This window comes from Osmerus mordax, chromosome 3 (assembly GCF_038355195.1).
Source record: "Osmerus mordax isolate fOsmMor3 chromosome 3, fOsmMor3.pri, whole genome shotgun sequence".
Classification (NCBI taxonomy): domain Eukaryota; kingdom Metazoa; phylum Chordata; class Actinopteri; order Osmeriformes; family Osmeridae; genus Osmerus; species Osmerus mordax.
Window position 1 is genome coordinate 14,218,515 of NC_090052.1, and position 72,089 is coordinate 14,290,603.

At 43.1% G+C, this 72,089-nt stretch overlaps 1 protein-coding gene across 1 annotated transcript; it reads right to left on the minus strand.

Annotated features, from left to right (window-relative positions):
• Positions 1-3,560: 3,560 nt before the first annotated feature.
• On the minus strand, positions 3,561-38,175 carry fam20ca (FAM20C golgi associated secretory pathway kinase a). Its single transcript, XM_067233761.1, has 10 exons — positions 37,616-38,175; positions 35,834-36,015; positions 32,940-33,018; positions 13,901-13,993; positions 11,754-11,869; positions 10,641-10,821; positions 5,624-5,733; positions 5,305-5,386; positions 5,011-5,070; positions 3,561-4,888 (listed from the first exon to the last, which is right to left on the minus strand). The coding sequence occupies exons 1-10, from the start codon at positions 38,173-38,175 to the stop codon at positions 4,630-4,632; spliced, it is 1,722 nt and encodes a 573-aa protein (XP_067089862.1). The 3' UTR covers positions 3,561-4,629.
• Between the last annotated feature and the right edge of the window lie 33,914 nt (positions 38,176-72,089).

Sequence of the window (72,089 nt, forward strand, 5' to 3'; positions counted from 1 at the left end):
TCGGATGTATTGCAGTTTTGTAAGACGTGTCATGTGTGTCAGGTAATGGGTAAAGCAAACCAAGTCATTCCCCGCGCTCCTCTGTGTCCGGTTCCAGTGACAGGGGAACCGTTTGAGCGGGTTATCGTTGATTGTGTAGGCCCATTACCTAAGACCAGATCAGGAAACCAGTTTCTTTCGGCGATTATGTGCTGCGCTACTCGTTACTCTCTCTCTCTCTCTCTCCCTCTCCCTCTCTCTCTCTCTCTCTCTCTCTCTCACACACACACACACACATGCGGAAATTGAATAAATACTTGGTTGAATTGTCAGTGCCATGTGTCAAATATTTTCTTCTGCAAGTCAGAGCAATTATTAATAACAATAACAAAAACACTAATAACAATATTATTAGTGTGGGGGGAATGTCACTCTTGCCTGTCTTCAAAACTTGAGAGCCCTGCGAATCAGCCCGGTCTCCAATCAACTAATACGCATCAGCCCAGCGAAAGCACGGAAGAATGCGACCAAACTCCTCTTTTTCAATTACGAGTTCTGTATAAAGTCTATTTAACACAAGTGTTATTTTGCCAGTTATTAACTTGTTGCCACAGTCTTTCCACCTTTTCTGGAAAATGTTTAGAAATCCATCTGACTCAGTCAACATACGCTTTTTTTGTAAAATGTGCGGGGCATATTTTCCAACAGGACTCCTGTTGGAAGGACTCCTTTTTCATAAGTCTTTCACTGGCAGACCAGGTTAGGGACATCTTACAGAAGGAAAATGGTGCTCTTCCAAATGAAGATAAGCTGATGTGTGCACGGGAGAAATGTACCAAACGCTCCCTATGGAAAAAGATGATATATCACTGTGGAACTGTGTAAATACAAGTTTATTTAAGCCTAGAATGCAGATAGTTGTAATTGTTTTGTTGTTGTAATGAGCACACATATGTTTCAATGTTCAGTAGAACAGAATTCTGATATATATATTTAAACATGATTTCATATGATATTTTATATGAAAAACTGGGAATGAAAGTATCACACGGAAACATCTTAAATGTATGCACATATGTACCCCATTTGACATGGATTTTCCATGCAAAGACCAGTTTTACTATCAACTCGGGTCAGATTATGGTTGGAATTCAGCAATGATCTCACCTGGTCTGCTCACACGGACAAGGTGGTCAAAGCGGCCCAGAAACGTCTTTTCTTCCTGAAGAGACTGAAGAAGTTTGGCATAGACTCAGTCATCCTCACTGACTTCTACAGGTTCACTATAGAGAGCATACTGACTGGTTGCATCACAGTGTGGTATGGGAGCTGCACAGACAGGGACCGCAAGGTCCTATGCAGTGTGGTCAGGCCTGCTAAGTTCATCATTGGCAGGAGGCTCCCAGCCCTACAGGACACCTACCACACACGATGCCTCAGGAAAACTGGCAGGATTCTAAGAGACTGTTTCCACCCATCCTTGAGTCTTTTTACCCCGTCGCCTTCTGGCAGGCGATACCAAAGCATTCGGTCACGCACATGCAGACTGGACAACAGTTTCTTTCCAATGGCCATCAGGCTTCTGAATGGACATTGATATGGAGAGTTGGAAACTGATACACTTTCTCACTAGCCATTTTACACACTGTCACTTTCAGCTACTGGTTGCACTATCAGCAATATTGCACTAATTGTACCCCACTTGTCTTTAGGTTAGTATAGGTTTATAAGGTTAGTATAGGTTATTATGTGTATTACAGGTTTAGTATACTGTATTGTATATTATTTTGTATATTTAGGTTCATTATATTTTAGCTTATCATAGATGTAATATGTTCTGAGTACTTATATGTTATGTTATGGCAAGTTGCTCTGCGTTGTCTTGTTCTAAGAATTTCAGTGCCCAGTCTGACCTTGTGTTGTTCTGTGCATCTGACAATGAAAGACTTGAACTTGAACTTAAGCAGGAAGGTGGAAGTTTTGTTTGTTTGTTTGAATGTTTAATTAGGTTCCTTGTTGGATTCAGTACAATTTCCTTGAAATTAATACTGGTTATGTTGCAAACTACTGGTAGGTTTTCTGTGGACTCATTTTAATAATTTGATCTTTGTGGGATTTTTCTACATAGGCCTATTGTACACTGTAAACAACAGTGTATTGCAGCAGGCAAATTCATTGAAGTAACATTTCAGCAATTGTGCATCTCCTCCACCAAATAACAGAACAGGATAGACAAGCTAGTTTGTCTGTTTGTGGAACCATGTACGATAGAAATGTACTTGGACTACGAATAGCTCTATATTCATTTAAAATTCTTGGTTTTAATGCTTAAGTAGCCTTCCGAATGTGTCCTTTACACATCACAATGGGGATCTTTGCTCAAACTGTTCTGCTACCTGTGTACATGCAGGTCCTCTGTGACCTCTCTCTGGCTTGGGTGATCCCTTTTCCGTGAAGGCGAACACCTTAAACATAAGACCAGTGTCTCAGACAGGATATCTATGGTGGGGTCTCCTCACCTATAATCCAGGGGTCTTCTCAATCACATCTGTTCAAATCATGGAATTGCCCATGCAAAGCCGTCTCCATTTTTTACTCCAGAATAAGTATTGACGCAGACACATTATTTCTCATTTCTTTTTTTATTGCACAGATTTATCTTCACAGTAACAATGCAGTTGAAGAAAACAGAAGCGTATGGCTACGGGCAGCAGAGCAGCCTCTAATGTCCTCAATGTACTTATATATATTTACAGTCTGAATATGAAAATCCGAAGTACGTGGTCTGGTGCTATCGCTGGCAGGAGAAGGGTGGCTTAACCCTGTCCACACTCTAGACTATTGTCTGCCTGGCGGTCCAAGTCACACAGGCTGATTGGTAGTGTAGTAGTTTACTGATCCTGTTTGTATGTAGCAACCCAAAACATTCAAGTATTTCCATCTTTGCAGAGGCACTGGTAAACCATACTCTAGGACTTTGCTGTGAAAGTAAATGTCTGCTTCCCGTCTCATTGCTTTCTAAATTCTAACAACTTTTCTGTTTCCTCTCCAAAATGATGTGGATGCGACACTAAATAATAGCCAACCAGAAAAGAAGCTTGAAATACCTAAGCAATGTCAGAAACCTAATATTTCTTTAAAACCATAATTTGGAGTTGTGCCATCAATTAGCTCTGAGTGTCCCGGGGGTTGCTGGATGTACAGTAGTTTTGAGAATGAAAACATTCAGAGTTTGGTGATGTTGATGGTGCACCGGCACAAAAAGGCCAGCTGCAGCAACTCGGGATTATGACTTTAATCGTTGACAGTTTTTTACACGTGAATTAATGATAACGTCAAAGTATTTTACAGTAATTCACAGGCATAATTTGTCGATTTACCTTTTATTGTACCTGCTGGAAGTGTAACAGAAAACAACCTTTCATCCTATGTAGATGTTAGCATGTGTTCAAGCTGTACCAGTGGTTGTTGTTATTGATAAACATATTTTACATGGTGCAGTCAAACCTCTATAGTTGCATGTCCACAGCCTATTTTCATTTACAAAATAGTTTCACCTAAAAGGGCAAAATGGTGAAGAATACAAATATGTTATGCACAAAAGGGCAGGTGTTTAAAGCACTGTATGAAGAATCAAATAAAATCCCTCTTGATATTCCCCTTCAGAGATGCTGACAAAGATGAATATTTCTGTATATACTGTAGCACAAATCATTTGTTTTCCTAATACTCCATGTCATATGGACTGCAGAACAGCTGAAATAAGCATGTGCTTAGTTGCAAGTACACACATCATATATACTTATGTTCCTTGTTTTGATGAATTGTCTCAAAGTCTATACAAAGAACGCTGGAAGTGCGGGTTAATTTGAGAATAATGGAATGTGTGCCACAGAATCTGATTTTCTTAGCAACTACCATGGACACTGACAGGAAAACTTGTTCTTGTGGAAAAAGACAACAGAGTTCTACTGTTTCCTTGTTCCTTGTTTATCATCCGGAGTGGAAACATACTAAGAATCCTAAAAATAAACTTTTAGTTTGATTATCTACAGAAATGAAAAGCTAGATACTTAACATAACGGGCAGATCTTAAGACGAAAAAATGCTTGTAGCGTGAAAACATATTTGAAACTTATCAAAATGTGTCTCTTTAAATATCTTATAAATAATATCCGTTCCTTGCACTTTGTATTTTAAAATAAAGCTTTAGACCATCATTTTCTCTGCCTTCTGCTGGAAATATCACTCTTGATTTAGAACAACAGAATCAATAAACCGCAGCTCAGCACAAAAACAACAGACTTTGCACTCAAATGACAAATAAATTCATGGCCTCTATGTACTGTATCTTCTATACACTTTCTCATATACAAATAATAAAATATGTTTCTTCAACAAAACCAGGCCTCTCTAGTCTGTTCACTATTCTGTGAACAAAAAGTACTTCCATTATAAACACACACACATAGGGCAGGGTCCATAGAGGCATTGAAGGCAAGTCTTGGAATTCACTGAATTCAAAATGGATGTGCACGGTGACAGGCTCTGTCCCGCCACACACTTCACCCTCCCATCAGAGCTCCAGGATGGGACCCAGAGCAGGACAAGGAAGGAGGCTGATCATCACTTCCCCCATCCCAGACCTCACTACCTGTGTCCCGGGTTCCTGTGTGTGGCACTGTCCCTGGTGCGGTCATCCTCCACCACGTTAGCGTATCCCTCCTTCTCCAGGCAGCTGTCCAGCACCTGCAGGACCAGACGGATGCGCCGGTCCATGGCATGGAGGTGGGGCTGGATGAGGATGGGGGAGAGGCGGTCACGGAGCAGAGACTCCTCCATCAGGGAGCTCAGCAAGTACTCCTGCTTGGCCAGCAGCTGCAGACGCAGGTGGGTCGACCTCTTTACCCTGGAGACAGGCACAGCCATGAGGTGGAGGAGGAACAAAATGTTAACTAAGACAATTCATCTTCAAACAATCTCAGAGCCAGCATGTGTCAAAGAGAGAGGACATACTGACAGCATACTAACCTGCAACATTGGCTCAGGGGCACCAGAATGGACAACTCATCATGTGAGTGCTTTCCAAACCTGGAGAGAGTGAAGCAGCATTGAATAAAACCACATTTTTGTTTGTATTGCCCTTTTTACAAGCAGTGTCACATGGCGTCACATGTACCCATAGACCTACACCTAAACATACACCATCATTGGCAGCAGATCGATGCCCCCAATTTGTTTTTGTCTGAGTGTGTGTGTGCTGTATGTCATCATTATGCTTGTGGGGTATGTGTGCATGCATATATATATAGGTCCTGGTCTTACCCTCTACCATTGTCCAGATGAATGATGAAGGTCTCGTTACCAAACTTCTCAAAGGTCTCGTAATGATGGCGGTCCATGTTACCTGGGGGTGGGATAGATGGGGGGAGTTTGTTTATGGTAGGTAAAGTGTTTGGCCTTCTGGAAGACTTCTGTTTCCTATATATAGTTCAGCTCCTTGAAGAATCAATTCTCTTAACTTCAGTGAACAAACTTTATAGTCAGATATGAGGAGACATTGTTTTCAACTATCAATATGTTTCTCAAAGGGTTTAATGGTTTGTTCTTTGTTTTACAAAGTAAATGTGAGGTTCTTTCTTACCCATGAGGAAGTCAAAGATGGTCATGTCCATGATGTCTAGAAGACGAGAGCCACGGTCATATGGTGGTGTCTGCTTCACCTCATCGCAGTAGTCTGGGTCAACCTCCCATCTAGACACACGCACACACACACAACAAATGTATTTTCTCAGTGATGGATGGACACATTTGATACATTCGAGCACCAACATAATTGTCGCCCCACTCCAAGTGTTGGTTTCTACTTCTCTGAATTGTTACTCATCACTAATCTTAGATCGGTGGGACTTTTGACTGAAAGTGATACTTACAAAGGGCTGTTTGACTTGTTTTCTCGTTGTTGTGATAATGTGAATTAACTGGATTTGATGAGAATTGTGGGTGTGGGGGAAACGTATATTTGTCTGACTGATATGCAGTATTCTAACTTGATAAATTATTTTCAATTAATTTTCTCTTCAAATAAAAAGATTTTTGCAAGTAAGTCATATTTGTTTATGTTGTGTCAGTCATCAATAATGCCAACAATTTCCCAGAAAAGTGAAGAGAGTGATATGTGTGTCCTGTATATTGTCTACCTCACTGGACAGCTTAATCTGTATTATATTGTTTTTTTTTAACACTTTAGTTTCAGCCGGTCAGTTGATGTAAGTTTTTCCTCTCCAAAAAGTTCCATCTCATACATTGTAGAGCAATGGGGGCAGTCATCAGGGGATTCTTGAAACTAATAAGACTCGACCTTAGAATACAACAAACCCATCCTACTGTTGAGTTACTAGTAAGAAATACATCAACAAGTTAAAAATGAATCTAAAGCAAGGAAAAAAACTAGTGTGACAGAGAATAAAACCTACAGAGAGAATGAAAACTACCACTGCTACGCTGACGACACGCAGCTGTACCTGTCGTTCCCCCCGACCGATCCGGGGATCTCAGCTAGGATTGAGGCCTGCCTCACAGACATCTCCGCCTGGATGACCGAGCACCACCTCCAGCTGAACCTCGCCAAAACAGAACTTCTCATCATCCCAGCTAAACCCTCCATCTCCCACGATCTCTCAATCACTCTGGGATCTGCGACGGTGACCCCTTCATCCTCTGCCAGGAACCTTGGGGTTACCATGGACGACGAGCTCTCCCTCACGGCCCACATTGCTGCGGTCTCCCGGTCGTGTAGATTCACCCTCTACAACATCCGGAAGATCAGGAGATACCTGTTTGAGCATTCCACCCAGCTGCTAGTCCAAGCACTTGTCCTCTCCAAGTTGGACTATTGCAACTCGCTGCTCGCTGGTCTCCCAGCATGTGCAACCCGCCCTCTTCAGAGGATTCAGAACGCAGCGGCCCGCCTGGTCTACAATCTACCCAGACGCTCCCATGTTACCCCGCTCCTCATCTCTCTACACTGGCTACCTATCATGGTCCGTATCAGATTCAAGACCCTGGTATTGACCATCTGAGCAGTGAACGGGACTGCACCTGTCTACATCAAGTCTCTCCTGCAGCCTTACACCCCCACCCGTCACCTACGGTCTTCTTCAGACAACCGCCTGGTGGTCCCACCGCTCAAGACCGCCCGGTCCCAACACAAGCTCTTCTCCTGTCTGGCCCCCCAGTGGTGGAATCAACTCCCCACCTCCATCAGAGATACTGACTGTCTCTCCACCTTCAAGAAAAGGCTCAAGACGCACTTGTTCCGGGAGTACAACGGTACTTAGGAATGGTTCGCTTGACCCGATGTTAGTTTCCTCAATAACTCTTGCTTAGAGACTTGTTGCTCTTGTGGTTAGTGGTAACTGATTTAAATGTTTGTTCTCGCTGTGATATATTGTTTTTATTACTGTTGCTTGCTTTTTTCCACAGGTACACTTGCACTTATAGCGGTTCATGTTGTTTAATTGTAACTTGTTTAACTACATGCTCTTATGGTTCTTCCCTTTGGCACTTACTTTGGTTGTTCACAATGTGTGCTTCATTTTTTGGCTACTCTACATGGCTACTCTACAGCTTTCACCAAGTTTCAAGGACATCAAAAAAAGGTGGAGGAGTCGCAGCTATTTTCTCCTCTAAACTGTTGTTCAAAATCACTGAGCTAGGTGAATTCACATCATATGAATATCTTGCTATAGAGCTCAAAACCAAATCAATACTTTTTGTTATTATATATCGGCCACCCAAGCACTCGCCAATATTCATACAAGAATTCTCTGAACTATTATCACTATGTGTCACTAGATATGACAAAGTAGTTTTAAACAGAGACTTAAATATCCAAGTAAATAAAAAAGCAGACCCAAGAACTATTGAGCTCTTAAATCTCATTGACAGTTTCAATCTAACTCAACACATAACAGACCCAACACACCGGCACGGAAACACACTAGATCTAGTGATAACAACTGGACTAAATATCAATAATATTTCAATAACTGATCTACCCCTCTCAGACCATCATTATATACTTTTTAATGTGGAAATCATCCTAACAAAAAACAAAAAAGAATTCTTAGTCCATAGAAGATATTTAGACGATACAGCTATGATGACATTTTCTGAACAATTTGCTCTATATGAGCCGACTAACCATGATTGCTCTCTGAATGAAATGTTAGAGAACCTCAATGATGCACTATTATCTGTGTTAGACTCTGTTGCACCACTGAAAACCAAAAAGAAGTGCACAAGCAGAACCTCCCCATGGCTGAGAAATAAAAATGTTAGTGAAACGAAAAGAAAATGCTGTGCAGATCACTGAAGATCACTATCCACTACAATATCTACAAAGATACACTAACCACCTATAACAAAACCATCCGTCTAGCAAGGAGAGAATATTTCTCCAACATTATTACAGAAAATGCCAGAAATTCCAGAGTTCTTTTCTCCACCATTGACCAGCTGCTAAACACTGTCCCTGCCCCACCTCCATCCTCAGCAGTTAAATGTGAAGAGCTTGCTTTGTTCTTCAAGAACAAAATAACTTTGATCAGAGCGAGTATTATTAATAGTGGGGTCGAAACTGACATCAGTAGATTCTGCAACATAACCATGAGCACATTTACCTGTATCACACTTAGTGAACTTTCCAAAATTGTCAGCGAATCTAACTCCACAACCTCAGATATTGATCCTATACCCACAACATTCTTTAAGCGAGTGTTTGATAGTGTCTCAGGTCCGGTGCTAGAGATTATAAACACATCCCTCAGAACTGGCGTCTTCCCAGATGCCTTCAAAACAGCTGTTGTAAAGCCCCTATTAAAGAAACCCAAATTGGATAACAGTCTACTTGCAAATTACAGACCAATATCAAACCTTCCATTTATTAGTAAAGTACTGGAAAAGATAGTTTTAGTCCAATTAAATTATTTTCTTGAAGAAAATAACATCCTGGAAGTCTCGCAGTCAGGTTTCAGGAAATATCACAGTACTGAAACTGCTCTCACCAAAATAATTAGCGACCTCAGACTAAACTCTGATGCAAATAAAGTCTCTATCCTTATCCTGTTAGATCTCAGTGCAGCATTTGATACAATTGATCACGACATCCTAATCAATAGACTGGAAAAGCTTATTGGGTTCACGGATAGTGTATTGAACTGGCTGAAATCATATATCACAGGAAGGAAGTTTTATGTTAGTTTAGGTGACCATAGGTCCAAGAAACATGAGAACTGCTACGGGGTTGCTCAAGGAAGCTGCTTAGGTCCATTACTTTTTTCTCTTTATATGTTACCACTCGGCGACATAATCAGAGAACATAACATAGATTTCCATAGCTATGCGGATGACACACAACTATATATATCCACTGAACCCAACGATGCAACGGCCATCAATTCCATTACCAACTGCCTGTTGGCAATAAACAAATGGATGAATGATAACTTTCTTAAATTAAATGAAGACAAAACCGAAGTCCTACTATGTGGCCCCAAATCCAAAAGAGAGATGCTTATTAAGAATCTTGGAGGCTTAACCCCCTGTCTTAAACCAGAGGTGACGAGTCTCGGTGTAATCCTGGACTCAGATTTGAATTTCAACTCTCACATTAATAAAGTGACCAAAACAGCTTTCTTTCACCTGAGGAATATAGCAAAGGTACGACCATTCATAAACCAAAATGATGCAGAGAAGTTAATTCATGCTTTTATATCCAGCCGGCTGGACTACTGTAACGCACTTTTCACTGGTCTTCCCAAGAAAACCACTGAAAGACTACAGCTCATTCAAAATTCTGCAGCTAGATTATTAACCAAAACTAAAAGGAGAGAACACATTAGTCCTGTCCTAGCTACTTTACACTGGCTCCCTGTTACCTTCAGAATTGACTTTAAGGTCCTTTTCCTCACATACAAAGCTCTACACGGACAAGGACCTAGCTACATTGCTAACTCCTTTATAAACTACACACCAGCTAGAACACTGTGATCATCAAATGCAGGCCTAATAGAGGTCACCAGAAGCAGTCATAAGAAGATTGGTGATTCGGCCTTTGTCAGTTACGCCCAAAAACTATGGAACAAATTACCCATAAATATTAGGGAAGCAAACACTCTAGACATTTTTAAAAGACAGCTTAAAACCTACCTTTTTACCGAAGCATTTAAGTAATTTTATCTCAAAAGGGTTTTCCTACTTTTAAAGTTGTTTTCTCTCTTGAACATAGATCTTATTGGGATTTTTATTTTTGTTTGAATTGTTTATCACTTGTATTATTGTTTTTATTGATTTTATGTAAAGCACCTTGAGCTACAATTCTTGTATGAAATGTGCTATATAAATAAAGTCTTACTTACTTACTTACTTACTTACTTACAATGTTTTTTGGCTATCTTGTTGTTATGATCAGTGACCTATGCACTTTGTAGAGCTCTCTCTTGGAAGTCGCTTTGGATAAAAGCGTCTGCTAAATGAATAAATGTAAATGTAAATGTAACTACAGGGAAGGGCTGAAAGGAAAAAGAGGGATGATGAAGTCGAGAAAGAGAGACTGGAGAGATCCTGGGCTGAAAGGGTCAGAAGTCATCATATCTTACTCGGCTTTCTTGCGTTTGTGGTAGGAGCGTCTCCAGGGGTTCCTCCAGGTCTTGCGCTTGGCGAGGGCCAGGTCAGGCAGGAAGGCAGCCAGTGAGCCCTCAATCTGGTCAGGCTTCCCACACAGAGCATGCTCAGTGGAGCAGTAGTAGGAGCACTCCCCGTAAAAACAGATGTTATTGGCTGGGAGGGGGGCGGGGGGAGAAAGGGAGGAAAGAGAGAGGAAAGAGTGAGTTCAGTTTAGCAGCAATTTGACACTGGGAGAGGAGGGAAGAGGAGGGGAGAGTAAGAGAGAAGAGGAGTGGGTTAAGATGACAGGTAGTGTGAAGAAAAATATACACAGGAAAAAAACTAAGACCAGTAAGTAAGAGAGCATGCAAGGAAGAGAGAAAGTTAATAGGGAATCAGGAAAAGAAAGGATATTAGAACGAGTAGGAAAGGACTAGCCAGCCATGTAGGTACTGGCTTCTTATTTTTGGGGTTAAGTGAGGTTCACAAAGGAAGGTAGGAGAGCGCTTAGACTCATTGTCTAAGTCTCTCTGTATACTCCTGTCAGAACGTCTGGATCCTGACAATTGAGGTTGGGAGATGCTCGTTAGTAGAAACAACTCAACCAAGACTTCAGCCCTGCCATGCCATCATGTATTTATTCATGCAAAGCTAAGATACATAGGAGTTTATCAGTCTCTGTCAGAAAGAGGAGATAGATTGAGAATCCTGGTTCAATGCTGCCACCAAGTGGTAGCGAGGCTTAAGTGCAGACCATGTGCTCAACATCAACAGGTGAGGAAACCAACATTATTCAAAAAACTATTTTAAAGTTAAAAACAATTTGGGGAGGACACAATGCTTCACATATTGTGAGTTGCGAGTTTCCCATTTGCATATAAAGTACGATCCCAGAAACTGAACTGACAAATCGAATCTGTCATAATAAACAGATAAAGCTGGGTCCCTCAGTATTGACTTACAGGGCAGAAAACACGAGCAAGAGCTTCCCCAGATCCTATACACCAGACTGTGTTGCTGAATGTGAATCTTGTATCCAAATCAGGGTTTCCGTACAACAGCACAGCGACAGACAGAAGGTATGAAGGGTATGAGATTGTGTTTACCAGGGGAGATGAAGAACGTCCTCCAGAGCTTCTTGTCCCTAGTCACGTCTCGGATCTCCCGGGTCATGTTGACCAGCCGCCCCGCCACCGGAGGCACTCGCCTGAAATCAAGGATTCTGGGAGAAGAGAGGAACAATTTAAAATAACCCAAGAGAAAAACATGTTTAAATTGGACATTTATACTGCAATGACGCCACACAGAACTATGTGTGAAAATTAAAACTCCACTTGTGGGACTGACTACCCATACTACTTCGGAGGCCAAGGATACTTGATTCCAGACTTCCAGACTTAAAGCTGTCAGATTGGTATACAGTATGTCTGCTGTTTCCCCAATAAACGAGGAATAAATAATTAATCCGTTTCTCAAATGCATCTTTTGTTCGAATCAACATCTGAAGTGCTGTTTATAGACGGGCAGTGTACGGTCAAAGAGAGGAGACTTCAATGGAATAAAGAGGGGAGGATTCTTTTCATCCTTTCTCTCCTCTTTGATCAGGCTTTGTCACCTCTCTCTCTGAGCTTCCTTCCAGCCACTCCCATTCCACTCCACGGTTAGAGAGCCAGCAAACCCCCTGGTCCTCTTCTATCTGCCCTCCTGCTACAGCAGTGCTCTCATTGACTCACTCTGGCCCCCACTCTCTGAAGCCGTCTACCAGTGAATGGCTCTTTCTTCACGCACACCACTTGAGCACACTCACACACACGCACCCCCCCCACGCACACACACACACACACACACACACACACACACACACACACACACACACACACACACACACACACACACACACACACACAGAGACACACCAGAGGCAATGAGGATGAAACCCAAGCTTGCAGGTGAGAGCACTCAGGAGATGCAAACTACACAGTCATGTTGGGACGGCTTACAAAGAAACACCTGTGTGTGAGTGTGTGCCGTGTGTGCGCCTACACTTCGGTCAAACTCAGACACAGTGTCACCAGGGTGCGAAGTTAAAACCACTCTGGCTGCTGTGTGTCATGGTCCCAGACTCTCTTCCTGTCAACTTCTATCTCCCAACCTACCTGTCATCCCCAGCACATGATGTTGGGATTATGCGTTAGCCACAACCACATACAGTACAATGCAGCAGAGCTATCTCAGGACAAATGTAAGGAGACGCTAGTCAGAGAAGCAGAATCCTACTTCTTTCTTCTTCCTCCACATTCCTACTCAGCCCGCAGTCTCCAGCGAGGCCAGGCTGACTCCCCAAGGGCCTTAGGTTCGGGTGGCCGGGGGCCAAACAACTGGGCCAACCGTCAGTCAGGGCCAGAACCTAAAAACATTTAGGCGGTCGGCTCCTCCTCCTCCTCCTCCCTGCCCTCTGAATGATGCCCTGCTGGCTCTGGCATGCCTCTGGTTTCCTCTCCGCTCTACCCTCGCCCACGCAAACACATGCCACTGGATCCGGCTGGGCATTCCCCATAGGCTGGTGTGAGTGTGAGAGAGTGTACGTCTGTGTGTATGTGTGCGTGCAAAACTGTACGTGTGTGTGTGTTTGCATGGGTATTTGCATGTGTGTGGGCATGTGTGTTCACAATGTGTAAGAGCATCTACCATGCCTAGCAGCTGTACCTTACATAGACTTACTAGTACCCGTCATCCTAGGTAACTGTTGTTGGAGTGTGTGTAATTGTTGAGGCAGGTCATATGAAGATTTCACTTCACAGCACTATGTCATTCCATTCTACCAAATCCCATCCAACTGTTGTCGCTAAAAAGTGTTGGCTTTTCACGTACATAATCGGTGCTGAGCTGTCGCTCTCTGAATACGGTACACACACACACACCCACAGTCACAGCACACCTGTTGAGTGGCTGTGTTTGTGTGTGTGTGTGTGCACTGTGTTGTGAGGGTTAAAGCCTGGTCATAGGACACCTGCAGATTTGTTGTTTGTTTGTGTGAGTGTGTGTGTTTGCGTGTTACTGTGTGAGTGTGTGTGTGTGTACTGTCTTCATAAAGGCTACAGGTTTGTGCCAGCCAGAGTACTATGCATCAATGCATCTCTACACACACTGTACTAAACACAGGTCCTGCTTACTTGTGCTTACATCTCTCTCACAGATGGCTGCTCACACACACACACACACACACACACAAACGTACCAGCCTGAAACCCACCTGTCCAGGTGAAAGGCAGCTATCTCTGCATTATGCCTCTCAAAGTCCGAGAAGTAGAAGAAGTCTGGGGGTGTCTCTTGGTCACGGGTTTGTCTGGAACACAGAGTGGGACAATGTTAGGGCACTCTTAGGTGGACAATGCGAACAAAAAGAATACATATACGATATATACTCTAGATGTGTGTAAAGAGACAGGTGTAGAACAGTCACAGTGCTAAGGGTCCAACACTTCAATCTCCAATTGAAGATTGTTTCAGAGGAACTGACAGTTGCGTAATTCATTTCATTGCATTGGAGTGGAACTCATTTTCACTCTTTCTCTTCCCCAGTCTCTAGACTGCAGGCTACAAAGTAGGCTAGTCCACATCATCAAATTTAAACGCAAAAATATTAGTTTTGAGCTGGCTCATGCTTAGCACAAGTAATATTGGCAGCCAGGGCAGTAAGAACATTTCAATAATAAAATAATGTGTCGTTTACTCAAATTATGTCACTACATACACCATTTATACAAGTCCATTTTAGATTTCTAATCAAAAAACAACATTATCACACAGTTTTTGAGGTTACACAGTTGTATCACACATATACACACCCAGTCTAACACAGGCCTGAGTCTGCTACTGCTGGTGCACAGGGTCAGCATGAGTGTACACACACGCACACACACATGCCCACACGCACGCACCTGGCCTCAAGCGTGCCCATTACCACCCAGCTTACGCCAGCACAAATGATCAACCAGGTCAGCTAAACCCGCAGCCCACATTCATCCTCCTCACTTCTCTCCTCCTTTCCCTTTCTCCCTCCATTAGGCCAATGAGAGTAATGCACATTGTCCTCCTCTCCCACCTGACCAATATCCTGATAGAAAAAGCTGTGGCTTGCTTCTCTTTACACCAGGAAGTCATGAGCCCTTCCCTGTTGGGATTTCCCCCCCCCCCCCCCCCCCCCCCCCGCCTTGTATCTCTGGGAGAGACCTGGAGGGTGTGCCTGGCTCGCCAGCTGTGGCCCAGGCTGCTGACTCTTTCCTCTCTTTTACTCTGTTTCTCCTTTCCTCTTATTCTCACCTTCTCTGCCCTGCTCTCATCCCGTTCTTTCTTCTCGCTTCTCTCTCTCTCTCTCTCTCTCTCTCTCTCTCTCTCTCTCTCTCTCTCTCTCTCTCTCTCTCTCTCTCTCTCTCTCTCTCTCTCTCTCTCTCTCTCTCTCTCTCTTTCTTTAGTACTCTGAACCTCTTGACTCTTCATTCTTTCTTCTCTCGTTCTCTCTCTGTCTGTGTGCATCTCTCTCTATTTGCTTATCTTTTTATCTCTGTCAGTGTGTAGTCTGAGAGGAAGGGGGCAGCAGAGATGTCTCGGCAAAGTCTACAATGCAGACTTCATGCTGTTGAATATGAGTTTGTCATGACAAGATTTACTACATGGAATTTACATCATCTTCATTTTAGAATACAAGGGATTGTTTTCTGTCCCCTTACTCACCATAAACAGAAGCATAACTCAGTTTGATTGTTTGCATAGATGAATGTTACAGTAAAAAGAGCTTTGACAATTCAAGAAGGACAGGCACGAACTATGCAGTCAAAAATCTTTTTTATGTGTGTTTGAAAAGTCCACACTACACAAGGTATGTGTGTGTGGGTGGAAGGTTTAAAAGCCTACCAACAGAATGTTGAAGCTTCTCTATGTGACAACAAGACAAGCTGTCCTTGGAACCTCCCTATACTAGAGGAGATCTACAACAGACAGAGGAGGAGAGAGAGGGGGGGAGGGGAGAGAGAGAAAGAGAGGGGGAGAGGGGGAGAGGGAGAGGAGAGAGAGAGGGATTGATAAATGGAGAGATAGCTAGAGAGAGAGAAGGGAGGGAAGAGAGAGGGGGGAACTGAGGAGAGGGAGGGAGACAGAGAGGGAGAGAGGGAAAGGATGAGAGAGGGAGAGGAGGAGAGAGAGGTAAAGGTAGGAGGCGAAAGAGGAGACATAAAAAGAGAGAGACCAAGGAAAGTACAGTAATGAATGCTAGCAGCCTGTGAGTCATGTAGTTTACAGTAAAAAAATTATATTTATGCAGATATGAATATATAGACTGTACATGCTGTGGGACGCATGTGTGAACATGATTTCAAAATGTGGAATAATTCTGACTCTCGCATAACTCACTGCAAAATACATTCTAACATTACCTTTCTCTCTTTTAGAGTACAATCACACCTGCTCAACAGGCCTTGCTCCTCGTGAGTTATTGGTCAAATCTCCTTACCACATGTGGTTGCTTTGCCAGCTGGTTAGCATATGACTATAAGCAGCCTTCTTCCATCACCTACTGTATGTATTGAGTGCACTGCTGAGTTTATTATTAAATACACTGTAGCTACAATCTACAAAGCTTATTCAACAACTACAGTGACCTTTGAAATGACACAAAGGCTGGCCGGCCACAAACACACACACACACACACACACATACACACACACAAACAAACAAGACCCCCCAGCAGATAAGCCCTGTGCAGAACGACCTTGGCTCTCCCACACTGCACTGTGTGACCTTGTAATGACATCTCTATGCTACTGTTTTTGCCAGCAGGCTGCACACACACAAACACGCACAGACACACAGACACACAGACACACACACACACACAGTAGGGAGAGTGAGATCCATCAGCTATGCATAATCCACAGCTGACTTCAGGCCCTCTCTGCCAGGTATCTTTGTCTGGGCCTGTGTTTGTCTAGGATCACATGCAGACAAAAACAGGGGGAGACGAGTCTAAGATGCGAGGGAGGAGAAGAGGAGGGAAAGAGGAGGAGGCAGAGGGGAGAGCAGCTAAGAGGCAAGTCTGTCTGGTGACTGACAGAGACATATCATATGATCATATAATGAAGCTTCAACCTGATTGTTCCCACAAAAGCGCATGTAACAAACGACACACACAAGTGCAAACACATAGGAATACGTATCGACATACTGACACATGAGTAACAATATGCACGCAAAAGCATGCCCAGAAGTACACACACACATTTTTGTTAGAGCTTGGTTCTGAAATGTCAGTCAACAAGGCCATAAAGAGTTCCCCCCCTACTCAGCCAAGCAGGAGAAAATAGCCAAAGTACCATCTTCCCATGTACCAGTATGGAGAGAGACAGACAGAACTGGAAGGACTGAGAAGTCAACCACATGCTAGCACATCCTAGTAGTAGCTTGACAGCTAAAAGTGGAAGAGAGGCTTAAATAAATCTATGGTAAGAATATTATACACTTCTGCTCTGCTTTGAGGGTCCCAACCTGCTTTGCTTCACCAAATCTAGCTTGATATTGTGCTGCACATTTAATTTTTCTCCTTCCATCCCATCCCTGCTTAGATTTATTTAATAACCACTCTGCTATGACGTGGCAGCATGAAAAAAGGATTATGTTGCTTACAGACAAATTTCACCCAAATATATCATGAATCTTTTTTTAAACTATTTCTCATTTTGAAAGAGGCTCTATAGTCTATATTGCGATAAGGGGAATATTAAGATGATCAACTGCTTAACAAGCACATGAGGGTTCCGGTGGGGAAGGTAGGACCAAACACAAAGTAAATTTATCTATTCACATATGTGCCGAATGTTCTCACCAAAACCTGGTAAAACACAGAATATCCCTTTAAAGTGAAGAAGATAGAAATGGTGGAAAGGGACATTGCATAAGCCATCCTTTTGTGTCAGTGAAGGCATGTATGTATGTCAGTCCCAAGTAAACACTATTTCAGTGAATTGCATCCAATACGGAATCTAGGTAAAAAATGAATTCACACAAGCACCCATGCATGTGTCTGTCTGATAAGTCTTCTTTGCAGTCTTTCCACATCTCGTCATCCTTTTTCCTCTCTCGCCTAGATAACACCCTTTCCGATCCCTTTATCATCCGTATCAACGTAAATCTATGGATCCACCAAGCTCAGCTTGTTATAGGCTGGATTGAATTTCAAATCAATGTTACACAACTCATGGATAGTTGCAATGCTCTGAATGAGATGCTGCCTGATGGACAACAGAGCTATTTACATGTCAGGGACTGCAACACTGCAATTGTACCCTGTTCTGGATAGAACAGGTTGAATTGGAGTAGATGAGAAATGATCCCAGAGGTAAGAGTTTCTTTCATGTTTCAGTAATAGATGCTGATGAGATGAGGGTGGTGAATACATTTTCGGAGATGTTCGCCTGTACAGTGGTCGTCTGACACTTACACACACAGAGATGTACTACCCACCACACTATTCATATGATTTATTTTTCAAATTAAACACTTAGATGCTTGTTTTCAATTCAGTCCATGCTACACTGACAACTGACACCCTCATTTTAATCCCACTATTTAGTGTATTTGGTTTCTACAGCTCGACAAGGAGTCCTCCCCCACACCACAATACCCTGCCATAATTACAAGTGGTACATGTTGCTGTGGTAATTGCATTCCTGAGTGAAGAGAATCGGAGGTCATTGTGTTTTTTAATTAGTGCCGCCCTGGGGTCTGTGACTGCAGAGGATTACTGAACATTGATTCTCCTGCTCTCCCTGCGCCGTCAACACTCGTCTCCAACACCGTCATCAACACGGCGCTCCTCCCAGGGCCGCTCGTAACCTTTTTTTTCTCTCCTTCCTTCTCCTTTTCGTCAGTCCTTTGCTCCCCCCAATCTCCCCTGGCCCAGTTTGCACACAGAAGACCACAGTGAGGTAAAACAGAGAGAAGGGTATGACGTGTTGTGCATGTGTGGGGCCAAGGCATGAGCTGGACCACTATCAGTGACTGCTGTCTATATTCCCCCCCCCCCAGGTGAAAGGACCCAACCAGACCAAGACCAGACTCATTGACCCCCAACCCCCTCCACCCCAACGAACCATCTCCATAGCCCCTGGAGGGTGGATCAGGCATGGACATATGGGACATCCCCACCCTGCTGGATAATCACTCTCAGTGCATGCATTTACCCTGCAGGGGTCTGGATGCATCAACAAAGCCTGTGCCACAATTCAACAAGAGCTACAATGTGTCAGCTACTATTGGGGACATTTATCTTAACCATCTTTCTGAGATGAGGTGATTTCAAGCTGTGAATTGCTCACATGTAATTGTAACTGACCAATAGAAAAACAAAGTATGTGCTCTAATTTGCTCCATATATATATTGTGTGAGCCAGAAGACATTTCCAGACCGGTTTGGCTCTTTTCTCTTTTTTGTCCTTAATTGACCGGCACAGCATATTCAGTTTATATCCCCAGGGCTTAACTGTCCACAGAGAGCGCCTTTAACGACGGCTTTCCGTAAAAGACCTGAAATCACTTTGAGGATGCAACTCAAAGCTCTAGAAATATTGTAGGCTTTAGGGATCATTTGGAATCACTACAAAATCATCTTAGTGGAATCTCTGGTGTCACTGGTGCAGGTGGAATGTGTAACATACTGCATCCAAGGCTAGCACATTACTAACATGAATACACAGTGGAGATAAGCACAATTTGTGACTACTATGGTGTCTGGTTACAGTATACACAGTTATATGTGGCCATTTTAGGGTCTGTTTTTTAAAACAAGTCACAAAATTATTAAGAAATATCATTAGGGAGGAGAAAGGATTTAAATTGTACAAAGTAATGTGTCCCAAAATAATGAAATGTCCAATTTGAGAGTCTTTTATTGTTCCATTTATATATATATATATATATATATATATATATATTTTTTTTTTTTTTACAGAGATTTGACTAAATCCATGAAAAACCATTGGCAAAAGTAGAGTGTGTGAATGTGGACTTAATTAAAGCTCAGCATAATTACAATTCCATTTCCCTCTCCTGCAGTGAGCTAGAAAGGATAATCTAATCTGATCATCTGTTCCAATCTGATTACAAATGTTGATGTATTTGCCATTAACAAAGCCTAAGCAAATATAGCAGTATATTTAATGTCGTGGTTTCAATTTAACTTTCACTAAATGTATGATGTCTTATGTTGAGTATTTCTTAAGAAATTATCAAATGAATACATACTGCATACAAGTACTGTATGTCCCCATGAAAAGGACAATAACGTTTTTTATAAATCACACTGAACCCGCCATGACCAGGATCAGTTCTAGTTCCAGTGCATTGGCACAGTCATATCGTATGGCTCTGTTTCTTTGCCAGTGTTTTTGAGAGACTTCTCAGAGTGAAAACAATACCCCAGGACACCACTCAGCCTCCCTCAGTGGAAACGATGAACCGTGTACATCCACCGCCACTCTTTACATAATCCATAATCCCCCATTTTAGAATAGGATTTCTTAGAGGGCATTAGGAGTGAATTCTGCCCTTTCTTCTCACGGCGGAGCTCGTGTGGCAGTTGAGACAGGAAAAATAAGGCGAGGCGTCACTGAATAAGCAATGACACGGAGATGAATTCTCATCAGTGGCGCAGATAATCTTTGAAAACAAGCCTGATGCCATTTCCATAGGAGAATACCACAAAGGGGAATAAAACCCTGTGTTAGAACAGATGTACATGGAGCCAAGAGGTCAGCACTGGGTTGAATCCAGGTTGGTTGGATAGCCTTTGGAGGTTGGGTATTTGGATTAAGACAACCCCTGAGTTAGAGGTGGAACCCTGCAGCCAAAATTGCCAATGTTTTTATTTCATACTTTTTCCTATCAAGGGGGATTATCTAGGCTTCAGTAGGCCTTTGCCTAATGTCTCTCTCGCTCTCCTCACCCACTCGCTCAGCCACCCTGTCTCCAGCATCCTAAAAAACCAGAGGAAAACCACAACAATGACAAGTGTTCTACGCGAGAGGCGCTTTGCTGTGTTTACCGACACTGGATTAGTTTGGATTATTCTATCCTGCTAGCAATAGAACAAACTGCATAAGTCTTCTTTCAAGATAATTTTAAGGATTCACATTTCATGATGGCTTTGTTGAGGGATGATGAACAATGTGAAGGAAAAGTACATACAGATGAGGACATGCACAGGGCAACGAACACTAGTGTTTAGGTAACCACATACACAAGGTTCAGTGTCTATACTGAAGACTTCAATATAGAGGTTGAAATGTGTCTATTTATACAAAGTACAGGATGTGCCTGTACACTGTATGCTTATCTACATGGAGTCTATAGCATCTTTGGTGTAATCTGTAGATAATACGTTCTAGGTCTACCTTTGGGGTACTAGAAGCACACCACTGTATGAGAATGCAGGAGGGATGTAGAAATGTAACCAGGCTGCCGAGTTCTTCCTTCAGCATACTGGACGTATAGGAAAGGACAAACACACTGTACACAGTGAGGAATTCATCCAGCCTGGCCAGTTGCTTCATTCCTTCATGTCTTTAGGAAGGACGTGCAGACGAGAAAATGGAGGAGAGAGAGGAAGGCGGGAGAGGAAAAAGGGGGAGGTGCGGGGGGGGGGGGGGCTCCCCCTTTCACCTCAAACAGCTCAACATCCAGATTTGGCATTAATGGAGTCTGAACGGGTATACTAAGAGATGTCATCTACCATGACACTGGGCTTACAAGAGCAACAAAGGATCACAGAGAAAGCACAAGGACTATCACTGTGGTAATGAGGACAAGCTGGATGGCTTTCAGCCTCTCAGCTGTGATAGGGATCTTAAGCACTTTCCCTGTGTGTGTCTGTGTCTAACCCCGCACATAAAATCAATGGGTTCTCACCAGAATCTGCTGCTGAGTACACAAGCCCGGATGCTGGGCTCACACATTCAGCACAACATGCCAGATGGAGTCGATGAGAAAAAGCCCATGTGAAGGTGTGTCACTGAACTGAGGAGCTAGTTAAAGGTTTCTCCATCAGAGTTTCTCAGACGCAGAGGATTGTTGGTAGATGAGAAAACACATTAAACCATGCGTCAGGCATTTCTGTCCCTGTCTCTCTCTCAACTCACATCGAGAGCCATTGTTAAAAAGGTGTGCTGGGAGGATATGGATAAAAAATTATATGCAGTACTAGGCAGTCGTAGTGCACAGCTGTGAATATACGGTGTGAGAGCATATGTGTTTCAAGACTCCCACTTAAGGTGAGGACCCATGACTGTTTTTCCAATTATTCTGTCCTCAGGCCGGTCTCCTTGTGGGGAAGTGTGCAATACTTGTAGTCATAAATTTAAAATGTCCTACAATACAAATAATATGGGGTCGCAAGGGCTACTGAAATCTCCAACCAGGGAAAACAAATGTGGTTTCTAATCCAGTATCATGTTCTCATTCTTTGGGGAAAATCCAAAGCAGGTTCTTCAGTGGAAATTGGCAGGTGAATAGGAGAGTTCCAGCTTAGAAATAGAATGGGGTTGTGAGTGATTCCAGACAGAATCCAATAAGTTCCAGAGCTGGAAAGCCATCAACATTTCTCTGTGAGGGGTTCTCTAAAAGGCCTTCTCAACCCCATTCCTTTGGTAAAGATCATTTAAGAATGGATTCAATTATAGCTGAAGTGCTTTCTTAACCACAGTTATAAATGAGTGCAAATATGATAATTCCAGGCTTGTAATATTTTCCTTACCCAAATGGAATCCTAGGAGCATTAGCTCTTTGTATGTGGCAGTTAATTGGGTCGTGACTAAGCATTTGGACGTTAATTATTATCCATCTGGGAGGGATGCAGATCTGGACATGTGTCATACAAATGAATTAGATTGAATTGACCTAATGATAAGAGCTTGACGATCTACTAGTCCCCACTGTCTAATATTTGTCTTTCTCTCTCTTTCACTCTCTTTTTTCAATTATTTGTACAGAGATTCTTTCTTTATTCCCCACTATAGTTTTTTTTCCAGTTTTGTTTTTTCTTGCAGACAGTTCAGCCTGACCCGGTGTGTGTATGGTAGCTGAGCAGGTCAGTTGGATCCTGGCAGCTTCAGTGTCCCCGGCTCAGTCAACAAGGGCTAAGCAAGGAGCACTTCCACCCTCCCTCTCCTCCTCTTTCTCCTCTCTCTCTTTCCTCAAATAAAACATGGCTGCCGGGTGGCAGCTCTGCCTCCATCTGTGTCTACTTAGAAAACCTGGACGTGCCACAAAAACAGGCAAACAACAACCTCACAAACACACACACACAGGCATGGTGGTGGCGAGAAGGAGACTGGGCGAGCGGTTATTTTAGTCTCTAAATGGTTTCAACAACAAGCGCTGAGTGCTTGGCAGGTTCGGTAGCGCTAGCCATTTTCTCCTAATTAATCCAACGTGAGTCTCATTAAAATGCCATTTACCAGCAGTGCCTGAACGATGACAGAATTGCAGTTGATTTAATGGCGCCGTCTTTTATTTAGCCTCTTAATGAATGTGTTTATTAGCACACACTGTTGTACCTGTCCAACCACCATATCTTGGACTACAGCAGTTACATGCTCTCTCTTCTCTCCTTCATTTATTGCACCCTTTTATGATGTGTTGAGCAAAGCCAGCAACTCTATTTGCAATCTGTCAGTTGCTCTCAACATTGCTGGTTCACAGCACTCAGGCTAGATTTCACAGAACCAGCCACAGAGAAATGATCCCAAACTCCAAGCCGGTTAAAGGGATAAAGCAGGGGGAAATAAAACAATCTTTCTAGAAACGTCAGGTGCGGTTGAGGTCTCTGATCGTGGTCTGGTGTTCACGTTCGTGTTTTTCCCAAAGTGGCAGTTTTCGATTTAGATCCGTCAACATCCTTGTTATGTTTTTATTGTGGAGGGTCTTAAATAGAACACATCTTTCAGTGGTAAGTGCCGGGTTCAGGATGGCATTGTGGTCAGGGAGTGGGTGATGGTGGGTGTGGAAGTGGTGAAGCCTTTTCAAAAACATCTGGAGGGCCATATATGTCCTTCTGTTAGAACTGCCCTGGATTCATCCAACACTTGAAGCGCTGGATTTAGCTCAAAAACAAAGTTGGTTCTAGAACGCATGTGGGAAAAAGGGGATTTGAGATTCGTAAACAATCTGGTTTCACCAACAGTTTTAGGCCCTAATGTTTACTATACCTGAACAAATAATGTTTCTGCATTATCTAGTATTTTACAGTATTTGCAGTCATTACTTACACACACACACACACACACACACACACACACACACACACACATACACACACACACACACACACACACACACGCATACACACACACACACACACACACAAACACACACATACACACACCCCCACACACACACAGCTAGTATTGATGTGGTAATGGAATCAATACCACTAGCAATGCATCATCCCATAACACAATTACAGTGTGATGCATTGTGGTTCTGTTACAGTGACCCACCTCTACCCATGACACCCATCAAGGTTCTCTGATCCAGTCGGCCCTTCTCTTCAACATGACATACAGACGCCCATACGCATCAATTCACCAACACCCAAACCCTTTACCCATTACACCAAGGACACCAAGACACTGTGGACAATTCACCCAAGGACCAAGGACCAGCCTAGATATTGACAGAGAAAGAGATATAAACAAAGAGGGAGGTTGACAGACGTAGAGATAAAGAGAGAGGGAGATAGGTAGAGAGAGAAAGAGAGGTAGAAAGAAAGTGAGAGAAAAGGAGGTGGACAGAGAGATAGAAAGATAGGTAGTGAGAGAGAAATAGGTACAGAGAGAAAAAGAGAGAGACGGAGGTAAAGAGAATGAAATACAGGTAGAGAGTCTCCACATGTCGACACAGACGCTCCTCTGTCCCAGGTAGGGAGGTGGGGGTTGACCCATACAAACTCCCAGATCAGGTTCCCGCCTCTCAGGCCCCCTGATACCAGACCTTCTCAGCAGAACCCCTCTTACATCCTGCCTCCTACAAAGCCCGGGGAGAGAGACCCAGGGTCCGGTTTAATTGGCTGACAATGCTGCCATTCTTGTCCCTCTGCTGTTCTCTGTTTGGGGGACATGAGAGTCACACATCGTCTAATCGCCATCTTGTCTATCAGGCAGCTTGGAGAAGTGAAGGCTGGTCACAAAGAAACCTATTAACCTTTGTTTTGTCACAATAAGGACCCATGTTACACAACCACGATGCTCTCTGTGTCACAGAAAGCAAATATTTGTTTCATTCATCAAGTCTCCAGTGTTGGTTTGGGGATATAAATCTACCTGCCTGTATGTAGAGAAAAGCAATTTGAGGAAGAGTGCTCCCTATTGATCCTGTACCACCTGCTAGAGGGATTTAGACAGAAGGAACTACAACTCTGCATTGTTCTCTTTCGAAAAAAATTCTCGCCCCAGTTAAAATGAAAATGTGCAGCCAAAACAATTAGAGAGATTACACAGTAACAGACAGACAGGAATTTAGAAAATGCCAGTCCCATTAGTGAGATTGAACTTGCACGCACTAACTTCCTTTCCACCTAGGCATGACAAATTGCTAAAATGGCTAGTCTTAATCATAGATATCAGATTCACCAAACCAATTAAGATGGCAATTATGCTTTGAAATCCTCCTCAGATAAACACAGAGTAGCTAGGCCCAGAAGGTTTTATCCTTCTCAGATAAACACAGAGTAGCTAGGCCCAGAAGGTTTTATCCTTCGCCACCTGTGCTAGTTTGTCTACTGTATTCAGACACCATGGCTTACCCAAATTTTAGGCTTGGATCCAGTCCTTCTTTTAGAAACAAGGAGAAAACTTGGAGGAATGTCTGGTTTAAACCCTCCACTTTGGAGAGAAGAACACAGGCTTCTCCACAGTTCCAGACTCACTGGGCCTGTCACACATCTCAAGACGAGGTGGAAGAATTTCCCATTTCAGTCTTGCGGTAGGCATACCATACCATTCAGGCATAATGGCAAAAACGGATTATGGTGGAAATACTATGCTGCTCAATGGCAGTGAATACAGAAAGCTACTGTAACTGGAATGTTCCATCCATCATGAGATGGAACATGGGTCATCCTTAAATGAAGGGTAGTTTACCCTCCAGAAAAAAGAAAAAGATCTAATGCTCTAATTGATCCCCTAGGTACTGCTGTTTAAAGCCGGTGCCTCAGCCTCTGAACATGTTTGCTGGTGTGTGTGAAAGGAAACAGGAGAAAGAATACCACGGCATGCTGTACGCTGCATGTTGTTACACTAAATGCCCTCCTCCCAATCCCCAGCCCTCGCATGAGTCCAGACCACCAGGTTGTAATCACAGTGAGACTCTTAAGGAAAGCGCATAAGGAGTGCATCGGTGGTGCAGATAAACACTTGTCAAAGGACCAAAAAAAGAGGGTTCTAAAAATATTGAACGTGGAGGCATTTGTGTAACAGGCGAGAGGCCAGCTTAGGATCAGCGGCACCGCGGCGAATCGAATAAACAAGACCAACAAGAGGCATTCTGGGAAATGCAGACCCAAAGAAGACGCTCACCGCCAGAGCTGACCTAGTAAAACATTCATAAGGCCTGTCTGAGAGGCATCATAAGTGTGTGTGTGTCAGTGTTTGTGCCTTAAAATGTGTGTAAGAGACAACGTGTGTGTCTGTGTGTGTGGCATCAGGCTCTCTTGTCTTTGCCTGGCCTGACTATAAAAAGACACTGTGTGTCTGTGTCTGTGCATGTCAACGAAAAAAAGTACTGTTGGAGTAGGAGAAGACACGGGCACATGTTGAGTGCCAGGTATAGGAGCTTCTGTATGCCCACCTCCCGAGTCGAGGATAAACTGTCACACAGAAGACAGCGCTGGCAGACAGGAGAGAGAGAGGGAGCAACAGAGAACAAAAATCAAAGAAGAATGTGGGAGAGAGGTGGGATTGGCAGAGTGATCCAGAGAGAGACAGAGAGAGAGAGGTGGGATTGACAGAGCGATCCGGAGAGAGGGAGAGATAGGTGTGAGAGAGAACACAGATGACAGGACACCTATTCTTATCTACATCCTCTTGAGCCTTGACAAATGAAACTGAAATGTGTCAGAAACACAGATGGAAAGGATTGAACGCAGAACCGTTGTCCCCTTCCCACACACACACATACACAACTCCCCCGAAGTAAGCACACTGAAGTGTGAAGCACCACGAAACAGTATAAAAATAAACATGCATTTGCTGGAAAATTTCCACCTGCAATTCAAATAGTATCAAACACTTTTTAGACTATCTTCAAGACCCCATGATAAGGTAACTATGGAACAACAAATAACCTATTCAAGCAAATTAAGGATGGTGTGTTAGCTAGGACTGTGCAACATTAGGGCGTTTTGCTGACTTTGAGGCAGAGCTAGCTAGGGAACTTTGCTCTAATGACTCAGTGTTGAACGTCCTTGTGCTGTCTGCTTTAATGCACCAGTAATCACCTCCACTGGGATCTCCCCCGGGCCTAGAGCTCAGTCTTTACTCATCACTATACTGAAACACACTTCCTCCCTCTCCATCCCTTGCTCTCCTCTATCTCTCTCCCTCCCTTCTCTCTCGTTGGAGTTTCCCATTTTTTGACTGTCTCTCGAAAACACACAAGAAATGTATCTCTGTGTAAGAGGGACAGACAGAGAGAGAGAGAGAGAGACAGAGAGAGAGAGACAGTGAGAGAGAAAGAGAGAGACATTAAGACACAGAGAGAGGGGGGGGGGGTATAAGCCTTTGTCCTCCAGCCAGAGTGCCTGGGGGAGCATGTAGCGGTTGTTATCCTCCTGTGTTTTGACTGCACTCTTCTACACAGTCAAACTGAGGATAAAAAACGGAAGGAGGAGGAAGAATGGGAGGGATGAAAAGAGAAAAAAGGGTGGGCGGGGGCGGGGGGGGGGGGTCATTTAGGAAGAGCAACCCACGTTTACATCATCAAATCAGCTTAAGGGTGACATTAAAAAAGTATTTCCTGAGAGACGGCAGAGTCCTGGAGCAGGGCCGCTCTGGCTACAGGCTGAGCTGGGGAACAGATGTCTTCAAAGCATTACATGGGACCAGTGCCATGGAGATGGTGTGTGTGTACAGTATGTCTGTGTGTGTGTGTCTGTGTAGGGATTTAAACAGCATCCTCTGCATTTTGCCACGTCAAGCTCACACATCTCATGGAAGAGCGATCTTAATACACAATCCAGGAAACTAGAAACAGCATAACAAGATCCAGGCCAAACCAAAACAGACCATTTACCATTCATTCTTCCCACTGGCTTTATTGAACAGTTAAACTCTCTCTCTCTCTCTCTCTCTCTCTCTCTCTCTCTCTCTCTCTCTCTCTCTCTCTCTCTCTCTCTCTCTCTCTCTCTCTCTGTCTTCCATTACTTCACCCCCCTGCCGTTCCTTCATCATCTCACCCTTCTCACCCTTGTTTTCCTTCCCTTCCTCTCTCTCTCTCTCTCTCTCTCTCTCTCTCTCTCTATTTCACTCTCCTGCCACCTACCCCCTTCTCTGTCCAACTCCCTTTCTCTCATTGAGTGTGAGTCAAGGTGACACCTGCCGTTCCCTGACATATGGGCCACAGTTTGTTATGGCCCATCACAGACCCCATAATAGATTATCCACTTAGTGTCACCACCAGTATCTGTGGTCCTTCTCTCGGCCCACACTTGCCACCATCTCTGACTGTGTCCCTTATACCAAATTTGATTAGATTGTGTGCCGCCTGCTTCCAATAGGAAGTTCCGGACTCACAGTCATCAGGTTCTGAGATTAGTACTGGGCTGCCTGCTGCTCCCTGAGAACTGCATTCAGCAAGTGTGGGTGATGGAGGGTGCACAAACTCTGTAACCCCTGCAGCGTGTGTGTGTGTGAGGGTGTGTGTGAGTCTGTGTGAGTCTGTGTACGAGTGTGTGTCTGTGTGTGAGTGTGTGCGTTAGCGGCAGCTGTGCCGACAGCTGTCCCTGGTAACAGGCTCCATCCGCTCTGACAGGTCGGTCTCATCGCATAAGACACGTGTGTACGCACACGCACACACACACACACGCACACACACACACACACTGGTATAATCGGACATAAGAAACGTCACTCAGCAGGGCCTTCAACTCATGAAAGCTAATGGCCTTCTTACACTCCTCCAAGGCTCCTTGAAAAAAAAACATTCATCTCTTGTGACTGCCACAAAGAAGGAAAAGCAAACCTTGTTGAGTTTCAACACCCATTATTTAATGCTGAGGCTTCCTGACCACAAAAGGAGAAGAGAGATGGCGTGGAAAAAGGTTTTTGTTCAGCTGTGGTACAAACACTGAGGAATGAATTGTAGTGTGTGTGCATGTGTGTGTAAGTGCCTGTGCCTCTCTGCGTGTGTGTGTATGGGTTTGTGTGTACGCCATGGCTTTGATCCATGAAAAGAGAACTCATCTCTACGTTTTACCTGAGTAGCTTGAGAGCAGCTTGGGAGAGAATATGATCAGCTTTAAATCTCGATCTAAAAAGGCCAAAGGCGGTGAAGCAGTGATCCGCTCCCTCTCCTGGGGCTTGTGGAGATCACCCCTGACAGCATCAGTATGTGAGTATGTGAGAGTCAATAAAGCTCTCCGGGAAACCAACCGAACTAGTAGGCTGAGTGAAGAACTACAATGTTCTTCAGCTGTGATTCCAGGGTTCTCCCCAAGGTTGGACTCAGATGTACAAGAGGAGCAGTCTGACCTACATGCTAAGTCTACGGCGGTCCAGTCCAAAGTCATGTGTGTTAGAGCTAGGCTACAACAGCATTGCTGTTTTAGCATCTCCTGCAGCTTATGGCACTGACACCCGGCACACAGTTACATAACCAGCATGCAGTTACAATCAAACTTTTGGGGAAGTTGCGATACATTTGGTTAGTAGACATCAGTCCACGTTCTGCCTTCTGGTCACACCTCTGGGATGATGAAAACAAAGATGTTTGCTGTGCTGTACAGCAGCTAGGATTCCACACAGCTATCTGCTTTAGTCTGCCTCAGAGTACAAGCCCCAGCATCCTGTCACAACCGATGGAGCTCATGTGGGTCAGATAAACACAAACAAAAACACACACAGTACGCACACACACACGTTCTGTACATACCGTGGACGCACGCCCTAGATATGTGGCATTGACCCCGCATGCATACGTGTAACTGTACATGGAGTGTAGCCTGTGTGTTCACGGCCCCAGGGACAGAACAAGGGACGTTTCTAGGCCTTTGGAATCAAAGAGCCTCACGATTTCAATGCAGATGTCAAACATTTTGAACCAGAGCCAAACTGCCATCGTCAAACTTGAAGGGAGTAAAAGCGACGAGCAACGAGGGGAACTAAGGGAAAACTGTGGTTTGTCATCTAGAGTTTGAAGAGAAACTAAATTTGTCATCGCATTTCTCTGGGTGAGCATTGCTTGTCTCGCGATTGACAAATCCAATTAGCATGACATGGACATTACAGCGCTCCACGCCATGCCCAGATCCTGGGCTCCGGCCCTGGCATGGAAAGGGGGGCCCAGGATGGGTGCCAGGCTTGGGGCAGGGAGGCAGCATGGCAGACCAGCACCCAGGGTGGATGTCCCTGGCATGGTGTGTCTCTGCTCTGCAGCGATAGAGCCCAGTACCCAGCTGGCGGTGCCAACTCCCAGACAGGCAGCACTGCCAACTGCTTCCTTGCCTCCTTGCCTCCTGCCCCCTCACCCACTCCTCTCTGACCGCTCCTCCCATCTCTCCCTCTCTTTCTATCCTCCACATGGTCTGGCTTCTCTGCATCATCTTCTCTGTGTTCTCCCCATGCTCTCTACCAGAGCTGGGCAGTACAGACTCTCTGTAGGATGATGACGCTCTCGATTGAGAAGCCCTCCAGGCCTGCTTAGGCTCTCTCCCCATGGTGACAGAGCCCTTCTCTACCCCCCCCCCCCCCCCCCCCCTCCCGAGCACACACACAAACACACACTCCCCCTCTCCTCATCTCCTAGTCAGGGCTCTATGGCAAGATGAAATAGGAGAAGAATGTCAGAGAGCATCTACGCTGAAGGCTCAGCTAGCTTCCTTAACTAATCAGGACTGCTGTGGAGGACATCTCCATAAACTACGTTATATACATAACATCTTTGTTTCCTTCACACAGTCATGGAGTCTGTTTCTGGTATCTTGCTTGTACCCTGTGGAAACATTTGCATTGGGCTCAAAGGAACCACAACATCAAAGCCCCCTTTGATGCAGATTGCTAATGCACAACAGGACAGGTGAGGACAAACATCAGCAAGAAACACTGTGAACTACACTACCCAGAGTGCACCACAACATCAAAAGCAAATACATGATATAATTGGTTTCTAAGGAAGATGGACGACCCAGAGAGTGACTTGACGTAATGATCTACGACTTTCTACGCTCCTATTCAGAGAGAGCTCTACTGCAATGCAGTTTCAGTTTCTTGCGTGGAGTTTAATTAAATGTGTCATTAGATGACACATTTAAACCTCAAAACAGCACTGCATGAAAGACTCTCCTAGAATGTCAGACGTATTATTAGAAGGCAACCTATTATCATCTGCGCAACAACGATCATCGTTGAAATCTACTATGACTATCTGTTGCAGCGTTGTTTGCTGGGCTTTTTATTTTTACTTGTACAGCTCTCAGTATACAGAAGTCGCCTTCGTATTTGGGGGCCTGATAATAGCCTTCCAGTCCCAAAGAGCGGCGGTAGCCTAAGGAGGTTCAGCCTGGGGAATCTCCCTTCATCCTCCACGCTTCGCTGGAGCATCTGACTGATGCCAGCAGACTGACTGGGCCTGTTCCTCTGCATGTTAGCACCCTGCGCTGCCGTAGCCTGTTCCTCTGCATGTTAGCACCCTGCGCTGCCGTAGCCTGTTCTTCTGCATGTTATCACCTTGTGCTGCCGTAGCATGTTCCTCTGCATGTTAGCACCTTGTGCTGCCGTAGCATGTTCCTCTGCATGTTAGCACCCTGCGCTGCCGTAGCCTGTTCCACTGCATGTTAGCACCTTGTGCTGCCGTAGCCTGTTCTTCTGCATGTTAGCACCTTGACTTACAGCACCTTCCTCAGGCAGCCCTTTGCTGCGTGTGAACTCAACTGGGAGAGTCACACACTGAAACACCAGGTTAGTGATGTGAGTTCGTGAGTCGGTGGTTTTGTAAGTCTGAAACACCAACTGAATACAATGTTGCAAATTATTTTTGTTGTTATCTTTTACCGTAAGGCTGTCTCCAGACGGACCAAGGTTATGATTGAAAATAAGGTTATGATCGCTCTGGATAAGAGCGTCTGCTAAATGACTAAATATAAAACCTTACAACATTGTCACGCTCCTTATCCCACTACTTATTTGTGGGTCTGTAATAAAACTTTACAATGGATCTCATGTTGAGATTTTGGTTTAAACCATTCTTTAATTGAATATACCAAACATTGAATGACTCTGCGATCACATGCTGCACTTGCAGCACACTCAAAACAATTGACACTTCCCCACCTCTCTTCATCTCTATCCTCCTTTCCTTTCCCCTCTCTCTCCCAATTCTTCATTTTCAGCACACCCTTGTTGAATTCAATCCACCATGCTGATAAATCCTGGAGTCTCCAATAAAGCAAAGCCAATCAGACAGGCTCTCAAGCAATTACTAGTGATCACAGCCCAGTTAGACCCAGGCGCTGTGTGTCTAAATGGAAAGGGAATTCACCGTAAAATAACTCAGCAGGACAGTTTTTATGTTTTGTGTTGAGCTTTTGCCAGTACGAAAAAAACAATCCCTGAAGAGCTCTTTTTAATTAACACTTAATCCTGTTGATGTTAATTAAAACCAGGCTGATCATACCCCCAAAAGAGAAGATAACAACTACTCTGAAAACGATGGATCTGAATTGATTGCAAGAAAAGCACTCGAAATAATGTCAGCCATTTATTCCGGTTTGTTTCAAACTCTGTCAAAATATATAACAACTATGTCTTGACTTCCTTTATCTGGGAGTGCTTTACGAGATTGGTGACAAGACATTGAAGTCTTAAAGAGTGAAATGTAACCTGAGTGCAAAATTCTCTTCTACGGAAGTAACTAACAAAGTCTCTTCAGATGAGCTACTTTGGGGGAGTTTGAGCTTTGATGGTTGCTGTCAATATTCCTGGAATGTGCAGGTTCCAGAGCCTAATCATGCAGTGCTAGGTAGTACAGTACTTACTTCATTGGCTTAAACAGAGCTTGTCCGTAGTTCTGGAATGTCATGATGAGCTTCAGCTGGGTGCCACCTGACTTCATGGCTGAGAGACAGAGAAAGAGACAGTGAGAGAGAGAGCACAGGGAGGAGAGAGGGTTATTGAACTGCTGTAATATCCCATTTGTGCGCATACACACATACATTGACGGATGCACACACTCACTGCTTAAGTGCCCATCTGCTAATAAATGCACACACAAAAATGCACACACACACACCTGTTCAATAATGTTTAGACAAATTTGAGTGCAAAAAAAAAAAAGGCACTACATCTGCTGGACAATTTGCTGGTCCTTGTGCATGATCACAATGTGATTGCAGCAGTTACATGCAGAGATTAGTGAGTACTGGCACCATATGCACCTGCTCTCTGCAGGTGGCTTTGTGGTTGATTAGGTGGTTAGCGGTCTAAAGGCATTGATCTACCCTGTGTTTGTTTGTGTGTTGTCTTTCTATGAACGAAGAACCACCAACAAACTGTCCATTTCTCAAACCAAATCCGCCCTGGAATCGCTCCAGAGTCAAAATACTCTAACAGGACGGGATGGGATGGGGGGGGACGGGGGGCAGGAGTTCAAATCCCTGGTTCTCAATCACCAAATGACCTCCGACTGGGAAGGAGCGACCTCCAGTACGAGAGTGACTGAGAGGGGGACGTTATCTCCCTGGATATCAGCGGTCACTCTGCCAGATAAGGAGCAGAGCTGGCTCCGTATGACACTCTCTCAGGCTTCCTCATGCCTCTCTGTCAGACAAAGGGCCTGCGAGGCCTGTCTGAATGGCTTGTGTTGCTGTCATAATGGACAGGCTTTCAGGGGGATTTGTCCATCTATTACAGAGCATTAACTTGAGCATATTACACAACACTGTGGCTCTGCCTAACCCCACTAAAAACACTCGCCAGTGGTTAGGCCCACTGGCTGACTGACTACTCCTCGGCTGCCTTCCCTCTTTCTGTCTCTCCCTCCGGCTTTCCTTCACTGTTTCTGTATCTTTCTTCCTATTTTTCCCTATTTCTTTATATCCTCTTTTCTCTCTGTTTTTCTATCCCTTTATTTCTCTCATGCTTTATGTATCTTCCTTTCTTTCTCTGCACAGCATGTCTATATCTATCTGTGTCTGTGTCTATCTCTCTATCTATTTCTATCTCTGTATCTCTCTCTCCCTCGTTGTCTCTCACAGAGCAGATGCAAATGGTAAGAAGTGTAAGGTTAGTTATTTTTTATGAAAACAATAATCATTTAATCTGATGTGCAATGTGGAAATCAGACCATGTTGATAGTAATATCTAATAATCACATCTAGCTGTTTTCAGACATTGTTGTGCTGTGACCTAACCAAAGCTCTTGAGAAATTGATTTCAAATTAAATGTAAACTAAAAAAAAGGTTTATCCCTGGGACCTACTGTAGCTGGTGGTCTTAAGCTGTATAACCCAGAACAACCTGGCCTTGATCCAGCATCTACAGCAGGACCAGGTGCACCCAAACAAACACACACACACACACACACACACACACACACACACAAACACATGCTCACACACACAAACAACACATACATACCTAAACTTCCAGTAGTCCCAGATGAAAAAGACTTCAACGTAGCACACTCCATTATTCAACTAGATCTAATCTAGGCCTAACTCAGACTAGAGTCTGAGTGGCATGAACACATGAATGAGTTTCAATGACGCAAGAAGCAGAGATACAGTCTCTCTATCCAGGCATCCCTCTGAATTAATAAGTGGCCACTCCTTCACTCTCAGGTCTTTCCTACAAAGCTTCCAGGCTCTGTAGATCCTATAGGATCTCAGCTTGGTCTGTAATGTAATGATGAATCCATGTTTCTCTCACCTGGAGTGCTGTGTCCTATGTATGATTTATGAGCTATGCTGAAGACAGAGCAGCAAGCCACTGCCTCTGTCTCTCTCTGACACACACATGCACGAACGCACTTTTACACTTACACACTCACACACAGACACACACACACACGCTATCTCTTTCTGGCTCCTTCAATTTACTAGTTTTTTATTCCATCCACTCTGTCTCTCTCCCCCCATTTCTATCTCTCTTGTCCCCTCACCCCTAGATCTTAATTTCAGGGAGGGACAGGTAAGTACAGAAAGGCTATGATTGGGTTTGATTTGACTCTGCATCAAACGTTAAAAAAAAATGCTAAACGTCCGTTTCTCCAATATCCCTAATCAATAATGGCATGTGTTTTTGCATGCGTGTGCATTTTGTGTGTGTGTGTCTGTGTGAAGGGGGAAGGAGAGCGGCAGGCAGGGGTTCCGAATTGTTCCGAAAATATACGCAGCATCTAATGGGCATCAGCAAGCGGGGACACACACATGATTGATGGGCCGATCGGGGGAGAACAGTGGGATACACACACCGACGTCAGGCTGCGCTAGCGAGCATGAGCGATTGCGTTCGGGCTGCGAGTGATTGAGGGACTAATATCAGTGAGACCGCGGAAGGGAGCTTTAATGGCTACAACCAGGTTTATTTTAAGCGTGTTGTTGTAAGTATGTGTGTAATATTGGGCATGCACACACACATGCGCGTACACACAAAAACAAACAAACACAAAAAAAGATTTGAAGATGTTTTCAAAGATACTACGATGTACTCCATTGCAGTAATTCACGGTGTAGTGGCAAGTTTTCGACCAAATTGACCCATTTGGCTGGCAACAGCAACAAAGTGTCACCAACGCACTCATCATAAATGCTCTAAGGCGTGACAGATTATTTTCCACAACCATAGAGACACATTTACTTTACAGAGCACTTTATCTGTTACCTTTGAAGCCTTCACCTGTACTGTGAAGACTCTCCCCTGGGAGACTCACCCACACTGGTGATCTTCTGGGAGACCAGGTCCTTCAGCAAAGAATCCAGCACAGGGTTGTGTCTGGAGTACAGCTCGAAGCGGTTGATCCCGATGTGGAAGCGGAGCCAGTTGGGGTAAGACTCTGCAGTCACCTCTCCCGTCGGAGGGTACTCCTCCTCTTCATCGTTACCCTCGTCGTGCCTGGGGACAAAGAGAGGGAAGGGAAGAGGGGAGGAAGATGACTCTGACCTCTCCAAAAGAGAGAGCCTAAGGGAGCCACATGCTGCCTCTTGTTTGAGCGTGAAACTTGGTTGCAACTGTGGGGTAGTAGGCTTTGATTCCCCATAGAGGAACGTGCTGATGTTTGTGTGCTGAGAAACTCTTCAAACAGACTTATCTACACAACATTATCTCTGCTACCTTACGGGATAATTGTCTGATTGTTTACTTTTCTTATTACCTCAGGCAGAGCATTCTGGACATTCAACATGACAGCTGTGAGATGCTCAGTATCAGATCAGTGCAATGCTGTTGCAGTATCATTACACTATCATAAATTTGCACAACACAAACATTTTGAATTTAACTTGAGGTAATTTCGATCCATAACAACCTGAGCATATCCGATAAGAAAGAATTACATAAGACCATTACATTCAAATGAAAGGGACAGAAAGACAGAGAGCGAAACAGTGAGAGAGAAAGAGCGAGGAAGAGAGTGAGAGTGAGTGAGAGAGAGAGAAAAAAAGAGAAAGTGTGTGTGTGTGTGTGTGTGAGAGAGAGAGAGATAGATAGAGAGATTAAAAGAGCATAGTACAATTTGTACATGGATGAATAAATCACCCCGCAATAGAAAAGATTGAAAGACAGAGTAGAGCAGTTGACTAGATGAATGGGTTTGTCTGGCAGTTAATGATGTCCCCTGAGAATGTAAGACAAAAGAAATAAGGGAGGAAATAATGATGGAGCTGAGGAAGAACAGCTCTGAAGCTGTCAGTGTTTCTAGAAGTAATGCACAGCCAGAAGAGTCATCCGCCATATTAAACTGTTATTTATGTATGTAGCATAACCCATTTAGCTAATATTGTTATGGTGACAATAACAAATAATAGTTACAACTTTATTTAAAAATAATAGTTACAACTTTATTTAATAATGTAGAGTAGGTTGAGTGAGAAACCATTGCATGAGTGTGCAAGATGATGTCAAAGGCCACTTTACAGAATGGAACTAATTTGCTTGTGCAGACCTCTCAACTATCCTGTTGTGTTCCGGTCTAATTAGAATTAGATTTGATTGTTGCATGACTTTGTCCACATCTGAACACACAAAATAAATGCTGATGATTTCATGACATTTTGGGTGTTTTATTTAACTACACCTATGGGGTTCCAATTCTAAAATGACAGGTCATTTATGAATCAGGTAGACTATGTATAGTGTAAAAAATTGAGTTCATGACCATTCATCAGATGGACACCAGACCCTCACGTGCATGTTCATGTTTCATCTTAGCATGAATTATCTTTTTACTCTAAAACTAGTTGTATGAGCTCAGGTCATTGAGGCCTATCATTAATAATAAAAAGAAGTTCAAACCTTGTGATGTTTACAAGAACTTAAGTTGATAAAAAGATCTAACACAACATTAGTTGATAATACATGTGTAAATTATGGATTCATAATCAGCTATAATGGGGCGGTCATTTTGGACTGGGAACACAGTATTAGTTAACGTGAAACGAACACAACAGGAGGGTTAAATGCACCTGTGACTAGGTGGATGGTCTTATTAGCTTACCATTCTTGATTCCCCGCTGCTTTCGGATAGAACCTGATGTCAGTATTGACGTTGAACAAGGTGTCATCGTCTGTGAGAGGCGGCAGGCCAGTCTTGTATAAGGGATGGTCGAACAGAGATGAGAGTCGCGAGACACTGGAAGCGGGGACGGTCCTACCGCCGTTTGTATCTCTTATGAGCGGCTTGCCGTTTTCCGGGATCCCAGCATACTGTTTCATCCGCTTGAAAGACTCTGCTCTCTCCCCAGTGGCCGTAATCTTTTCAAGGGAATGGGACGTGAGATTTGAGCTCGGTTCGTTGCTAAAATCTTGCAAGATTCGCAGAGTGTGCTTGTTAGGCCAGCCCGCTTCTGCTACAGACCTGACACGTTGCTTCCCCCAGCTCTGCGGCTCCTCGCTAGGATTGTGAGCGCACAGGCAGCCTCCGTTCCCGGTGTCCGGTCCTACAGCCCTCTTCTCCAATTTCGGTAACAAGTCTATCATAATGTGCATGGTGCAAGCCACCAAAAAGACCATTAGTATCAACACTCGAAATTTACGAAACATTATCATCTTGATCATTTTGTACAGGATACAAATACTTTTCTGTAGCTATGTTCAAGCCGCAGAAGCGGTGCACAATAACGACATACAGACTATGGTGATGTCAAATGGAAATACGCAATAAAAACGATTTGCGGTTCGTTTGACGATTTTCTCTGATCATTCCGCACATAATCCGTGTTATGTCAGGAACTCCGTGCTTACGCACAGAGCGTTGATCTTTTACAAAAGCTGGAATTCTTCATATTCAGCCAGGTGAAGAAGCCGACTCATTTCAGAGACAGACCACCTCGTTGCAAATGGTTCAATAAGTAGTCTTTCATTACGTTGTATAAGTGCCCAGATGAAATAGACAAGTCGTTTTTAAAATAGGATATCAGAAGCACCGTTCCATCCTCAAAACCTGCGTTCTAAAATGCTGAGCATGAAAGTGTGCGTGCTGTTCAGTTTTCTTTTTTTGTTGAAAAAGTCAGAGAATAGAATACAAGCAATGACGCTCTTCAAAATTGAGGTTTCAGTGTCCAGTATCAAAGCATAAATGCTCAGAAAGAAACAAATTACTGCGTGTCAAAAATGCCCGGCAGTCCACAAAATAACAGGTGATCACCTATCCCCTGGAAATATGTCTGGATGCGAGCCGACTGAAGGGAAACTGACACTGACTGTCTCGCGTTCAAGTCGAATCAGAGAATAGCCTAGGTCTGTTTGGCAGGTGGAGATTTTAGCTTTTTCTTGTCCCGTACCGTCTATAGGCTGTCTCCTGACATCGTCTGATAGTCGGGCACTCTAGTGCGCTTTCTGGGTGGGTGTGTTAAATATTACAATCAAACTCCACCGAGTCCAGCCTCGCCGGCGTCATAGGGACGAGATTGGCTGCGTTCACATACAAGGAGCGATAGTGGCATGAAAAGAGAGCTTGAGAAAACGCTTTTAAGCGATATACTTTCAGCTTGCAGCTCTCCGAACAGCTGGAAGAGGGCGTCTTCGTTTACTCAATTTAGTGCCGTACACTGCACTACACAGTATGATGTTCGATGCTCGAGGCCCCACGTTCTGACGAGCTGTTCTTTGTTACCCTGATTGTCGGTGGATTAGGCTACAGCTCGACTCATCAATGATTTACAGAACATGTTTTATATGAACTGTACAGGTTAATGAGATGCTTGTGTTTGTGTGTCTCAGGAAAATATTACAGTGGGGTTAGAGTTTGTATTGTCCTGTTATAAAACTCTCAGCCAATTTGCCAACACATTTTTATTACATGAACGTAAATATTCACCTGAACATAAAGTACTGGCAGTAATAATACCAAACACCTGCTTCATAAGCGGAAACGAGAACCGTGTTATCCTCTATGAGAAAAAAAAGAGACTCGGTTTTTCATTATGACAGTAAAAAGAAGAAGAAAAGAAAATGCTAAGTAAATATTGCAGGCTGCTGATGAAGCTGGAACTGTGGAAGTCCACAGACATCAGAGGTTTAAATGAATAACCGCTTAAGTGCCATGGAGTTTATTCAATCTGCCAATTATAGACCTTTTGACTGGGAGGCTAAATATACAACACATTCCTCATGCAGAAAATCTATTTACCCTACTCACATGTCAGTCAAGTTCAACTGTGTGGGCTGCTGAGCAATAAAAACAAGTACCTAAGGGTGAAATGTCAACAATAGAAAAACAACAGCAAAACAGAGAGAAGAAATAAAACGATATTGAAATATAGTAAATATTTCACGTGAAAAATGCAGACTGTTCACGGCCGTGTTGCTAACTGGGACGGAGAGAGAGTCTCGTTTGGCTTCTGTCACTTCTCCCAGAGGCATCCACTCAGAGTTCATGCCACTGCCAGATTTGTGTATCTAAATAAAACAGGATCTTAAAGCTAACAAGCAAACAAATTGCTCTCCCAAAGGCAAGCCCGACGTCCCAGTTCATCTTATGTTCCAGACAAAACATTTAGCTGTGCGCCAGCATCACTGATGTTATGGTTCAAGACTGAAGGTAGTCAGTGTCTCAGCATGTACTTTGCTCTAAGACAGGGAAATACATCCACCTTTATCCCCACCTGATAGACAAGGAGCTACTTTTAGTTGGGCCAGTCAGAGCTTGTAGGCTGAATCCACAGTTGCTTACAGCCAAACAAGCTTGCAATATAAACAGTACAGTGGTTAACTGTGACTGACATTAACCCATTTAATATCTGCAATAGAAAAATTATGGTCTTTTGTTTTAACAATTTTCTTCTGCGAGTAACACAGGACATTTCTGAATTGTGCTTTGAGTCCACAAATTGACCTCAAATGACTGGCACTTCCTGTGCCAGGCATACAGAAACAGGCTCTTAGATGTTCTTGCAGTTAAACTGTACCAAAGGTTTATCTACAACAAATCAAATCACATCGACAACTACGCTAAGGGTTCTTTATCAAGTAAATCTGTATCGGTGATTCTCTCTGAATGAATGTATCGAAAGTGCAACTGTGAAACACAGTTGCACTTTCGTATACAGATCCTGTATACTGACACACACACACACAAACATGTAAACACACACACACATGCAGACACTCACACTCTCACACACGCACACACACGATTGTTCAGCCACTGAACTGTGTAGTTTGAAACTATATTAGGTTATAAAAATACAAATGTACAAGATACAATTTTTGTAATGCAGTGTAAAAAGCTGTAATGCAGTGCAAAAAGCAAAGAATTGTAGTGCTGCGCACCCAGTAATGTTGCTTTTGCAAATTAGCCCCATGTGCACCTAGTGTAAAAAGAATCATCAGATCAACACAATTGTTTTTGAGTATGCTGCAAAGGATCTGAATGGATTTAAATACACATTAAAACAACTATTGTTTTGAAAGCCTGTGAGGTATCTGTATTGTGTTGATTTAAAAACACATTCAACAAGGTTCAGCAAGGTTAACTTTAGAACCAGTGAAAAGGAAAATTAGAATGAGCAACTGTTGTCACCTTGGCAACAAAACTTTATTATATTCATATTGTTGCCATAGGTGAGTGAACTTTGACCCTGACGGGGCTAGTTTGAGCTTAGGTGGGCTGCAGCCGTTCTAAGCATTGATCTGGCTGCTGGACTCAGGACACTAGGCCAGACCCTAGAGCTATTTGAGAAACGATCATTCTTTTTTTGTCCAGAACAACAGAACGAGGACAGGGCAAGTGAGGAGGAGAGGCCCCAAAGTGGACTAAAAACTGTGGCTTTATGAAAATCGAATCATATTCCAGATTCAAGACAGGCTGTGACCAACAGCGGACACAGAGGAATGTGTCTGTGTCTGACTGCCTGACCTCAGGACTCTGTTGGCTGGGAAAGAAAAACACTCACAAAACAAATTCAGCTATACCTCAAGATAAGGGTGGATTAGGATAACTTTAAAGTTATCCGTCTTCAGGAGTTCAAATTGTCTTTCAATTAAATTCACCAAAACAGCCTTAATCAAGCCAATAATCTTAATGAATCAGCCGAAACATATAGACACTGTGGCAGACGGCAGGGAGAGGTGAGGGGAGTGGTAGCTGAGGGCAGGTATCTGGCCGCCCGTTGGATCCACCCCCGAGCCATATAGGGACTTCCTGCTTCAACGAGACAGGCTGTGTCTCGTTGGGAGGTTGATTGTTTGTGGGATGGCCTATAAAATGATGTATGTTACGAATTAAAGTGGCTGATACATGGAAAGTGGACTGGGTGTGCTGAAGTCTTATTCAACTTGTTATTGCAGAAACCCCACACCCCTTGACCCGCTACAACACACAAGAAGGAACACTTTTTCTTGCATTAGGCTCCAGTCACAAGATGGGCTAGGCGGCTTAATGACCACAATGATTTGTTTTATGACTATTATTTCAAGATGTGAGCACAAGGATGAGTGACTGTTACATTTATAGAACATGTCGTAATTGGCGGATAATGTGTGGAACTGATTGCAGTTAAAAAATGTGGTTTTGACAAATGGCTTGTCATCTGACTACAAGGGCATGGTTTGGGTGGGTGACTCATAACTTGGAAAAAGAGAGACAGAGACAGAGAGAAATAAAGAGAGTAATGTACTGTATAATGCCAAACAAAGAAAGTAAACTAAGAGTCTTGATTGCCCTTTAGAGTGTGTTTGAATCAAGAGGTTGAAGTTGATGAGGACTGTCAGGGACCCTCCACGTCCCTCAGAGGAAAAGAACCTCCACAACAGCAACACTACATAGACCCACCGCCTGCCCCAATCTCTGCTCTCTCTGTTGAGATTTGCCCTTTTCTGTGCTCAACATCCAAGCTTCATTGATACGCAGAAGATACACTATCTGTATGGTCAAGTCTAGGGGTGTTTCTGTTATAGTAATGTCCGATCTTTAGCAATACTGTACTGTATGGTACTACATACTGTATATGGAACTACAGATACTATTCACTTTGATAGTATCCTATACATTCAGTTGAAGAGAGTTATATGCAGCTTCTCTCTATTTGACTTGGGAACAAATTAGCATCAGAACAAATTAGCAAAAACGACACAATTCAAGGCTTATTAGGGACAATTTAGGTCATCCATAGGTGCCATCTCTCTGGAAGACACTCTGTGCTTTTAAACTTATCTTGTGCCAGCTCCAGTGGAGAGGAGAATTAGAATGAGGAACTGAAACTCCCATGCCAACATGGTCCTGCTGTGTTGATCTCTTTATCTGAAAGACAATGCACAATTAGTCTAGCACATGTAAATTACGCTGTATAAGTATAACCTTGAAAACACTGAGAGGGGAACAAAGATAGAAAGAGACACACACCAACACAGATGCACACACACACATACAGTACACACACATACATAAAGAAAGAAAGAAACAAACAGTTGAGAGAACACTCAAAGACAAGGAGACAGACACACACACACACACACAATCTATCTACACTCTTTTTTGAAGGAGCATGTCCATGTCCCTTGAGAAAAAAACAGCACACATGCCAATAACACATCACTCCATTGGTTCATCTATAATCGTAGCTAAGCTAGGGGTTACAGTAATGGTACGCTTATCAATCCATCACACACCAACCAGACTGACACCCACTGTTCTTCACACCACCAAGGTCCCTCCCCCCCTCATAGTTATCAAAGCACAGGTGATGGATCTCTGTGCTTGTCCTTGCTTTCAGTTGTTCTCCTTTGTATGTGTGGTCATCATTATCGAATTGAATAGATGTGGCTTCTGTTTCTTTGCACATTTGTATTTTTATCTCTAGTCTGATGCATGACGGGCCTATAGTCTGCAATGTCACCATCCATTTCTGACTCTGTATTGAATTTCTCCTCAGGGTTTAGGTTGGTTTAGGTGCAGTTCTTTGGGTATATATGAAGCCCTCTGTGACATTGCTTGTATGACTATAATTTTGGGGGGGGATTTGATACTTGATTTGATACTGGAATGTATATATACAGTATCAGGTCTCGGGTTGTCTTTTCAGCTTGTTGTCAATCAAAGGTCCTTCATATTACTGTACATTGTATCTGAAATTGTCTTTGAGGGTGCAGTTCAGGCCAGGACAAACACATCGCACACAGCGGCTCCTTCCCTTAAGCTTCCTGATTTGAGCCACAGAGACCCAACGGGAAAGAAGAGGACTCTTGTTTTATTGCCTAGGAGCCGCCCTGACAATCAAATCAAACCGCCCCTGGTGTTATCTCCCCACCCGCACACTGACGTCAGGCACCGATACGGACGCCTGTTTGTGTGCAAGGGCATGATCTTGTCAGAAGACTGAAGCTCTATGATAGCACTGTTGACAGGCTAGGGATTTGTGCTCTTCAAAACCCACCATGGCAACATTGGTGTGTGTGTGAGTGTGTATGTAGTGTGTTTGTGTGTGAGTGTGTGTGCGTGATGAGGGTGTGTGTGGGAAGGGGGGGGGTAGTGCAGGGGTGGTGCAATAGATAAGCCGCGTGTGGATCTGCGTTATACGACTTGAGCGACTGGGTGTCTTCTCCAGGGATTATGGGTAGGGCGGAGCTAGGGGTCACAGCGCTATCTTGTCGGGTCCTTTAGAGTACATTTACATGTCAAGACAAGAGGGGGAGGTGGTTGGAATAACTCTAAGTGGGAGCAAGAGAGAAAGAGAGAGAGAAAGGGATTTTAGGGGGTTAACAGTGGAATTCGCCCTCAATTAACCAGCATGACTCCTGTCCCTCCTGATAGGAATGTGTACATTTTTTTGTCATTGGCCATGCCCTTAACATAATTACTTCCTGATCATCAGTAATGATTGATGCATGCAGTAAGAGACAGGTCCCATCTAACAATATTGAATATCAAATGTTCAAATGCAACAAATACACATAAACTGCAGCCAAAGGGCCAAAATCTGGTGCTTCAATACCAATAGAGCCAAAATCATGACAATAAGGTAGGATTGAGCCTTCTACTGTTTAGCACTGCCCTGGCAGTGACAGACGCTACATTGTGGCTTTATGAGCCCTGTTGTCGTGGTAATACCATGTCATATTAGCCGTCTCTGGACGTCATCCCACGGCATCTGCTGCCTTCCAGGGAGGCTCCGAGCTGCTTGGCTCCCATCGCCAGCTACATTTGATCAATGCTCACCCAGACAAGAGTAATGTGTACTAAGTGTGTGTGCAGTGAGTGTGTAAGAGCGTGTGGGTGTGTGTATCTTCCATTTCAATCAGTTTCAATTTGGTACAATATGTACTCTAATATATTTTGGATATCGCTTTGGATAAGACTGTATGATAGAATGTTTTCTACATTTGTTGAATATTTTATACAGTTGCTTTCAATGACATAGGACATAAATTACATAAATTAGTATTTTGAAGCAACTCTCTAGCCAATGAGTGAATCAATAGCCAATTTATGATGTTTAGAGGGGAATGGAAAGCGAATGTGGTCACAGAGTGTCAAAAGACCAAGTCCCTCAGGTACTCTTGTTAGTCTAGTAAAAGGTCATGGGAACAAGGTCACATGTCTGTTCGATTTCAAGACTCTGGGACCTCAGGGATTGAATAAAAATATACCCAATGTCCTCAAATACAGTCATGAAGAATGCTGTACTGAAACTTGCATTTAACATATGGCGAACATTTCAAAAATAGCCACAGTGCTACACCCTCACCTGGAAAGAGCCTGGATAAATCTAGCTACCCTCGGACTCCATTTTCTCCTCTCAGTCGGAAGAGATGAGACAGGATCAGTTGAAATCCCAAGAGCCTTTGCCTCACTGGGCTGGAATGTCACATTCAGGGTCATGTAGGAGATGTATGGAGAGGTTGGTTGGTTGAGGTGCAGTTAGTGGGGGGGCGGGACACATGCCCTTGGCTGCGACTGGCTGCTCCTGACTTCCTGTCCACAGGTTTGGGTCACATAACAGGCTGGCATTGCACAACGTGTGCGGCAGGATCTGTAGTGGGCTGTAGCCAGTGGGCTGCTACTCACTACTGTTTATGTGCTGGTTAGTCTAGGGCGTTGGCTACACCTACACACACACACAAACATTTATAAACACACAAGCCAGCACTCTCACATCACACGCAAATTGCTCTCCCGTAAACATACTCGCTCAAACGATACACATGCATAGAAATCGGTATGTATTCTTTTCTCTCTCTCTCTGTCTCTCTCTTACATACACACACAAACACACACACACACACACACACACACACACAAACACACACTGGATGTCACAGCTCAGTTAAGGGGCTAACAGACAGGTAAACAGGGGAAGGTGACCAGTTGGACTGGGGAACAGGTCTCTGTGGCCGGCCTCCAGCCTGTGGCTGGCCTGTCATGCTTGGCCAGGCCGCAGCTTCCTGGAAGGCCATAATTAGACAGGACCGGATCACGATGAGGAGGATGCTGGGGAAGGAGGAGGTTAAGATGGAGCAATCGGTGTGTTTGATCTGCGGTTTCCATGCGGATGCAGAACGATGGCCTGATTATAAGGATGACGCCCCTGCTGGACCACATGACACGCTTCCTCTGATTAGAGGAAATGATCGCTATTGATCCTGGGGGGGGGGGGGGGGGTAGAGGAATAGTCATGTTTAATTACATTTGAATAATTCAGTATTGGCGGCTGGTGACTGGGGTGTCCCTGCTGAGCAGAATGGCAACAGGCCACCCCTTGTCCAAAAAGATTGAGAGGTTTGCTAATCAAATAAAGACATGAGTCACACAATAAACAATATTTAATGAGCACATTGATACTTACCAATGGGAGGTGTTTGCTATGGTCATTTATGTATGAATCCTGAAATTGCTTTAAAGTGTGTTTATGTAATGATTTGAGAGTGTGAGTGTACAGTATGCATACAACTGTGTTTTATGTGTGTTTCATGTGTGTGTGTCCTTCTGAATCACTTCAACCACGATGAGCGATCAAACCCAGTAGACCAGATGCAACGTGTTGACATCAACAGTGTCTTGTTACAGATAACCCACATCCCTCTGTCTGACCCTGGGTGACTGAGACAGTCAGAAAAAAGCTCACACCTCTCACACTGACCTCATCCTGTCTGTTTGTCAGATGGAAAAAGTCCCCATATTTCTAGAAACAAACGTTCATTTCTTCAGGCGAGTGCTTTAAAAAAAAAAAAAATGTTCCTTTCAATTTAACCTCCTCTCGGTTTTTCTATACCATCCAATTAAGGTTGGAGCAGATCCTGATCGATATACCTCCTGTTGACCCTCAGGTCACCATGGGCAACAGTCACACATCAATAGGGATTTGGGTTGTGGTGTCTGTGCTGTGTCTGTGGTCTTCTACGCTCCATGGCTCCATTGATCTCCTCAGGTTTCCCTGAGGCTATATAAACAATATCTGAAGTTATATGGGATAATCCCAGTATCTGATGATTTAGCTTCTTTTCACAAAACATGATCTATTCCTCTTTACAGTGAAAGAAGGAACTGCAACTCCCATGTACGTTGTGAGAAGAGAAACAACACATGGACAACAACAGGAAAAACAATGAAGCACGTCTCAAGGGATGAGTATGTGGGCTACCGAGAAATCACACAGTTCTCTATAAATCACCAACAAAGTATAGCTTGGAATCCATGAAGAGATTTGCAGAGGACCGCATTTCCCAGAAGGCTTCTCCTACAGTAGCTTCCCTCACTCTTTACTTCCTTTCCTACCTCCTGCAAGGTGGTTGTAGTCTTCTGGAGCAGTGTTGGACCTTGTCCCTGTTCCCGGGTTGTTTCTGTTGGGAAGTCAGCCAGTCGGTGTCCCTCGCCAGGAGCAGAGTCTGTAGAGCAGGCTGACCAGGGAATGTCACCCTGCCCATAGGTCACCATGGCCTGGACTTGGGATATTGGTAGGAAAATTTGTGTTTTTTTAGAAAGGGCAACTCGGGGCATTCATGCTGCACAGTGGGGTTATGTCTGTCTGTCAGTTTAGAGAGACTGTCTCATAAACCAGACTGAAATGTACTGCTGGTCATGTGTTACCTTGAGACCTAACCCCTATCTAAGATGTAAGGATGGAAAAGAAAACTTAATGGAACTTTTTACAGATTTCCCAGAATGAACGCCTGAAACTTGTTCTAGAGCCTGTCTTGGTGTGTGTCAGTGGAAGAATTGATGTTCTTTTACATTTTGCTACCATCAATGCTATGACCACAACCAAAAAAAGAGAATTATCTTGACATATGCTGCTTCACCATGACATTTCCAACTGGAATCTGAATTTTAAACAGAATTGCAATGACACGTTTTATGGGACGTGAATTCTCACACGTGATTAAATAGAAGCCTTTGGAATGCTTGATAATCACAACACATTAGTCTCATGTGGTAATGTTATCCAATGGCAAGTCTTGTTGCATGGCACTGTGCTGTAAAGTGCCGTACCATCACTCACATACACAAGGCCTGGGGCTGATGGTGAAATGTTAATGCAATAACCCTACAGGAAATATCAACTGTATGTTCGGCTGATGTGGTTACCATATGGGTCACAAATCTAATCTCAAAACCATGTTCCTTCGTCAGGTCTATTCCACACAAACAGAGAAAAAAACTGAAATTAATAATGACTCAGTATATTGAATGAAGCATTTACATAATAGAAAATTTATGTGAAAATATAGTTAGTTACAGGAAGGACCTTACTGAATGGTCCATATTATTATTGTGACATGAGGTACCCGACATGCAGTCATACAACTATTCTAGATGCAATCATGTTGTACTGTATGCTATACAACCTTAATTGAGTGGTCTCTTTTTGCTAGCATTAGGCACAAACACAGGGAATCGCCGGGGCCTCCAGAGCCTTTGGGTCCAGTTTGCCCTGCACAGTCTGACACCAGTTAGACTGAGCCGGTCTTCTCGCTGTCGTCTGTTTCTAAAGGGAGTTGGAGTGTGGGTGGTGGGGGGTAATACAGGGCCAAAGCTGACTGTCCACTCAGGCACCAGAGTGAGATGGACACCTTTTTGTGTCTGATGGTAATTGCCGAATAGGTTTGGGAGAGCAAATTGTTGTTCTTCTTTCCTGTTCTTTTTCTCAGAATCTATGCCGACTTTAATGCCAGTCGAGGAGGCTTGTACAGAGAGTTTGTTTGCATAAAATGCATCATTACAAAAGGCTGTTGAGTACATGCAAAATGTAGATGGCCTGCAGACATTTATTCCTGAAGGAATTATTTCAGCAAAAGGCATATAATTCTTGTTATATTCCTTGAACAGTCATCAATGATTTTAACAAATGAATACATTTTTCAATGCTGGCTGTTTGAGAAGCTGAAGAAACTTTTAAATCCTGGTTTGATCAAAACAGCATGCTCTAGTGAGTTGCTTTGACCTCTCGAGTTGGGGAGTTAGAGGGAAAAATATGTTTTTAATATGGTTTTGATTGACTGACTCTTCTGGTGGCCAGTGAAGCTAACTCAAGACCTATTGATACCAACTCATTAACTGGCAGGCTTTCAGATATACTTCATTATAACCCAGGCATGAGGGAACTGAAAAGTAAGTACTCATGTCCCCTAGAGTTCCCACAATGCTTTGCTCTCTGCCATTCTGGACGTGACCCAACAACATCAACAAGTGGTTGTTTCAGAGGACAGAACGGCCGGGAGTCAGTCATTAACCCGTGAGCTCACAGAGGTAAAGTGTGAGCTGATAACATAAGTGGCTGTGCTGAGCTTGCTCTGATAACCAATGACATGACCTCACCGCACTGCACGTCCCTAGAGAGTGTCCTTCAATGGGTGTGTAACAAAAATACATTGTGTAATGACTAGGCCTTACAAACTGTGGTTGAATAATACATTTCATGCAACAATGCAAAAAACTGTCCGTGGCAGGCACAGACTGAAAAGCACATACAATGAAATAAAGACGCATTTTTAGGTCAACAAGAATTACCTTATATTGAATATCTATAGGTGTAAGCTGTATTGTGTCCACAGAACGACACTATATTAATGTGCAAATATCCATTTACAACAGTTGCATTGCAGCAACGACTGGCCTCTTTAAAGGCTGAGCTTCCACTTAATTATTTTTAATGCTGTTCTATTCTATTCTATGCTCTACTATTCTATTCTGCTCTGGACACTTTTTCCCCATCCATTAACTTACAGTAAGCATTGGTATGTGGAGCATATTCATCTCGTCTCAATCTGCCCTCTAAGACCTCACCAAAAATAGATTTGTACACAGCACAGAGACACTGCTGCAGACGCTACGCATTCACCTCAGGCTTGTTTCTTTCATTTACAAACAAGATGTGGTTGAGAGAGAAATTAATTCTGTGCATAAACAAGCAATAATACATTTCCCCGGGTTGTTTCACCCGACACTTTTTGCTGGGGCCAGAATATGATTAATATGGCTGTCGTCCCCAGCCTGCTGAGGACAACGTGCATTTAGGATAAGGTAGTTTCTTCTACATTGTGTTTAAAGATGTATAGTGTACATGTGTACAGAGTATTTCTGCATACTGAGGTGCTTATGCATGTGCATGCACTCTATATACTTGTGTGTGTATGCGGGTGAGTATGTCAGTTGCTTTTCATACAGGTGTGTGTCTTTGTGCATGTGTGTGTGATTGTATGTGCCCTTGCGTGCTACTGTAAGTGCCAGCAGAGAGTACCACCTTCTACAGGCCTCATATCCCGACGGCGAGGTAATAAGCATATTAATATGTACATACCCACACAGGTTAATGGCTGCCTGGCACTCCAATTTCACGGCCAAGACTGATGCCTGCTGCGTTGCACCCGCAACAACAGCCCCTCATCACTCCCCATCTGATAGCGGGAGAAATACGGCTCTGAATTATTGAGTAGTTGCATGATTGACAGGCGGATTGATACACAGAATGAGTTGTCACATACCAAGGGCCACATCCAGAGGAGAGAGGGAGAGTAAAGAAACAAAAATGGGTGTCGGGAGGTAGACAGATGATAAGGACAAGTTGAGGTGAGGTGGTTGACATTAAAATACATTGACAAGGAAAGAGTATTGGCTGAGTGGAGTGGTGGTGTTTTGGTGAAAAACTGACAGAATTTAGAGAATTGGTTCACCCTGTAACCTTGGCTACACTGAAGCGATAAAAGTTATCTCCAACAACCTCTTGAATACAGATAGCATCTATATCTGAACTACTGGAGACTCCTAAAAGTGTCTAATCGAATACATGGAAATGGTTCTGACAAGCTGAGTTCTCTCTGTGTCTGCTGGAACAGTTTGTGTAAAGGTCTCGTAATATCCAGATATAAATTTGTCTGATTCAAGGATTTATGTCCGCTTAGCAAGAACTTATCCCCGAGGCTGTGGCCTCAAAAGGAGGAAGGCTCACAGTCAATAAAGTTGGAAAAGGGAGATGTTCTGTCACAGAAATACATACATTTTACATAATGGTTGGATGGAAAGAGGTGTGTGTAGAGTGTGTGCCTTTCTACAACACTCCATATTAATGACTGAGGCTTGACCATATTCCTGCATCATAGCAATCAAGCTGTCCTGACAGGTCTCCATACTGTAGCTGACATCGTTCCCAGCTGTCATGAAACAAAGTCCCTCCAGCTTCCATGCCTGATGCACCAGAATGGATGGCATCCAAGCCGTCTCTACTTTGCCTTTCTTCTTCCAGAAAAATCCTCCATAATTCAGACCTGTCCTTTCTGAGATGTTACCGAATTGCTCATTATTACATCGTATTCATTCCACATTGTGTTTCCTGCATTTAATAAACGTTTCTGTTTAAATTGAATGGTTTTTGAATCCTTCCTTAGATTTGGAAAGAGATGTAGGAGTGACGGAAGTGAACCCTCTGGGAATTTCAAAATTGGGTTTTGATCTTATGCCCTTTTTTAGTTCAGCCTAAACTCCATCACAAGGTTGTTGTCCGGGGTTTAGCTCCACAGAATTAATTCAAACAATGCCTCTCAGCCTAAAATGTGTTCCATTGTATAGAATTTTACCTCACGCAAACACTCCCTTGGCAAATAACAACATACTGCAAATGTTTGGTAGCAGTGTTTCAAAGTTTAAGATGTGTAGCTGGTGGACATTATTTTCTCATTAATAAAAGAACTGGGATGTTTTGTAGTCCAACAAACTCAGCAGTCTGACATTTTGCAGTATGTAGATATGTAACTTGTTTGCTTTGGGAAGGTCTAGTTTGAGACTTCTTCAGGTGGAAAAGGTGCTCAGAACTAAGCCATCATTACTTTGCCAGCCTCACTCTTTGCTTGTTCAATTTGACAAAACACAATAACATACTGTAGTTAGGTGTTCTTGCTTACGGCAAGGTTCCCAATTGTTATCTCACATAAATTTGTTATTATTAGTATTTCCCACCCTAACTCCTCCCTCAGTTTTAGCGTATATTGTTAAAATGTGCGTATTGTTTCTGAATGCGTTGCTTGTACTTCTACAAAAGTTCTGTTGAAAGGTTTATGAAGAATTCAATTTTTTGTGTAAAAAAATGTATTTCCAGCAAACGTGTTTTATTAGGCAGTAAAAAAATTTTTTAAAGCTAATTTATGTTTTTGGGGGCATATTGTCAGTAAACAGATGCAGATGGTACTGTTTGAATCGCAATCCAGCTAAGATACTGCCAGGGAGTGACAATGTTGTTTGAATCAGCTTGTTTCAAAGATATTTATTTTTAATGAAAGGCAATATAATGCTTACAAATATCAGTAGAAGGGGAAAACTTAAGGTGAAGATCAATTTATGAAACCGTTTAAGGATTTTTATTTTGCCCAATTTCTTAGTTAATGTTTAAACTATGTGAGGCTGCCACATATCACCATTAGCCTACCTCTTGCACTAAAGAAAGTTCATTCTATGTTTTTCAACATACGTATGCTTTTAAATCTATGCAATCTTCATAAATCATAGGCTAATGCACTTATTTACAATTTACAGACATATGGGTTGTAAAATGTAAGTACACCCATGAAAATTAATGTCTTTCTCCAAATATTTTGATGTTTGATATTAGTTTGAACAATAGGTTTGGAAGTGATAAAGATTTGTTTTTTTAACTGCCCCATGCAGCTGAACACCTCCCAGAAATTGTACCCTTTCTAGTTGTCATTATTCACTTCAGAGTCAACCTGAAGACACAAAACTAAAGCAAACATGTTTGTTTTCCTTGACTGACTGTGATTTATTCAAAATGTCCAAAGGTAAAGAAAAAGTCCATTGGGTGTACAGTCCTTTGTTTGAAATGTCACAGCCTTGCCCTCTAACTTGTAGAAGAACAAGTTCTTCATCTGATATTGATAACATCCGAATAATGTACTGTGAACTCTGATGGGAGAGGGTTACAGCTTAAAGGTGGACCATAGCTTGCTCTAGCATTCAAGGACTCACTCTGCAATGAGAATCCTTGATTATTAACTCTACTCTACACCTGTGTGTCTGTCTGAGGTTTTGGAGGCAATCAAAGCAATAGTGTGAGGGTGCCATACAGTGGGCTTACTCTGCCTGCCATTATGTAAGATATGTGAAATCTAGATTTTTGATTCTTCCAAGTTGTGCAATTCTACCTAATGTATTTGGGACTCATTCCACAGTTCCAGGAGAGGCATCCCAACAGCACCAGTAGTTGCAATTCAACAGATGGAAACTGTTTAAAATGTGCTCAGATGGTGGTAATATGGGCTCAAAAGCAACACCATGAGGATCTGTGATCATATTCTACCAATGGGACATCTGGTTGTGATGTCATCACAATGGGACAATTGTACCAGTCTACCTTGTACTGTACAGTCTACAATACCTCATAGCTTACAACCAGCACTGACCTCCCACTCACCCCTCCACTTACATGCACACTTTACACTTCAAGGTACAGATATGATGCTGAATGATTCCAATTAAGCCTGTAGCGGTGTGCCAATTCTCGCAATCCGCCGATGAAAGACCAACAGGAGCCTGCCTTGAATAATAAAAAATGCATGGCTTAGCTATGGTAGCTTGAACACAGGGGGCCTAGAGAGCTGAGCTGGTGTTCTCTACCTGTTGTAGCTGATGGTAGTGAAGGTTGGTGTTTGGTATAGGCTACGCTACCGTACATAGAATACATATCCCAGTATATATTCTCGAGTTAGGTCAGCGTCTAACGTCATAACTACATATTGTAAATGAAACATTGCGTCCACGACACACTACTTTTGGAGCAGTCGTCAGACACTAAAATATATGCCACAGAACAGCCGAGCAAGGCGAGACCAGACAAAAGGGAACTTATTGAAAGCGTTTTACCCCTCATGGATTTTCCGATTGCTCTATTGATTTTGTATGCATTGCACTCGGCAAGGAGAATAAACCACACCGGGGGACTGGCCAGGCGCACTATTTCTCTCTCTGACGGCACCGAGACCACCTTCCTCATCTTAGCAGCCAGCGTTTCATCTGGCTTTGAAGGAGAGGGACAGGGGGAATTATACTGAGGGAAATTGCCGGTAAAGGCTATTAAGTCTTCTATAATATCCATTTCCCAAACAATAATGGCGGGAAAGGAAAGTAATGAGAGCAAGGCAGTAATACCCCACCATCTGCTCTGCTCTCCACATTCTGTCTCTTCTCTTCTTTTAGTTATTTACTTTTTATTGACACAGTTTTTTCACTCTCTTTTTTCTCTCTCTTTCAGTCCATATCTCACTTTCTCCTTGTCAGCTCCAGTAGTCGACTTTAATAAGCATGCCTCTCTTTGTCTCTGCCTTCTCTCTCTGTCTCCTTCTCTCTACTCTCCTACTGGTACATATTCCAGAACAACTGACACACAGACATCAGTAAATGTTTGTGTAATCCATCCTCAGTCAATCCCTAAATCACTGTGGCCTTGGGATTGAAAAACTCCTCACAGACACACACAAATACTAGCTCATTTTATGAGAACGCTCCTCTATCTGGGAAAATGTGAGCCCTCTAATTGAGTCAAAGACACGCAAGGAAGTGTATAAAGAATATCTGGGATTCCCTGGAAATGCTATGCTAACTAGCAATGGATAATGTGTTTTGTAAGTGTCACATAACCAGCTACATCACGCTCTAGAATGCTGGTGCTGGACAATGCAGCACTAACAGTGTTGTGCATCTTCTAGCTGCTCAGTTTCCAGCCTCTGGTTGCTCAAGAGCTGGGTATGTTTAACAGGCTAACTTCCTCTATGGTGTCCTCCCCAGAGAGAGGGCATAGAATGAGGGAGGGGCCTCCATGCTGGGCTGGTATCGTTGAGTAGGCCAAATATAGCCCTCCTTAGAGTACATGCATTCTCAGCCTCCTAGCATCCCAGCGTTTCTCATAATCCCTGAGGCACCTGGGATTATGAGAATCCCAGGTGCTCCTGTGACTGCTCATTACTTCTCACAGGGGACAGGAAATTTTTTATTTTAAATAGTCAATGGGTGGTAGCCAAAGCTCTATTCTACTCTATTGTACGCTTTGCTGGTGAAGCTAGTTCAATCATGGCACTCAGGCCATGGCACGCCACTCACAATCACTGCAGGTGTGCTGATCGAAGGTTTAGGCCACATGCTCACACATCATGCATTGCTATCTAACTGCATGTTGTGTAAATACTGCCACACTCCACAATCCCCAGCACCTCCATACTATCTTTCTGAATTGTTACTACAGGATGTTGTTAATGCTCTGTGATGCCTTTTGATTTTGCTTAAAATATAGGCTACATGCCAACTTGATTTGATTTTCTGTCCTATGCTCCCTGCCTTGTTATTGTATGTACTTGTGCTATGCTATCTGCCCCAAGGCAGGGAGATTTCTCCTTAGATAGAACACACCACCAAAGACAAACATACTTCCATTGCAATAAATGGTTAAATCAATATGTGAGTGTCTTGACTGAACTCTGAAAACACAATTCTCATTTACATAATTACTTCCATTAATAAGCTTTTGCATCAAAGAAATGTGTGAAATGCTGTACAGTACACTGTACAGTATGTATTGGCATTGTGACAAAAAAGATTTGTAAATGCTCATTTACATAAACAACCTGTGGACCACATAGGGTTACCCTAACCAGTTTTTATTAAACATCGGGAGGGCGTTTCAGAAAGGTGACCCGTTATGTTATTTTTTATTAAGTAATTACGCAATGAAACTGCAATATCTGCAATTTTCCCTTCCCTGCTGTGGCCAACAGCGTACCCAGCGTGATCTCCAGAGGACTGTCGACTTAGCTATTTACCTGAGGGGAAGAGAGAAAAGGCGAGTGTGGCCATTCTGACAGATCTGATTTGTCAAGCCATTACCCCGGCTGTGGGCCCTGGTGGCTCCGCGGGCGGATGTGTTACTCAATGAAATAATGTGCATTAGCCTCTCTCTGCATCAGCCTGACACTTCTGCTTGTTTCTGCTGCACACACTCAAAGAACAGGGTATGCAAATGACTCCCTCTCTCTCCCTCTCCATCTACTTCTCTTTCTCTCTATAGGTTTGGACGTGAGGAAATATCTCAAATCTCAAAAGAGCACGACAGCAAGAGAGAGGGAAAGAGAGAGAGGGGAGGCAGAGAGGGAGTGAGAGAGTGAGGGGATTAAAGAAGAGCAGAAAACACTTGAGTTGTGAGAAAAGCCATTAGCTTCTTCAATAAGGTGGAAAGGATGTGCGCGTGTGTGGAAGGTGTGAATCCTCTGGGTGACAGAGCAGACAACGCTGGCTGAGTCAGTCAGGGAGAAGTGGACAGGCATGGAACAACCCATCGAGAAATGGTGCAGAACACGGGCCCAGAATAGAAACCGGGCCAAGCCATTATGACAGTAATAACTTTGGCAAGAACTGAACCCATCAAGCCTGGGATTCGTGACAAACGAAAACTTGTGCTTGCGGACGCAAAAATAGTTTTGTCTTTCTTCGTTGTCTCCCCCTGCCCGTTGGGGGATGAGTTAGGCCATTGTGAGTTTGTGCCCTGAGCTATGAATTTCAATGTTAATTCATACATAAAATTAGGCCTTAACAGAGATCTCAGAGTGTGTTCCCCTTGTGGTTTATCTGGCACAGTTGAAAATGCTGACTTTGGGTTTAGCAGTGAGCAGTGACAGATGTCAAGGGGCTTAGTTTGTGTGTTGGTGTGAGTATGTGTGTGTGTTGTGTTAGCGCCATGAGCCAGCATGATGCATGCATGAGCATTAGCATGTGTACATGCACAGGGGTGAATGTTTTATGCATGGGAAAGTGCTCTGTTGTAAATGAGGATTTGCAGATGTGCTGAGGTGCAGTTTAAGAGTATGTAGCTGTGCAGGGAGGGCATAGATAGAGCCATCTGAGGGCAGGGAAGGTGTGTGTGTTTATCTACGTGGCCGTGTGTGTGTAAGTACACCTACCTGCATGAACACTGTGTGTGCGTATTTCAGAGAGAAATTAGTCTTCTATGCCAGTGTGTATGTGTGTGAGTGTTTGGGGGCGTGTGGGTGGCAGGTAGGCATGTATTTGTGTGTGTGACGTGTTATGGTGGGGCTGTGTTGACATGCTGCAGTGCGGTCTGAGGTTGGCCTCTGGAATCCAGACGAGTGGGTGTGAGCGGTCAGCATTGGTAACTGGTGGATTTCCCCTTCAGGGTTTGGGACAAACTAAACTGAAGAAAACCACACATTGACTCTTCTTGGACAGTGGCCACCATAAAGGAAAACACTCCTTTGGTGAATGAATCCCAGTTCTTTCTCTCGCATTGTTTTCGTCTTCAAAACGTCTGGCGGAAAATTTAATGGCTCTGTTTCAACATTTCTTTTGGGCGCACCTTATGTAATGTCCTCATTCTTAGGCTCTCTTTCTCTCTCACTCAGACATTTTCCACATGCCCCGAGGCTTACAGAAGAAAGGTTTGTGATGTAAATGGTTGAGAAACATCAAGGTCAGACAGCAGCGATTGAAAGAGGCTCTACGTTGATCAGAAGCTCACCTTTCCCCTTTGTCCCTGTGTTGGTGTGTGTGTGTCTGTATTGGATGCAGTGTGTGGTGTCTGTATTGTGTGTAGTGTGAATTCTGTACTTATCTGTGTCTGAGTCTTTCTCTATTTCTCTTTGCGAGAATACAGGATGTGTTGCTGTCTGGACTGTGGTTGTGTATAATGTTTGGTTTTTACATACCTGTTGGTGAGTGTGTGTATGTGTGTGTGTGGGGCGTTGGGGCAGGGAGAGGAAACAGGACGCACAGCACAGTTTTCAGTCGCCTTAATTACACAGGGCAGTGCTAAGTGACTAGCTTCTCTCAGCCCTGTCGAATGGCATTTCCATTCCATGCTTAGAAACACTCAACCAGCCTGGCCTCAGCACAGTTGGCCTTGGCTTGGGTCCTGTATGCCTATATAGACCAAAATGTCACAGCTTGCTTTCTTGTGAGAGGTTAGGATTTGAGGCACACTAAGTGCTAGCAAGCCCACTTAAAATCCAACCGTTAATGCCTCAAGAAGCGAACGTCGGAAGGTTGATTATAGTCTCCCAGAGTGAGACTTTGAAGTCAATGGAAGCTGTTCTCTTACCACATATAAGAAGTGGCTAAAAGTCTAGTTTTCCTTTCAAAGTAATCAGCTGGGTTTAAGCTGGACCTTTAAAAGTGTAGCTCAAAAACGTAAAGTGTAGGTTGGTTGCAAAAAGTTGATTATGAATTTGATAAACAATGTGCACGAGTCATTGTTTTCCCATAGCATCGATCGTACTCACATAACCATTAGCAGTTTTATTCATTAAAGATCCTGTAAAGTGGACCTGGAAACGAGTTTTAAGTTCGCCACACCACATTATAATGTGTTATTAACTACCCATCCAAATTCGAATGAAAAAATAACACCGACAAGTATGTTAAATTAGGGTTTGAAATCGTGAAAAAATCAGCAGTCTTCTCGGCTTGAGACTGGGAGGGCGTGTCGCCTGAAGGAGCTGAAGCTCCGCCCCTCGCTGCCTAGTGCCTACCTCCGACCCAGATAATGGACGCTATGTCAAGCCGAACAAAACCGTATAGAATTAGAATGTATTTGTTCAACGAGTGAAACATACAGATGCATTTAAATGAAATGTTCCCCTGAGCTGTAACAGTAAAAATGGACACCAGAGACAGCAGACAGTGAGCTCTCCAACTAGGCTACTTCTAACACATTAGCTACCATTTCACCAAAATACCATCATTCTAAACCGAGTAGCCTAATATCAATTTAGCGGTTTAAACTAACTCATAGCAGAGATACCTCTGGAAAAGATATCTAGTATAATTATAACAAGCACACAGAACTGAGTGATGAACTGCTGGCGGCGGTGTATGGTCCAGGTGCGACCGGAGGATGAACGGCCGGAGGGGCGATGCTCGGTACGGCTCAGCACTGCAAGAGAAGCCGTGTGTTGGTGAACCCCGTCTGTCTCTGGTCCATGTTAAAACTGTCCGCCGTGAAATGGTCAGTGCAGAGGCGGCTGTTGGAGTTTATCCGAAGCTTTCCATGAGCGTGGCTCTTCACAAAATCTATCCACCTATTTTTCCTTTCATTATCAATAGGGAACTTAAATGGCGTTGCATCGCAGCTGGAGTTATTGCATCCAGGGAAGATGCAGTTGCGGGTGGTGGGACCCTTTGGTTATTCTTTAGCTCCAGATGCCACCATTCAAGAAGTGATGACGTTGCTCAACAGCACCGTAACACCACACTGCAGATAACTCTCTCACTTCCCATATGGTTCAGCCTACGGCCCTCTGCATGACTGTGCAATTAACAGAGCATGAGCGTGTTCCTCAGACTTTGGATCTAGACCCCAACTGAGGGATGACAGTTTGAATTTGTACATAAAAGGATCCAAGATAGTGGCATTGCGAGGGACCACAGCAACAACTGATTGGAGGATTTTCCTACAGTTTCTTCATCAGGCCTGTTCACGTCTCAAGCCCTGGCCATTGAACATTGAACCGATGGAGATGGAAATTGGAATTGGCTTATAACCCGTTTATAGGTTTGCTTCACTTCACCGTTACATCAGGGAGATGGATCCAGTTTCACCCATGATAAATTGTCAACTGTGTTTTTTTATGGGACTGGGGGATGGGGTAGGATAGGAGACTCCACCAGGACTTGGCCCTGATGTCAGAGTTTTTATTGACACAGCACAGACCTGGCAAAGCAGCAGAATAATGGCTCTCAAAAGTAAAAACAACGTCGGTGATGCCAATATTTGTTCATTGAAACATTTTATGGCCAACATTTGTGCAATCAGATATTGATTCAATGTTACAGGTTTGCTGTTTCAAGTGATTCATGTCCTCTGGTACTTGAAGGCGTTTTATTTAAACAGGGTCTAAACAACAGTAAACTGAAACAAGATGTAATCCTTTGAGGAATGGATACTAACTGTAAGACTTTCGGATGAACCGTGAGTTGCGACAACTGCTGTAGTACATCAAAACGCCTCTCACAATCAGATATGATGAGTCCAATGCATGTTAAGCAACATTTTCCCAGCTGTCATGACAAAGATGACCATTTTCAGCTGACGTCATTATGTACAGTAAAATATCAAATATGTCAAACAAGTAGGTACCTTATTCCTCTATCACCGCAATCAATTCATGTTCGGGTTCTGAAAATGTAATTGCCGATTGTCTCCCATTTCACAGATGATCTTAAGCCTTGTCTGCATGAGGACATTACTGGAGTCTGTCCATGGGGCTTCAGTTGAACAGCTTTGTATTATTGGGCCAGTAATGACGTCCCACACAACACTACAAACTTTTCATAAAATCCCTGGGGTTTAGGGAGCTTGGGTAAGTGTTTTTACCTGCACTGAAGTAACTTAACATAAGCTTCAAAATTATGATTGCAATTTATTTGTAACCAGTTGAAACAAATGGTTAAGACAGGTTAAATGATCACAGAGAAGGCTCTGATTGGGCAGGTACATGCAGGGTCTAGAATGACTCAGTGGTGTCCTACTGCTACTGACTGGTTGAAAAGAAAGTACTATGTACTTCCAGTCACAGTACTGTCACTTACACAGAATATTACACAATTAATAGATTTTAGTTTTTTTATATTTTAAATTGCACACATGGTATGATCCAGAGGGCTTTAAACTCCTTCCCCTAGTAATAGTTGGTATATTCTGACATAATTCAAAGCTCTGCCACAGCCACCATGTCCAGAATAATCGCTCTTCAAGAACCATGGAGGCAATTGATTTCATTTGTGTTACACAAGCTAATATTCCATCACTTTATGCTCCTGACCTTTGGAGTGTGAAACACTTAGCTCTGCTAATTCTGTCGCCATTAAAGGAGCCTTCTTTTCTGAGGAAGCAAGCCCTCTGCCACGAGGCAATAATGGCTTATCTGCTTTGCCTGCTAAATGAGGTGTAAAATGAAATGCCACATGTTTTTGTTTTTCATACTTGGAGCTATATTTTTAAGTAAAAGGCAGCCATGTTTGCTGACTAAATCACAGTAAATGTGGTCTCCCAGGCAAGATAATACCTGCTCACTATGTAATTCTAAGTAATAGTCTGGGATTTAAACATTTCCCCCCCAATCCCCTACAATGTATTTTAACTACTTTAACAAAAAGGGACTGATAAAACGATCATTTTATAATTGAGTAGTATTCACTACCTAATTTAGAGTTGCAGCTAAAATGTGAATCATCATTAAGTCTCTTGTACTACAATCTGATCTGAAGTGAACCAAATTGTTTGATTTCACCTCCCGTACAGACCAATCCCTTTTGGGAGTCATGGATTTTCACCTCTTCTCTGAACAGTCAGAGACACTGAAGCAACATTGAACCCTGATATTTATCGTGGGTGTCCATCCTCAACAGCAAGGCCATTTCGTTCAGCAAGCCAATCTCGGAGCATCTGTAAAGTTATTGGTATATGATTTCAAAAGCTATGAAATCTCAGCCCTCATTACAGAGATCAATATCTTAAAGGGCGAGTGCATGAGGTAAGGCATAGAATTACAGCTACTGAAAAGACATCATTTGCCGAAGTCCAGGCATGGAGGCCAATATATTTGTAATCATTCAGCTGAGGCTTGGGTCAGATGAATGATGTGGCAGTCGAAAGGAAGAAATATGATTCTTCCATCTCTGTATCCTTTCATGTTGAATGCCTTCTGACAGCATTTCACTGGCCAAAAAGTGAAAAATACCTTGATAACTCCCTTCCTCTTTCCCAAGCCTGATTTCCTAGGAGAGAGTGAGATGTTGCAGTGAATGGACTAACGTCACCTTAAACTGAAAACCCCATACTTTTCTACAGGAACATACCTCATTCCAGGAATATGCAATGGTATATCTGGCCTTAGTGGTGTGAAGAAAAAAAAACACAAACAATAAACACTTTGTCTTCTCCATGTCCAGAAATGTAAGCACATACTCTGAAGGTGGACCCTTAAGAAACAGCCACTTATGAGAACAGAATTTTTGTTGAACTTGTTTGCTGATGGATTGACACACATTCTTTCGGTGGTGTGTTCTTGGTGTTGTGTTTTCATGATGGGATGTGAAGTCTCATTCCGTACAACTCACAGTGTTTTTGATGTTTGTAACAGTCAGTCGAAAAATCAATTTAGAAATCTGTTTTGAGTGTCAGACATGCTGTAAATATCCATCATTTTATTGATTCTGACAGTTCTTTCAATCCTCTCAAAAGTGAACTGATGAACAGCGAGAGCTCATGCAATAGTTACATTTCAAAACAATAATGGGACATAGATACTGTAGATTGGCTGTTAAGTTACCCAAGAACGTGCCTTACAGCTTCCACCTGAAATCTAACTCCTAATTCTCTCTCCTATATCGCTCCACAAAATGTCACCCAGCAGCAGTTGCCGTCGCTTATATTTCTGCTCCAGTAGACGATAAAATAATATCCCCAAAACCCATTTCTCTCTCTCTCCCCCCCCCCCTCTCTCTCTCTCTCTCACTCACCCACAAACAAACACCTACACATACAAATACACAAACCCTCATCTCTGCAGGCTATAATACAGGTATGACACACAATTCAGAGCATTCGGATTGCCAAGCATGCTGTACCCTTTAATTTAGTTACCTCCAATAATGAAATGGCTGTTCTTGTCAATAGTTGTAGACAGCTAAATGTGTGCAGAAATGTATGCAAAACATCCAATCCTGAGTATTTTAGATCGTACCTACTTTTGAATAAAGTATTATATGTGTGTTAAGAGTTAGAGTGTGTTTTAGCTGATCCAGTATTCAGGTACTGTACTGTAGGTCTAATGCTTTGGCTTCTATTACAACTATGATTGATCAGGCAGAAAATTAGTCTCCTCATTAGAGTAGTGACTGGACCAGTGGTCACTATTACCAGAGCCATATTCTCGCTACTATTGATTTCGATTTCACCCCAGACTCACTGAATTTAAATTGGCCTGGGTAACATGAGTGTTTTGCACAACGTTGATGTTTTACACTGTATGTGAGATGCTGGCTCCCACTGTTGCCACCAATTTGTCTCAAAATGCATAGTCTGGCCAAGTTTAGTTTATCTAACTTTACTCACAAAATCAGTGTGAAAAATTACATTATTACTGTCCTATTGGGGCACTTTGTTGACCATATTATGGTTGAAATGAGCACTGATGTTGAGTGCTCATTTCGGATGTTGGCTTCATCCTGCAGAAGCCAAATCACTCTGTTCGTCATCCAAGCCTTTTATACATGTTCTGAACACATCAAAAACTCACTTCTTCTCTCCGGAGTCCACTCTCCTTTGCTGTGGGATATTCTAATCAGGATTCATTCCCATTCACTCAGCGAGAAAAGCTTTCTGCTGTTACATCAAGCCTGGAACTATCATGAAGCCTAGTTTGTTGTTTCCTTCAGTGTAGGACTCAGGAGATTTGCACAGAAGCCAAAGGACTTGCCATGCTGCAGTGTATGGTTGAGTAGTTGTGACATGTTTTGTGTGTGTTTGCGTGTGTTTACTGCTTTGGTAAAGCTCAGCTCGCTATGGGGTATGAAGACACCACAATGGATCTTAAGTTGCACTGGCAAAGGTAATTTCTACTGACTTCTTCATCACCTCTTCATATTGTCCTTAAAAGCTTTGAGGGAGCATTATCAAAACTATCACTAGCATAGTGTTGAACATGGAGACTATGCAGACTGATATTCTGCAGTGAAATGAGAATAAAGGTTTATTCCCCCCCCACCCTCCCACCCCCGCCCAGCAATCTGAGGACTCCAACGGTAACATCCATTTCAACATCCATTTAAATGCTGCCACAGGATAGGACTCACAGATTAATATTACTCAGCGCCAAAGCAAAAGGCATCAAATTGAAGTTCCCCCAGACAGTGGTAACAGAAGGATGTAAAGCTGGTCTTGTCTTCACTCCAGGACAAATATAAAGACCCGAATGATAACAGGGGGTCCTGTTTCTGTGGGGTCTGGGTTGGGGGGTACTGTTTTTTTGGGCTCTTGGTTGGGCGGCTGTTACTGTGGAGTCGGGGGGAGGGGGGTCTGTTTCATATCCATAAGGGGCTAGTGGGGGGTTAGAGTAGTTGGATAGATGAGCCTCCTATCCCGGTTTCATTGAGACCTCCCCAACCTTCATGAAGACTTGCCCCCTTGAAGGAGATGCCACCCTTAAACACCCCACCCCCATACCCTTCCACTCTGGCGGTGGGTAGATTGCCAAGAGATGGCTATGTAATCTTGTCAGGGTGCTGCGGCTTGGTTTTGATGTGCCATAAAGCCATTATTTCTTTGGGACTGATAGGGACTTAATTAGAAACATAATGAATCCGCTGCACATCAGACAAGCCTAATTAAGCCTGACTGAAATGCCGGGATAATTGGGTTTTTACTTCAGGCCTCCAGAACATGGACCCAGACTGCCTCCCTGACCCTGTTTCAAAGGTCCACAAGTCCCAGAGCTGCTCACACTGACCTGACCAGACCTGACCGATGCCTGGTGAGCAGAACTACTAGGCGAGCCCAAGGACTTATCTTCTGTTGTTGAATGTGTACGATCCTCCTTGTCCTGTAGGTGTTTTCATAGCTTGATGCTCTATGCTTCGGATGTCCTTTATAATCCTGTTAAATTCATTGTTTGGAGCTTAACTCTCTTACTGGAAGGGCAGAAGGAAAGGCAATTGTTCAGTAAGCGAGCAAGGCTGCAAGAATTCTTGCACTTACAGCAGGGCTCGACAATAACGATGGCCCGATCGGGCCAGTAAAAAGTAATGTCGGGACAGTTAAACTAGCAACTCACTGGCCCGATCGGGCCACTGCAAATTATTTATTGAAAAAAAAATTGCATTGTAAAAGTTAACATCCTTCATGTTTTGCTATCTGCTAAATGCATAAATAACTTTGCAGCTCGTGGGGCGCACAGTTGGCAAATCAAGAGTTGAGTAGTGAGTGACGAGTGGTTGTCAAATTGTAATTCTCTAATCTCGATACATTTTTTAACAACTGGCGTGAGACAAAAAAGTGAAGATGGCAGTGAAGTAGAGCTACGAGCTCAAACGGAAGCAACTTTGTTATGGAACGAAGATGCACTGTGTCGTCTGTCGTATGTTCCTGTCTAAAGCAGACAAAATGGATATTTTTACAGAGGCACCGACAATTTTCGAAAACAATACCTGACCAGCCATGCTAGCAGACAGCCCCTGGTTTGCGTGACAGCTAAGCGGATGGTTGACAATCCATCTTCGAGGCCGTTGACCTATGGAAGCAAATTGTTAACAAAATTCAAATGAAAATGCATATGCATTTCCAGAATTCATTTGCATTTTAAGAATGTGGCTGCATTATTTGACTCATAAATGAAATTAGTAATCAATCATCCTATTTGCATTTTAATTTTCTTCTTCAAGAGTGCTCAATCTTTCACTTAATTAAAATGAAAAAGAAATAGACATTTGAGATTTAATTTTCAAAACATGCACCAGCAAATAGATACCAAAATTCAATTTGAAATGTAAAATTTGAAAATTAAAATGCATTTCCAGAAATGCATTCTCATTTTAAGAACGTGGCTGCAAAATCGTGACCACAATTCAAATTCAAATGCATTTCCAGAAATGCATTTTCATTTTCAAGAACGTGGCTGCAAAATCGTGACCACAATTCAAATTCAAATGCATTTCCAGAAATGCATTTTCATTTTCAAGAACGTGGCTGCAAAATCGTGACCACAATTCAAATTCAAATGCATTTCCAATTTCCAAATTCAATCAATTTCCCGGCACATTTGCAATATAATGCAATGCAGATGTGCACACCGCTCCCTACCGAACAAGATGGGTAGCTCGGTCAGCAGGGAGCTGAAGAAGAGCGGCTACTGACGTCACTCTGCTGCGCCGCTCAGAATGCTTTTTCGTTCATTTTGCATTTCTGCAAATGCATTTGAATTTGAATTGTGGTCACGATTTTACAGCCACGTTCTTAAAATGAAAATGCATTTCTGGAAATGCATTTGAATTTGAATTGTGGTCACGATTTTGCAGCCATGTTCTTAAAATGAAAATGCATTTCTGGAAATGCATTTGAATTTGAATTGTGGTCACGATTTTGCAGCCACGTTCTTGAAAATGAAAATGCATTTCTGGAAATGCATTTGAATTTGAATTGTGGTCACGATTTTGCAGCCACGTTCTTAAAATGAAAATGCATTTCTGGAAATGCATTTTAATTTTCAAATTTTACATTTCAAATTGAATTTTGGTATCTATTTGCTGGGGCATGTTTTGAAAATTAAATCTCAAATGTCTATTTCTTTTTCATTTTAATTAAGTTAAAGATTGAGCACTCTTGAAGAAGAAAATTAAAATGCAAATAGGATGATTGATTACTAATGTCATTTATGAGTCAAATAATGCAGCCACATTCTTAAAATGCAAATGAATTTCTGGAAATGCATTTGCATTTGAATTTTGGTAACGATTTGCTTCCATATTGACCATGCTGGTCAGGAATTTAAATGTAGATGCCCGACTATGTTATTGCACGACTTATAACAACCGCATATCACGTAATTAAGACGGGCCAGCCGTTCGCCTCGTTCCCCCAGGCAATTGAACTGCAGCAGAAGAATGTTGTCGACTTGGGTACTTAGTATCATACTGATGAAATGCTATGGAAGCTTTTATATATTAGCATTGAGGGGACCAGAGGTTTCAGTTTCAGCCAGACAGAGTTGTGCAGAGATGGCTGTCAGCAGGGAAGAGAGCACGTCATGTTTGAGGTTAAAAGTCAATTGTTTTGGTGACTATTACCTTTTAATTTTTTATCACTAGAAATGTGATTTAATTTTTTTATATCCAGGATGAATGGTTAAATATGTTAACAGAATAACACAACTTATAAGTCTTTGGTTTTGTTGTAACAATGATAAATTACAACTTTTGGAGGGGGGGCCAATAAAAACTGTCTTGGGGCCAGTAAGTTTCAAACCAAAAAATGTTAATGTTGAGCTCTGATTACAGTATGAATCAATAAGAATACAGGAATGGGTGATAGGATCAACAAAAAAGTGCTCGTGACTCCTGTCTTTGACCTTAGCTTTTGTTGCAGGGAACTTGCCAACTAATGGTAAGTTTGAAAAAAAACTTTACTGTTTCCAAACTGCGCCCAACACCAAGAGGGATATTTTACAGGAATATACCCACTTGTTTCAAGCTCATATCTCTGGTCACGTTCCACTGACACAGCTTTGGCAAGCAACGCAACGCTACTAAAAGCGAGCCATTTGATGGTTCAAGAGTGGTGCTGATAATTCTGAGTTAAAGGTGTCACTCACCAGCTCAGCCTTAACATTCAAAAACACATGCCTTGTTTGTGGAGCCAGAACCAGATTGCACAGGTATGTCTCTGTAGTGTTAGAAATATCATAATCAAAGTAATTGTCTTGGAACATTTATTTTTGTCTGGCACGGAATAATCAATTGTTGTCAATGGTGACAGTGACTCACATACTACATCGATAGAGCACAGGACAGTGTCACTTTAAGACATGGCTGTGAGAACTGGCCCTCATCGATCCCAACTAATATGGAGTGTGAGAAGGCAGCTCAATGGGACTGAAGGAGAAGGAGAGAGAGAGAGAGAGAGAGAGAGAGAGAGAGAGAGAGAGAGAGAGAGAGAGGAACAAAGTGAAAGAAAAAGAAACAGGGTTGCAAGAGGCAGAGAGAGATATTAAGCAAAATAAGGACGAAGAAAGAAAGAGGAAAAAGAAAAGCTGTGAGAGAGAAAGTTTAAGCAAGAGAGAGAGAGAGACAGACAGACAGGCCGAGACAGACAGACAGAGACAGACAAAGAGACAGAGAGAGATACGGAGAGAGAGAGAGACAGAGAGGTAGCCCTAAGCGGTGCCCACACGGTGACAATAATAGTCCAATAATCACAGCTGCACAGGTGACAGCACGGGATGATTAACTCTAATGACCGGAGCTTTATGAGGCTCCGCTAAGACAATTATCCCTCCCACTTGTTTTCTGTCTATTAGGGTGTATGTTGTCCACCTCACCTCTCATGTCCACCATCACTCCCACACAGCAACAGTGCTCTGTGTATGGCTCATCCCAATTTCTCTAACCAATCTCTCTCAAATCAAATGTTATTTTGTGTAGCTATTTTTTCAAGCATTGTCACATAAGTCCATATAACTTCACCTGAGCTAAGACTCTAGGGGCTCTATTTTAACGATCTGAAACGCAAGTATCAAAAGGCAAAGCGCAAGTAACTTTGTGGGCGGGACTCCGGCGCTGTTGCTATTATACCGGCGGGAAAAATGACTTTGCGCCTGGCGCAAATCTAAAATGGGTTGGTCTGAACTAGCTACATTACAAATGGGTGTGGTTTGGGCGTAACGTGCTATAAACCAATCAGAGCGTCATCTCACGTTCCCTTTAAGAGCAGGCGCGCTTGTTCCATGGCAGATTGCTATTATAATGGACGATTTGCCAGGCGCACGCCAGGAGCGGTTCAGAGCCAAGGAGACCGAGGTTCTCGTCGGGACCGTAAAAGATAGAGAAGTGACATTGTACGGGAAAGGCAGAGCAGTTTTCTCATTGCACTAAGTTGCCCACTCATGGTGCTCATTCAAATTCTTAGTCTTAATTTTATATATATAATTTTTTTTTATTGATATATTTGTAAGATGTAGAATTAGTTTAACCATTGTATTTTTTTACTTAATTTAAGACCTGTATATGTTTATTGTTTGCACCTTCCTGCCACAGTAAATTCTGTGTTTGTGTAACATAGGTCTACATGGCGAATAAACCGAATTATGATTCTGATTCTGATTGGGATGGGAGAAGAAACCCACCCAAATTAGCTTCGGTTAAACAGGCGTGGGAGGAAATTGCCACAATTGTTACAAATCAAGTTCACATACATAGAGATTTCTCATGAAAATCTTTTTAATCATTGACATGAAAGAAATGTAACACAGCCATACAAAAAATCTAAACAATGTAACGTAGCTTTGCAGGAAGAAGACCCTGGCCTCACTAGCAGTGCGCACGGGCCTCCTTTTTTCGCTGAACTGCCCCTGGGAGCGCAAGGTCATTGCCTAATTTACCGACGTGCGTCTGTGGAGGGAAAAAGTCGTTGACAGTCAATTGCACTGGGTGCAAGATAGGGCCCTAAGACTCTCAAAGGAGACAAGGAAAAACTCCCAGGAAAACGAAGATAAAAATGTGTGAAACCTTGGGAAGAACAGTTCAGTTAGGGATCCCCCTCCTCTGGAGATGGCCGGTGACATGGAGAGAAGCAGACCATAGGCTGTAAACAACTATGCAGCTCTTTGCTCTGTGTCTCCTTTCTCTCAACACAATCCTTCAGGACCCACTTCAGGATGAACAGGATCAGGAACCAGTATGACCACATGCATAAACACTGTGGCTTCTTACCTTTGTTTATACCATTGGTGCATCCGGCCAAACAACTAGGATGGGGTGCTGATTGATCAACTTAGAGGCACTTCGGTGGACTGATTAGTATACTAAGTCTGAAAGATGAAAGTGTTACGTGGGGTGCACTTACACGAACAATCACATTTAATATCAGTATACTAAAATAAGGGCATGCTGTCAACCACATTGCTACATCACCCCTTATCTAAGCTTGTTTGTACAGTACAGTCACCCACACATAACTGTTATAAGACTATGGCCTTTTTGTGAACCTTGAAAAAAAAGCTTCAAAAACAGAAGCAGTCTTCCAACTCGCACACAGTCGTTAGTGGTTTATCTATGATTGCTTGTGGGTTGGTGTAGGACTGACAATGAGGATTGGATTGAGGATATTTCAGAAATGGAAGAAACTGCTTGCAGGCTGATAGGTCACTGACCGTGACCTCCTGGCTTGGATGGCATACAGTAAATACTACACATATTTTAGTTTTTCTGATGCTGCATTGTTTGTGTGATCCCTGAGTGGATTATTGAGCTTGAGATATAGTATGAACTTACTAAATATTTTAAATCAACAAACATGAACCTAAATGCATGATTTACTTGGCCTTGGAAAAATGAAGGTTATCGATTGGTTGGAGACATTGCACACAACATGGGTACACTGTACTGTACCATTTCCTGTCTCATGAACCACCCTCTGCAGCAGGACCAGCCATCCTGGTGAAAACAAAAGGCCATTCAGTGTAGTTCTAGTCGACCATGACAGCCTTCTAATGCAATTTCAGCCCCCCACACACACACATATACACACACACACATTCCCCCTTTCGAGCAATAAAGTGGTGGGCTGACCTCTCGTTCCAGTGTTCAGGGATCCATGCCACTCCGTGCTAATCCCGTGTTGGGCCATGCCAAGAGGCCCATGGTGGGGGTCTTAATGACTTAGAACTGAACACCCAGCCTGACTTTTACAGGCATGTAATTGGCCAGCTATTGAGTCTCTGAGGTCTGGCACCATGGTGAGCTATTGGTCCCATTTATCTTGTATTCCCAGGGTTGGTGTGAATTAAGGAGATGTAGTGAGGAATGTGTGTGTGTTGTGTGTGGGGGGGGGGGGTGGGTGTTTATTTGTGTGTGTGTGTGGGGAGTGGCAATCTTTCACAATGTATTAACGAGCCTCAACCATACTGTTTATTACCTGTGTGTGTGAGTTTGCCACCTCTCTATGAGGGGCCGTGAGGGACATTATTCAGAATATCCTCTCACACACACAACTGAAATGCTCTCACACACACTACTGAAAAGCTCTCACACACACTACTGAAAAGCTATACGCTCACACACACTACTGAAAAGCTCTCACACACACTACTGAAAAGCTCTCACACACACTACTGAAATGCTCTCATACACACTACTAAAATGCTCTCACACACACTACTGAAAAGCTCTCACACACACTACTGAAAAGCTCTCACACACACTACTGAAATGCTCTCACACACACTACTGAAAAGCTCTCACACACACTACTGAAAAGCTCTCACACACACTACTGAAATGCTCTCACACACACTACTGAAAAGCTCTCACACACATATGAAAAGCTCTCTCACACACTACTGAAATGCTCTCACACACACTACTGAAAATCTCTCACACATACTAGTGAAATGTGCTCATATACACAACTGAAATGCTCTTGCATAATATTGTGGAATATAACAGTTCAGTGGTGAATACGAGGAAGTCCACACAAGGAAGTGTAATGGTTGTATTTATCGGTCTTCTGAGTTAAACCATGACCAGAGATTCCTTGGTGTTCCTGGCGCCAGCCACTTTTTTTGCCGCCCTACACAATACTACATCCTGACAACCACGGTAGCCTAGTAAGGACATTCAGTACATGACAGGAAGTGCATGTGCTTTTACTGGATTTGAAGTAGTACTTCAACCACAATGCATGTTCACCTGATCCTCTTTGTTTTTCACGTCCAAACTTTATTTTTTGAGGTGAGAGGCAATGAAGAGGATATAGTAAGTTTTTTTACTAGTGCTCTGCAATGAATTGAGTCATTGCAAAGTGAGGAGTCCAACAATTTCGGTCAGGAGAGGCTTTATAGAGAGCTTGGTGATCATACACAACTTTATCTGCATTTCTTGCTGTGTCCAGATATGATCATGATGATAGTGATGTGAGTAATCTACTAGGATCATTGTATAGATGCTTTCGCAACTTGCTTTATGAACATGAGGCCAGACAGGGATCCAGTGATGTGAGTAATCTACTAGGATCATTGTATAGATGCATTCGCAACTTGCTTTATGAACATGAGGCCAGACAGGGATCCAGTGATGTGACCAATTTGATGCCCCCAACAATCTTGACTGGCCATCCAGGTTGGCCCTGATACAGCATAGCCGCCATACATTAATTGTAGAATAAGGTGAACATTTGTAAAGTTGTAGACTTTATATATATTTTTTTATATTACTTTGGAGATCTACGTACCCTAGCTACTTTACCAATATTCACCCTATATTA

What these genes read in the sequence shown, in the direction of transcription:
- fam20ca (XM_067233761.1), bottom strand. Translation starts at nt 38,175, where the DNA reads ATGATCAAGATGATAATGTTTCGTAAATTTCGAGTGTTGATACTAATG. An exon ending in CACAAACGCAAGAAAGCCGA is followed by an intron (nt 5,734 to 10,640) that starts GTAAGATATGAT and finishes GCGTGTGTCTAG; the next exon opens with ATGGGAGGTTGACCCAGACT. An exon ending in CATCTGGACAATGGTAGAGG is followed by an intron (nt 5,071 to 5,304) that starts GTAAGACCAGGA and finishes CACTCTCTCCAG; the next exon opens with GTTTGGAAAGCACTCACATG.